This window comes from Eucalyptus grandis, chromosome 5, assembly GCF_016545825.1.
Source record: "Eucalyptus grandis isolate ANBG69807.140 chromosome 5, ASM1654582v1, whole genome shotgun sequence".
Lineage (NCBI taxonomy): Eukaryota > Viridiplantae > Streptophyta > Magnoliopsida > Myrtales > Myrtaceae > Eucalyptus > Eucalyptus grandis.
The window spans coordinates 38,827,475-38,899,563 of NC_052616.1; the positions used below are offsets into that span (position 1 = coordinate 38,827,475).

Below are 72,089 nucleotides of genomic sequence, written 5' to 3' on the forward strand. Positions count from 1 at the left end.
GTGGAATATTTAAGAAGATCAAGGACCGATGAACAAGTAAGAGACAAAGCGTAGAATTTATAATTCCAAAGTCTGAGCGAACTTTGATCATACACTTGTCTTTTGTGAGCTTAAACGTTTGTGATTGTGAGAGAAATACCAAAAGAGTGACTTACTGAGATAGTGTGATCTACTACTAAGTGTTTGCACTTAAAGTTGTAATCTCTTGTTAATTGCATAGTGAAATCCAACCAAAAGGCTGTTAGCGTGGGAGAGTGGACGTAGGCTTGATCTAAGCCGAACCACTATAAAATCTGTGTTCTTGTTCTCTTCCCTAAACTCCGCTACTTTACTTACTACCATATATTTATGCACTTAGATATAACTGTTAAAGTCTGAATCATTCTGCAAAGTCTGAAGTCAACCAGACTCAAATTAAAAGTAAAGTTGTTCATTGCATTTTGCAAAATATGTTTTCACACCTATTCACCCTCCCTCTAAATATTCATACTAGTACTTTCAGTATAAAGACAACTTTTGCCAAAGGTGTGGTAGACAACATGGACTAGGACCCTATAACGATCAACCAAGGTGTTTTGGTTATGGGCAGAGCGGACACTTTAGGAGAAATTGTCCATAAGGAGGATCGTAACCGAATGTCAACTCGGTGCGACAAGAGCAGCAACGTGTAGGCAGACTACCTCCACAAGGGAAATCATAGAGACAACTGGCACAAGGAGGCAATGTGGTGATCCTAACGGATCGGGGGCCATTGGGGGGTGTCACATTTGATTTTTTGCAGAAAATTCAAACTCGCTAAAAATTCTTCGGAGAATGAGTCGACGTTCCTAAAATAAATCGTGATATAAGAGAACTTTCAATTTCTAAAATCAGGTTCAATTTCTCGGTTAATTTCAACCATATGCGATTTTAGCGTGACCTAACCTACTGGGTAGTTTTTAGGAATTTTTAGCAGATTTGATTCGTGGTCGATTATTTTCGATCCACATTGTACATCTTCGACCCATTGGCGACTCTCGGTTGTCGTGAAAATCTCGAGATTTCAAATATAGACACCAGGTACTGAACCAATAGAAAATTGAGTTAGTGCCACTCGACGCGAATTTTGTAATTAGGTGTGATTACTTCAATTGCATGCTTCTATCGAATCGATCTATATCCAATCACTAATTGTTTATAATGGTGTCGTATTGACCGTTGTCGATTATCACGGTCAAGCAGTCCATTTTGATCGAATTCTCAAGTTTGTCACGTTTAGATTCCTTAATGGCGTCACCTGATAGACTAGGGGTGTGCATGGTAACGCTTTTTGGCTGGGGAACAGTTTTTTTTTTTTTTTCAGAAATAGTTCTTTTCTATTTCTATTCCGAGGAACAATTTCTGAGTAAAATAAGGTATTTGGTAATTACACAAAATTCATATTCTTGAAATATAAAAAGAATAGAAATGTGTTTGGTAACTATATAAGATTTTGTATTTTTTGTATTTATTTGTTTTTTTATTCTTGTTCATGAATTGCCGACTGTTGACCGCTGCTGTCACCACCGCCGCCACCATCGCCACACAACCGTCGGCCGTTCGATCGTCGCCGTACGACCGTCAGCCACCGACCGTTGCCGCATGACCGCCACCCACAGCCCATCGGCCGCTGCGCCGCCGACCGCCGCCGACCGTCAACCACGGCTGCGGAGGGGCGGCCGATGGGTTGTGCTGTGGTAGTTGTGCAGTGGCGGTCAACGGTGATGGTCGGCGGCTGGTGGCGACGGGAGATGGTGGCGGCAACGGTGGTGGCGGCGTTCAACGGCAGTTGACAATGGCGAACGGAGGGCGATGGCTGGTGATGGCTCTGGGTGGTTAGAGTTGGCCACGGCAAGAGGGAGGAACAAAAGAAAAATAAAAAAGAAAATTGGCTTATTTGTAAAAATTATTCCTTGGAACAAGAAGCTACTTTTTTTTTTTTTGGGACTGCAGGAATCGTAGCCAGCCGATAGCCGCTACGTAAACTTCCAGGTGACGTTAGCGCAAGACCCACCACCACGACGTCATGCTTAAGAATCCCTAATAACAACGCTGCAAGAAGCTACTCTTTTTTTTTTGTCTTGTTTCTGTTCCAAATTTGTTCCTGGGAACAAAAAAGATAGAGAAATTGTTCCCAGGAACAAAAGTTTTACCAAATGGATTTTTGTTCTTTTTTTTGTTCTAAGGAACAAAAGAACATAAATTCTAAGGAGCATACATGTTATCATGCAGCACCTAGTTATCTCGTGAGTGGCCAACTCAGAGAAAAATGCCATAATTGGGTCAATGAAAAGCCAATTTCATTTCATCAAAAATAGGGTTGAAAATCAAGATATCACAATGCATAAAACACATTATGTATCTTAGCAAGCTTTGATGGTAGCGTTAGCCAACATGTCAAATTCCCTATCCGCTCTTGGATCTCAAATGGTCTTGTGCACCTTGGGCTTAGTTTCCCTTCTTCTTTTTTTCTTAAAGCCTAACATACCCTTCATGAGTGACACTTTAAAGAAAGACGTGGTCACCTACTAGAAAGTCTAAAGGCTTCCATCGTCTACCTGCATAACATTTCTATCTATCTTGGGCAATTCTAACCTATCTCTACTTACCTGCATGGCATTTGTCGTAGGTTAGACTAACTCTAGACCAATGACCTTCTTTTCCCTGACCCCATTCTAACAAACCGGAGTTTTGTAAGCTCGATTATATAGCACTTCAAATGTAGCCATACTAATACTTTGTTGGAAATTGTTATTATAGGCGAACTCGACGAGATGCAGGTGCTCATCCCAACTTCCCCTAAAGTTGATAACATAAGCTCTTAACATATGTTCCAATGCTTGGACGATCCTTTCTGTCTAACACTTTGTCTAAGGTAGTGCCTTAATTTTTCAATAGTATTTCTGGCTTGATCACACTTCAACTATCCATTCTAATTATTATTCTTCATTCTTTGATGATTGTCTTGGAGTTTTCCACTTCCTCCTAAGTGATTGCATATACTTTTTCCTTAAGTCGGAGAATGATCGGTATCTTCATGTTGTAGGACTCCACCTTGTGGCATCATTTATGGTTGCTACATCGGCATCATTTGTCGTCGTTATAGACAATCTTTTATCATGTGGCATTGCCAATCATAGCCACATGAAGCTCCTATTCGAGCGAAGCACGGAGCATTGCCGTGTCATCTTCCGCAATTGTGACATTTGTTACTTTGAGTGAAGGTTAGCCTTGAATTATTATTCTTCTTATTAGAACCAATGGGATGTTGTTCTCCCTATATTGGCCTCTTGCCACGACATTGGTTGAATTAAAATGCTGGAGGACAAGGCTTTCATTAATCAGTCATTACGGCGGTTCGCTCTAGCGAATCTTTTTCCACGAGTTGGGCTTGTTCATACAGCCCATTGTAGTCCTTTAGATTCAACGGCACTGATTAACTTTAGATTTCAAGTTTTAGGCCATCTCAAAACCTTTTCGCTCTATCCATTGGATCTTCTATTAACTTGGGGGTGTACCTTGACAGTTTTGCAAAGTTTGCCTCGTGTTAATCAATTGTCATATTTTGTTGCTTGAGTTGTAGAAACTCTATAATCTTCTTATCTCAAGCACATTAAAAAAAAAAAAATGTTTCCCACTAAATGCCTTGACAAAGACATTCCAAGTTATGGGAGTATCATCAAGGAAAACCCTTCTCTTCATTGCTTGATCTTCAGGGAAGATATCATCATGTCCCAAAAATCCCTACTCCAACTGATGTACCTTGTAGCTGGTATACCACCAATGTCACCTTGTCTTCGTCAAAGTACCTCTGAAGTGCAAATATCTTTTCCAACTTGTAGATCCAAAATTTAACTTCTTTGGGATCTCTCGTCCTAGCAAATCTCAAGGGTTGCAACTTCAGAAACTGCTCAACTAGTCCTTACATAGGACATTCACCATTTTTATTCTTGTTTCTAGCCATAGAGGCATTTCCAAAAGCAAAGGCTACTTGATGTTGTGCTTACTACTCCATTAAGCGTCTAATGGTTGTAATGTTTTGAATTGCAAACATTTTATGATGAATAAATTGCCTCATTGAGTTGCAAATTCAATTGTCTAAACTTGTTGCAAATATTGCATGTTTTCCTTGATGAATTATGTGAGATAAATTGAATGTGTCAAATGGGATACTTTGGAATGATGAAAGGCAAACCATATTCCATGCACTGTTTCATACACTAATCCCTAGTGAGTTGTGCGGAAAAATTCCATGCCTACAAGGAAAAGGGTGATCTCGCTAAGGGTATGTCAACCGAGGTGATGAGAGGTAGTTTCTTCTACTACCCGAAACACTACAAGTAAATCCATTGTTCAGCCCTTTGAGCCCACACACAGAAAAGCTTCTAAAGTTATCCCTGTCAGGGATCATCCCATACTGGGACAAAGTTTGAAGTGAAATGGTAGGAATTTTCTTACTCACACTTGCATCAATCTTCAAGTATTATTTTTCACAGTGTGACTTGTACGATAATTTAAAGTGCCTTAGGACGATGAAGAGCGGTTCTTTCTCTATCCTATACACTTTATCCATTGCATAGCCCCTTTGAGCCTATGAATTCATTTCACATTAAACCTAGTTGGTGATCATCCCCTACACTGGGGCAAGGAAAAATCAAACCATTCAAGTAGCATGATTTACAATGCTGATAAAATGGAGACTTTGTCCAAAAAAAAAAAAAAAAGAGTGCAAAAAATGGGGTATGAGAAAGCAGTGTGCCTGGTAAAAGCAAGGCCAATGCCCAAAAGAAAAAAATCAAACACTTGATGAAGTGAGTCGTATCCCCAACAAGGTGGTACCAAAAAAAAACTCAAATGTTGAGATGTTGCAATCAGTGGAGTTGTGATGTGAAGAAAATCTTCGACGATGAGGAGGAAAATTGGTGGAAATGTCAAGATGATCACCAACTTTGACCCCCTAAACACTTTTTGAGCCTAATCATCTTTTTGTTTCTCAACCCATGAACTTAGCCTATGTTACGTCCCTCACAAAGTCTCTTTAGATTAGGGCACTTGAATTAACGTAAAAGTTCATATGTTTGAAAGCATTGCTTGAAGAAGTGCGAGTAAGATAATTTTTGCTTCATTTCTCACGTTTCTTGATTTGTAAACCCCAAGATGATTGTGAAATATCACTCATTTTTCAATAGCCTCGACTTAAAGGGTCCCCTTTGTTAAGCCGTTGACCAAGCTCACATTACGGTCCCTGTTAAAGACTTCTCAGATTGGTAAGGTCGTACCACTTGCGAGATTGCTCAAGACCCTTGTTTGGCATGATGACAGTGAGATAGAGTGATTGTCAAAAATCCTGCATCAAAGGTCAGGATGAAATGACCCTTTTAATGAGAATGAGTGAAAAGTCCTTTCAGACTGAAAGATCCCTCATTTAACATATTCATGACATTCATGTGTTCAGATTGGAATAAAAATGCCAGATTGATAGACAACATCACGCATGAACATCTCTTGAATTAATGCATGTTTGTGATCACAAATGCATATTGCTTCTCCTATGACCATGTTTTGCAGAAGACATTTCCCCTAGGAACAGAGATGATACCAGGTAAGTATATCTCCATCCATTCCTTAAATACTTGTCATTGTACAGTTATTTCTCTCTCAAATGCACCGACACTCAACTCGACGGAGTTGTCCCCCAGAAGTTTTCCTCAGATTCAGGCGATCGAAGAAAGGTTCGAGTCCTAGTATCAACGTTGCAATGCTAGGCGACCGTAGAAAAGTACGGGTCCTGGATATGTAACACCAACTACTTTGGATCACTCTACCCTCCTTGAAGGTAAGATATTCCAAGTAAGTTTCTTTACCATTTTCCAAAAATTAGACATCTTAGTTTGGATCTGGATGTCTCCATTCTTTTCGATGAACATTTCACTCTGGATGTGAATGTTCTTCGATTTTCCTCGTTATATCTTAGTTTGGATCTAGGTATTTCGAGTTTTCAAAAATCATGACATCTCAGTCTGGACATGGATGTCTTAATTATTTTCATTCAAACATTTCACTCTGGATGTGAATGTTTTTCAACTATTCTCGTTATACCTAGTCCGGATCTAGGTATTTCGATTTCAAAATTTCGACATCTCGGTGTGGATCCGGGATGTCCTAATTATTTTCGTCTAAACATTTCACTCTGGATGTGAATGTTTTTTCGACATTTTTCGTTATACCTTAGTCTGGATCTAGGTATTTCGAATTTAAAACTCTTGACATCTCAGTTTGGATCTGGATGTCTTAATTCTTTTCGTTGAACATTTCACTCTGGATGTGAATGTTTTTCGATCCTTCTTGTTATACCTTAGTTTGAATCTAGGTATTTCGAGTTCAAAAATTTTGACATCTCAGTCTGGATCTGGATGTCTCAATTCTTCATTTCACTTTGAATGTGAATGTTCTTCTCAATCTCAATTTATTACCTTTATACTCTTTAAGGAACCTGAGTGAGAGTTAGTTACTTACAGAGTAAATGGGAATTTATCATGTACCTCAAGATGCTTTACCGCACTGACTGGTAAATAATTGCAGGTACGTCTTTCTTTCGCATCATGCATTTGCATAAGCATTTCCATTCATCATATAAATTGCATTTTAAAATGGGATTCATTTCCTGACAAAAAGAAAATCATTCAGTGCATGTGCATGGTCAAAATTTAGGTTTCAATTTGTCTTTGAATGCAACCTCTACGAACTCACCTTCAAAGAGGGGCAGCTGTTGACACTTAAATTTTGACCATTTAGTTTATTTATTTATTGTATAGGAAATTAGGGCTTAATTTTATTAATTGCATAGCATATAGATTTAAGTTGCATTTATTTTGTTATTTGCATTTTTTGCATTTTATTGGACCGGTGGCGGATATATTCAAATTAGATGGATCAAGCCCATGAAGTGAACAGGTTGGCCCAAGCCCATGTTTTTTTTAATAATTAAAAATTATCTCGTGGGAATATAATATTTTAAAAATTTTTCCGAGATATGAATCTTTTTTGGATAAGGCAAATGGGTAAAAGAATATTGCGATTTGGCTTTGAAAGATTTGGATTTAGAAAAATCTCATCTTAATCTCGAATCCTTATCAGTATGGGATGAATTTTGTGAAAAATATTGCGGATGTTGATTTGAGGAAGAATTTAAAAATCCGATTCCTTCCCCTATAAAAGGCCATACAGAGGTGGGGGCTTTTTCTTTTCACTGGGTTTTGGAAGAAAAGGGAAAAGTAAAAAAGGTTTTTGCTTCTTTGACCAAAAAAGAAGAAAAAGTGAAGAGAGAGGGGAAGTCGTGGTGAATAGGAGAGAAAAAGTACTGCAACAACAGTGAAAGAGGAGAAGCAACATGTGACAAAAAAATTACTGTTCTTCTTCAACCTTCCGCCGGCGACGCTCCTGCCCAAGCCGCTGATCGCCCTGCCGCGCTGCGACCCACCACTCCTGTAGCCAAGCCCGAGCACCGCCCGTCGCCCAGCAGCTGCTCCGCCTCCGATCAATGACCCAGATCGAAGCCAGGCGGACCCGCATCACCTCTGCTCCGCCTTCGAAGCTGCTACCGTTGCTAATCCGGTTGCCAGCCTTGCTCCGAGTTCCCTTCCCGTGCTCCGCCGTCTGCTGCCGCCGGAATTTTCCTTTGTCGAAGTCCCTCGCCGGTCTGATCGACCCTCTCCCCTTGGAGATCCACGGCTGTGCGGAAAGGAAGGAAAAATTAGAAAAGAAAAAAAAAAAAAAAATCAGATTAGGTAGTTTTTTATTATTTTATCTTTATTATTTTTATATAGTTTATAGTTTGTTTTTTCTTTTGTTTTTTTTTGTGATTATTCATTGATACATGATTGAGATTCCAACATGAAATAGTCCCTCAAATTAGAGATTGACAGTCCGGTTTTCGCGCCCGAAATCCGACTCGCAATCCTTTGCAAAAATCGACAATCCGATCTCACGCCTGAGATTAAATTCACGATTTAATTTTAAAATTGGTCAACCCGATCTCATGCGCGAGATATGGTTCGCCAATTTTGGATATCAATCTTATCTTGCTTGATTTGCTGTCGTGGTGTTTGAGTTAATTTTATTTTCGTAAAAGAAAAAAATCCAAAAAAATTTTGAATTAGGATTAGGTTCGTTTTAGAATATTCCTAGTCTTAAGGTTATCTTGCATGTTTAGAATTGAAATCTTATTTTGAATTTTTAAATAAAAAATCCAAAAAAATGCGTTCATTTAGGATGTTAGTTTTCTTTAATTTAAATGGCACGTTTAATTATTTGGCAATTTTAAATTTCAAATTTTATAAAGAAAAATACAAAAAAAAAAATCATCATGCATGTATCATGTGGCATTAGCGCATCCTTGGCACGTCATTGCATATTAGGTTGATTGCATGTTTAGTTTTATTTAGATAAATCTTTTAGATAGATTGCATTTTAGGTTAGAGATTACTTGGTTAAGATAAGATTCTAGTTTAAATTAGGATTTGGCTTAACCTAATTCCTAATACAAATTGGATAGAATTTTAATCTAGCTAGGTAATTTTTGCATCTTAATTTCGAATTTCATAAAACATTGTCTTAGAGTAGATTCATTTCATTCTCTAAGATAGTTTGCATTTTTTAGGAATTGAAATATCAAATGCACGTCATTTAGTTTTTTAGGCCCATTTAATTAGAAATTGCCCATCAATAGAATTAGATCATTTAGATTGCATTTAATTATTGCATATCTTTAGGATTTACTTTACTAATGTCATATAGCTTAGGTCACGTTGCCATGTCATATTAGATTATTAGCATGCATCGCATGATTCTCGTTAAATAAAGTGAAAACAAAAAATTGCTTGATGGCGTGTTAATTAGAAATCATATCTAGGATTGCTTATGTGAATTCTGATCTAACACTGCAGATGCTTTTGTTGCTTTGAGGTAAGTTCTGCATCATTTAATTGTTTTCTTGGGTGTTAAATTGGTGGTTTGCGCACCTGCATGAACATCCCACATGTTATGGAAATAGATTTAAAATCAATCCAAATTGCTTGCCAAACATTTTTTAAAATAAAAAGAAAGGTACCGAAAGGGCGTTAGAGAAATCTAACGTAACCAAGTCCCCGTACCCTTAGTCTCGGTTCGTAGAAGTAAAGTAAATCTCCCGTTATTTTACTAGGGTTTCTAATCGACCCACCAAAAATAGATTAGTGGCGACTCCTAATTGAAAATCAATTGCATGTTAAGAACTTGAACCTAAGTCGCGAATTAGTATGGGCTTGGGAGAGCCCAAGTTAAGTATAGGCTTAACAATCCATTAGCCAAACCCTAGGTGGTTCACACCCGAAAAATTGGTCGCGACACTCGTAGATCCCTAGTAGTTTATTTTGAGTTGCCTTTAGGTATCAGTAACATGTATATGTTACTTATGTAGTAGTAATGGTTGCTTTGAATGGAGGCAATGAGTCTCAGATTATTCCTGAGGCAATGCTTGGAAATTGCAGGAAAGTCATGGTGCGAGCTGGAAGTGCTCATCCATCAAGGGCTGAAGCCTCTGCTGCTAGGGCTGAACCCCGAATGGAAGACATCCTGCAGGCATTGGCCAATATTGGAAATCCGATGGAAAGGCAGGCGCAGCAACAACCTGGAGCAGAACGCCGTACTCAAGGACTGGTGGAGCAATTTCTGAAGCTGAAGCCACCTAAGTTCAATGGAATGAGAAGTCCTAAGGAGGCGGAACAATGGATTGATGGGATGGAACGAATTTTCTGGCTGTTGGACTGCAATAATGCTAAGAAAATAACTTTGGCAAAGTACCAGCTGGAGGGAAATGCAAAGTTTTGGTGGAGAGCTTCGAAGGACATAATTTTTCCAACAGGTATTGATGTTAACTGGGAGGAGTTTGTGAGAGCTTTCAATAGAAAGCATTTTTATGACTGTGCAAAGGACAAGAAAATTACAGAATTTGTTCAACTAGAACAAAAGGAGCTGACAGTGGACCAGTATGAGGCTAGATTTTCTGAACTGTCTAGATATGCTCCTAGACTGATTGAGGATCAGGAGGAAAAGGCCAAGAGATTTCTGAAAGTGTTGAGAACTGACATTAGAAAGCAACTAGTGCCTTTGAACATAAGAGATTATAATGAGATTTATGAAAGGGCAAAGTTAGTGGAGCAGGAACTGTTAAGAGAGTGGTCGGAGTTTAGGAAACCGCTGAACTTTAATGATGTGAGAAGGGGTAAGAGACCCTATTATGGTCAAGGTCAGACTTGGAATGTGAAGAAGAAGAGTAATTTTGGAAATTTTGGGGGAGCAAGAAATGGTCTGAATATAGGGAAAGCACCCTATCAACCTGATGTTTGTCAAAGGTGTAATGGGCGACATGGCCCAGGACCTTGCAATGGACGACTAAAATGTTTTGGTTGTGGACAAGTGGGCCATCTTAGGAGAAGTTGCCCACAAGAAAGGTCGCAAGTGAGCGTTGGCTCGGTGCGACAGGAATATCAGAGTGCTGTTAGATCAAACTTACAAAGGAATCCTCAGAGGCCACCAACACAAGGAAGGGTGTATGCGGTCACCCAAGAGGAAGCAGAAGCTTCCAAAAATGTTATCTCAGGTATGATCCTTATCAATGGTGAAAAGGCATATGCATTGTTTGATACGGGTGCAACGCATTCATTTGTGTCTGAAAGATATAGACGTTTGAATAAAATAGAAGTTATGCCTCTTGAGACGCCTCTTTGTGTTTCCACGCCTTTAAAGGATATGGTATTGTCTACGCTGGTGTGTGGGAATTGTAAGATATCAATAGAAGGAAAGGATATGGAAATAGACTTAGTTGTAATGGCCATGTATGATTTTGATGTTATTATAGGAATGAACTGGCTTCGTAAGTATCGGGCTAGAATGGATTGTTATAGAAGAGTAATCCAATTCATTTTACCTGATCAGTCTAGTTGTGAATTTTTAGGAGGTCAGACCCATCTACCTATAGCACTTATTTCGGCAGTAGAAGCCTATGCGTCACTTGACAAAGGATGTCAAGGATACCTGGCCATAGTTAAAGATTATGCAAGAGAGGAGCCTAAACTTGAGGAAGTTCGAGTAGTTAATTAATTTCAAGATGTATTTCCTGAGGAATTGCCTGGATTACCACCAGAGCGGGAAGTTGAATTTGAAATTGAATTAATGCCTGGAACAGGACCAATATCAAAAGCCCCATATAGGATGGCCTTAGTCGAATTGAAGGAATTGAAAGTGCAACTACAGGAGTTGCTTGACAAAGGATTCATTAGACCAAGTGCTTCACCTTGGGGTGCACCGGTCTTGTTTGTGAAAAAGAAAGATGGATCGATGTGCTTGTGCATTGACTATAGGCAACTGAACCAGGTGACCATTAAAAATAAATATCATTTGCCTAGAATTGATGACCTGTTTGACCAACTCCAGGGAAGTTTGGTCTTCTCTAAGATTGACTTGAGGTCAGGATACCATCAGCTAAGAATTAAGAAAGAGGGCATTCCTAAGACTGCGTTTAGGACTCGTTATGGACACTACGAGTTCCTTGTTATGCCATTTGGATTGACTAACGCGCCGGCTGCATTTATGGATCTAATGAATAGGATATTTAAGCCTTATTTAGACCAGTTTGTGATTGTATTTATTGATGATATTCTGGTATATTCAAGAGGGCCTAAAGAGCATGAACAACATTTAAGGATAGTTTTGCAGACCCTGAGAGAGCATAAGTTGTATGCCAAGTTTAGTAAGTGTGAGTTCTGGCTGGACCAGATGATATTTTTAGGGTATGTGGTGTCAGGAAAAGGAATTGCAGTAGACCCGGCAAAAGTTGAAATTGTAGTAAATTGGCCGAGACCGACAACACCTACTGAAATACGAAGTTTCTTAGGACTGGCTGGTTATTATAGAAGGTTTATTGAAGGATTTTCACGATTGGCAGGTCCTTTAACTAAGTTGACCCGAAAGAATGTGAAATTTGAATGGAATGGGGAATGTGAAAGGAGTTTCCAGGAGCTTAAAAGGAAATTAACCTCAGCTCCAATCCTAACTATACTGACTGGACCTGATGGTTTTACAGTATATAGTGATGCATCTCACAAAGGACTGGGATGTGTTTTGATGCAACATGGCAAGGTCATAGCCTATGCATCTAGACAATTGAAACCCCATGAACTGAATTACCCAACGCATGATTTAGAACTAGCAGCTATAGTGTTTGCCTTGAAGATATGGAGACACTATTTGTATGGGGAGAAGTTTGAGATTTATATGGATCATAAGAGCTTGAAATATCTGTTCTCACAAAAGGAGTTGAACATGAGACAAAGGAGGTGGATGGAGTTGTTAAAGGATTATGATTGTGAGATAAGATACCATCCAGGGAAAGCAAATAGGGTAGCGGATGCTCTTAGTCGTAAGTCAGCTATGGAAATGGCTAGTTTAAGGATGGCAGAATGGGGGTTGTTAAAGTCTGTAGCAGACTCAGAGTTTAAATTGGAAATGGACTGTCTTTCTAGTATGCTTAGTGCATTAAGAATAGAACCCGAGATTATTCAGAAAGTTAAAATCTTGCAAGAATCTGACCCAGAGATTTTGAAAGTGAAAGATCTTTGTGTCTTTAGGAAAAGACCGGAATTTCATGTCTCTGAAGATGGAGTGGTGAGATGCCAAGGACGACTCTGTGTTCCCGACAACGAAGAATTAAAGAAGGAAATTTTGTCGAAGACATATAAGAGTAATTATAATATTCATCCGGGTAGTACAAAGATATACAGAAATTTACGTCAGCAGTTTTGGTGGAATGGTATGAAGGCAGATACGGCTAAGCACGTTTCTCAATGTTTGACGTGCCAACAAGTAAAAGCGGAGCATCGCAAATCCGCAGGGCTCTTGAGACCATTAGACATACCAGAATGGAAATGGGAGCATATAACAATGGACTTTGTGCAAGGATTGCCAAGGACGTCAAGTGGTCATGATTATATCTGGGTAATAATGGACCGTTTGACTAAATCGGCTCATTTCCTAGCGGTTCGCATGGACTACCCAATGGATAAATATGCAGATATATACGTAGGTCAAGTAGTACGCCTACATGGTGTTCCAGTGACTATTACCTCATATCGGGATTCGAGATTTACTTCGAACTTTTGGCGAAGTCTTCAAATTGCATTAGGAACTAAACTTCAGTTTAGTACTGCTTTTCATCCCCAAACAGATGGACAAACTGAAAGAGTAATCCAGAAATTAAAGGATATGTTGAGGGCTTGCGTAATTGATTTCAAAGGAAATTGGGATGAAAGATTGCATTTGTGAAGTTTGCCTATAATAATAGTTTCCAGAAAAGTATAGGCATGGCTCCCTATGAAGCATTATATGGAAGGAGATGTAGGACTCCTGTCTGCTGGAATGAAGTAGGTGAAAGGAAATTGACAGGACCTGAACTGGTACAAGTTACCACTGAAGCTGTTGAAATTATCAGGAAAAGACTTAAAACAGCTCAAAGTAGGCAGAAAGACTATGTAGATAGGCGTAGAAGGCCTTTGGAATTTAGCGTGGGAGACCATGTATTCCTTAAAGTATCTCCAATGAAAGGGATATCTTGATTTGGGATGAAGGGTAAGTTAAGCCCTAGATTTGTTGGACCTTTTGAAATACTCGAAAGGATAGGGGATGTAGCTTATCGCTTAGCGCTACCTCCTAAGTTGGGAAATTTGCATGATGTATTTCATGTATAGATGTTGAGGAAGTACCAGCCAGATCCTGGTCACATACTCGATCATGAAGCCATCAAAGTGGATGAGAAAGTGAGGTACATCGAAAAGCCTGTATAGATATTGGATCGAAAGGAACAAATTCTTAGGACTAAGAAGATCCCTCTGGTTAAGGTATTATGGCGACATCATGATATGGAGGAAGCCACATGGGAAAGTGAAGATCATATGAAGGAAAAGTACCCCTATTTGTTTCAAGAAGGCACGAGTGGTGTCTAATTTCGAGGATGAAATTCTCTAAGGAGGGGAGAATTGTGGCATCCCAAAAAAATTCAAGACAAGCTCTAAGGTGTATTAAAGCCCATAATTAGGTAATGAAATTACCTATGGTTTATGTTTTAGCCATTAGTTTTCTCTTAGGACTAAGTAATATATGCTTGTGTTCATGATTCTTTTTATTTATGTGTTAATGAGAATAATCTATTCTTGGCTATGAACCTCATAGACTAAATTCCTATAAATAAAATGTTACAAGATTTTGGCCATGTGGAATTTAAAACTTAAAATCTATAAAAGAAAGAATAAAAGGTGAAATTTGATTTTTATTTAGGTTTGGGCCTTAGGCCCAAGAGTGGATTTTGATGGGCCAAGATGGCCGGCCCATTGAAGCCCACAAAAGGGCTGTCGTCGGCCACAAGGGAGGCCGGCCCAATTGAGGCCCAAGAGGAGTGGCCGGCCCACTTCTTCCAATCCAAGCCCAAGCCCATCTTGCATGCGGCATGCCAAGTGGCCAAAAGAGGCTTGCATGCATTGGCTTGTGGAGAGGCAAGTGATGATTGCAAATGATGGAGATTTGGGGGAACAAAAATGGGAGAGAGAGAGAGTGGCCGGTTGGGGTTTCCGTCCAAGCCAAAGGGAGAGAGAGAGTTGCGAGAGAGAGAGGGAGTTGCGAGAGAGAGAGTGAGGCCGAGAGAGGAGGAGAAGGAGCCGCTCGCCCGTTCGTCCGCCCGTCGCCGCCCGTTCGTCCGCCGTGTGTCGTCATTCTCTTGAGTTTAGAGGTAAGTTGGGATCCACTTCCTACTCTTGCATGTGTGTTTGGAGTGGTGTCGAATTTTGGGTGGTTAGGAGTGAGAAACCGGAGCTAATATGTTTTGTTTGTTGAGATAGCTTGTTGTTTTCGTGTGAACCGTCTGAACCAGAATCTTGTGAAGGCTTGCATGCATGTTTCGAGTTCGATTTTGACTTTGATTCCTTCATGGAAGTTGTAGCCAACATCTTAAAATACAAAATACTAAGATTTGGTTCAAAATGGTGGAGATTTAAGGGGTCAAACCCTCATCCTACGAAGACACTAGATCTGGAACTGTTTTGCTGACCTTTTGGTAGATTTGTGGTTGCATGTTGATTTTTATCAAGAATCTCTCTTAGACTTCTTCATGAAACTTGTAGAGAACATCTTAAATACTAGCATACTCAAAGTTTAAGTGAAATGAGCAAGTGTAGCCTAGTGAATCGACTTACTCTTGAAGACGGTAAATCTGGAGACGCGGTACTGGACACTCGAGACTTCATGGACCCATATGGTGACTGTTATTTGGAAATTTGACTTAGATTCCTTAATTAAAGTTGTAGGGGACCTCTTGAAGTAAAACATATCCAATTTTCAGAGGAAACGAAGAAGAATAAGTGGGTAAAAACTCGGTATTTCGGAGATGACTACACTGGACGTTTCGGTGTGAGAACCAGAAGCTTAGGACGACTATAGGAAATTTTATAAAACGAATCTGGCCTAGAAGTCTTCATGAAAAATATAATTTAGTGTCTTAAATATAATCTGGCAAAATTTCATAACTTTCGGAGGTCATTCGGGCATTTTAATCGAATTATTTCAAAAACTGCACATTCTGTTTCTATCCGAAATTTCATGCTGTATTTGTGTGAATTATATCTTTTGTGTGGAACTCTATTGGGCATGTGTTTTTCATGAAATCATTATCTTATTGTCTTGTCTATCACATGCCTTGATTCATGATTTTTGAGAATCATATGGATATTTAATTTAAATATTTTCTAAAATGGTACAAGCTGGAATTTAATAAACTTCAAAAAGGCATGATAAATGGACTATTCTAAATTGTATGAATTCCATGAATTTTATAGTTATGAATGATTGTGTCTTGCTGCATGTATGATGATGACTGGAGATGCATGTATGAATCAAAGGATAGAAGTGATTTTGTTTGCCATTACATCATGTGCCATGCTGAGTTGAGACCTAAATTGGTGAACATGAACAATGATAAATGAGGAAACTGTTTGAGGCGGTTGATAATGCCCTTGGAGTATCAGGATGCCCGAGATGGGAGGTGCCGAATGCCCGGAATGTATAGAGATACATGGCCGGATGGCCTTGGGAGTTTCGAGATGCCCGGAATGGTTGGGTGCCGGAAGCCTCGGAGGTCTTTGCCCGAGGGGATGCCTCGTGATGCCAGTTGGGATGCAAGATGCCCGGAATGTGGGGGTGCCGGATGCCCGGTGGCCTTAAATGGCTGAATGCCGGAGGTTTTTCTCGAGATGCCAGGATGGGGTGCGAGTGGTAAAGTGTGGGATGAAATTGATGATCCCGAGAAAGAGTGATGTGGTGATCGAATTGAAAGTTAAAAGTGGAAATTGAATCATGCATATATGATATGATATGATGATGATTACCTATGGCATGATGACATGCATATATGATATGATGATGATCACCTATGGCATGATGACCTGCATATATGATATGATGATGATCACCTATGGCATGATGACTCGCATATATGATATGATGATGATCACCTATGACATGATGACTCGCATATATGATATGATGATGATCATCTATGGCATGATGACATGCATATATGATATGATGATGATCACCTATGGCATGATGACTTGCATATATGATATGAATGACATGATGACATGTATGTGATATGATTGTGATGAGAATGTATGATGGTATATGCATGGCTTTAAGGTAAGTAGGCTTGGATGCATGAATGACATGTATTATGTTGCGATTGTATTGTATGATGCATTGAGTGGTTATTGGATCCTTTACCTGCTGAGTGGTTGCACTCACCCCTTCGGGGACCAACATTTCAGATTAGCAGGATGCCGCTCCCTGCTGTCACGCGGGGCGTTTTTTACGGGCTTCCTTCAGATGTAGAGGTCGAGTGTGTGGAGATCGACTATCCCACCATTCCTAGACTGACTTTTATTCGAGTGCGTGCCTTAGTGATGTACGACGTGGGCCTGGCTGGGGGCCCTGTCATTCAGGAGTTTATATCCGTCCATGTTCGTCAAGACGGAGTGATGCGTGAGATGTTACCGCCACCACCGCCTGATGCAACGGGATGGGTGTGAGGGCCCGTGCGTGAGAAGTAGGAGCTGCAACTTTTTGAGTTGTTAGCTGACACTAGTTAATGGGAGATCTTGCACGATAGACATAGTGGGTCGAGTGTTTCTTTTTAGGGTTGTGGCCGAGTGTAGTTAAAAATCTTGGCCTTTCTTTTGATGTACCGACCCAAGAAAAATCCATCATGAAAATATGTAAATAAAAGTGTCTGGGCTCTATCTTTTCTTATGATGTTTAGTGGTGCAATTGTATCATGGTTGTTGGAGGGAGAGATGGCGAAATTAAATTTTGCTTCCGCTAATGAGTCGCGCTGGGACCGTTTTCAAAAAAAAAAAAAATCTATGAACTTCGATGCTTCTTCTAAGATATGTAATTAGGTGTAGCATTAGGTGCATGTGGATCCCTAAGGAGGTTTGGGGTGTCACAGGTCACCCTAACAAGTGTACTTAAAAAATGACCATCAGAGAAAATCAATCAAAAAGATCCACAAATAAAGAGAACCGATCAATAATTGCACATCAAAATTTTCCTTCATTTAAGCAAAAAGGTCCCGATTGTTTTTTTTTTATTGCATCATTTTTCCAAAGTTTTAAAAATTGCCAATCACAAAATCTAAAAATTTGAGAAGTAAATTGCGCTTCGAGCATCACTTTTGAAAACCCCTGGCAGATTTCCAAAATCATGGAAGTCCCTTGGCACCTCAAAAGCGATTGAGAGACTTCCCCTAGTATTACGACCGTGATGTTCCCGATTCACCTACCCAATAAATCAGAACGATTGAATCTTCCTCTCTGGACCGTACAGATTGGTGGATCGATTGATGGATGCTCTTAGAAAATGGTGCCCTTCACTTTAGTCCACAACCTCAAGAAATCGACACTTTATCGTCTTGGCTTTCTCACGGATATTCAATTGAATTTGGTCCCCATGTGTAAAACGTCACCAATGACGGTATATCTAGCCTCGATTGGATATGAACGATTGATGCCGGTGTGGTTCCGGGGTTCTTGATCATTATCAAACGTGACATTCGTGCTGAATAGTAAATACTCCCAACACCAGCAAAGTCAAAACACATGCGTCTCAAGTTAGCTAAGAGGAAAAGACGGCAAGCAGAAATTAAAAGGCCGAGAAATGAGCACGTTTAGTTCGCCATACAATATAATGCCTTCTTCAAGACGAAACGGGGAGAGAGAAAGGCTGTCTCCGGACTCACCCCCACCGAACCTCTCGGTAAATACTCTCAACACCAGCAAAGTCAAAGCGCATGCGCCTCAAGTCAGCTACGAGGAAACTACCGTTAGCAGAAATTAAAAAGACCGAGAAATGAGCACGTTCTCCTTCGCCATACAATACAATGCCTTCTTCAAGACGTAATCGGGAGAGAGAGAGGCCGCGTCTCCAGACTCACCACCACCCAACCTCTCGGGAGACCGGGTCATTGCGCACGTTATTCGTATCGATATCGATACGTTGATGCAGATTCCAAGACTGGATCCATTCCATGTGCGCGTCGTATCCGATGTTTGTCCATGTCGTTTCGCGTAAACCATGGTCTATTTCGTGTCATCATCGTTTGAACTTTAGCCTGCAAAAGTAAGCCGCTGCAATTACATCCGGTTGCGTTTGGAAACACTTTGCGGAAAAGTCTTCGAGGAAACGCAAAAAAAAATTAGATGAAAAGAATTTTCCCAAAATATAAATAATTTTTGGTAAAGTGTATTTTAAAAACACATTTGAAAGCAACTTTAACTTAAATATCAATTGAAAAAACAACAGTTGTCATTTAAAAAAAAAAATCCTAAACTATTTGTCAGCAGAACTTAGCCACTAGCAAGCCAAATCTAGCTTTGCTGGCAGCCTGAACCCTAGGACATTTCCAGAAATATGAAAATTGAGCGAAAGTAAGAGTGCGTTTGTTTCACGGAATACATTCTCGGGAAAATGTTTTCCTCATTTTCATTTGGGCATTTGGGTCGCTAAGGAAAACGAGTCAATGGAAAACGTTTTCTGGTGAAGCTTAAATTCAAGAAAATTATTTTCCTTTGAAATGATCGGAAAACGTTTTCCGAATCTACCAAAACTTAGATTTGATGCTTGGTTTACAAACAATTATTCTTATAAAAATATATTTAAAAAAATTGAATTTGAATTTTTTATTTTTTACAAAAATCAAAATTTGGAAAACATTTTAAAAATAAATAAAAAAAATTTGAATTTGCTTATTTTTCTTTTTCTTTTCTTCCTTTTTCTTTTTGCTTCTTCTTCACTCGTCATCGACCACAAGGACAGCCAGTGAGCTCTGGTCTCACCAAATCAAGCGATCTCATGGCCTTTAACAACAAGGCTTGAGTTTGCCTCAGGCCGATGAGCCTCAAGCCTTGCTAGATTGGGTGAGCTTGTGACCTCCAGCAATGAGGGTTAAACCTTGCCAGATTGGGTGAGCTCGCAGCCTCTAGTGGCCAAATGGCGAGCTCGCCGCCTTTGGCGATAACAGGAGCTCACCCCTTGTAAGCCAGCTAGGAAAAAAATTCATTTTTTTTTTCCTGTGATGAAGTGTGAAATTATTTTTTTAATGGGATCCAAACGGCAGAAAATATTTTCAATTATACATCACAAAACAAAGGAAAATAAATCGTTTTCTTGCAAAATGCTTTCCTGGAAAACATTTTCCTTTATCATTGAGTTTTCCATGAAACAAACGCACCCTAAAGATGAAAAAAAAATCATATTTGCACTAAATGATCAAAGCACCATAAGACCTTCTTTGGGCTAAGTCAGAAATGCAATTACATCTTCTTAAAACTCTCCAAAAAAGTTGTCAAATGATTTTTGCATTTGCCCAAGAACCTTTGGAGCCCAAAGCTCCTTGGCAAAATAGTTTCCAAATTCACCCAAATAGCCTAATAATGAAAACAAATGTTTGATGAATAAACATGGGAAGTGTCATCTACAATTATATTGGTTTATGTCACAGTTTATCTTTTGTTGAAAAGAAAGGGTTAGTGCCATGAAAAATCGCAATTTGAAAAATATATATATATATATATATATATGTGTGTGTGTGTGTGTGTGTGTGTGTGTGTGTGTGTGTGTGTGTGTGTGTGTGACAAATTTGCCCCAAATTATTTTTATTTTTTATTATCAAAAGTCCCAAACTAGTATACTTGTGACAAATTTATCCAAACTAATATTTTGACGACCAAAAACTCTAAACTGGTATATTTATGACAAATTTATGCATTGTTGGTTTTCATTAAATTAGATTAATATTATGAAAAATCTCAAACTTATGACAAATGGATGGAAAAATTCCAAATTAATATACTAATCAACTATCAAGTGTCATCAAACTCAGTAATTTGATAATAAAATCTAACGGAAATTAATATAGGTAAAATTTGTTACGGGTTTACTAGTTTGAGATTTTTGATATCAAAAAATTAGTTTGAAATAAATTTGTCATAGATATACTGATTTAGGATTTTTTTGTAATATTAACTCAAAAGAAAATGACAAGTAAATTGAATATATGATTAAATCGATGTGACTTACTTTCAGAGAGAGTAATAAAAACAATTTATGCCATACTATCAGTATACCATGATCCAACAGTTTAACTATTTTAATTGACTGATGAAAATTATTTCCACCGCTTAAATAGATGCTTGGCCTAATTTCACCTACGTACTTTCAAAATTTATTTTTTGGAATATATTTATCATTAAAAATCGTTGCACCGTTGAATTATATTGTTAGTTCTTTTTTTTTTTTTTGTCGGAAATATATTGTTAGTTCACAAACCTAAAAAGGGTAGTCATTCCCATTCCCTGTGCTTTAAACAAACTCATCATCATTTGTCGTTACTCAAGAAAGTTTTATGGGGAACCAAAAAGAGATATCATATACTTCAATGATTTGATTTATATGACAAATGAGAGGTTCATGAACCTATCCGGAAAGAAAAGTTACATAATCCACTGCAACATAGATCAAGATCGCGAACTACTATTAATGGGAAAATTGTTCACTGCAACCTAATTTCAACCCTAAAAAAAAAAAAAAAAATTGTTATATGGCAATCAATTTAGTTATTGACTTTTCAATTTAACCAATTTACTTTTAAACCTTCTAGCAATTTGTCAATGTAATCTTTCCAATCAACTTTGGTTGGAAATCGTGGTCAGGCTACCGCACGCATGTTTTGCAATATTTCTTAACTTTTCAATTTTTTTCTTTTCTTATTATTTCCTTCTACTAGTCCACAATCTCGGCAATGCCTAGTGGCAGTTGTCGACCACAACAAGGGTTTGCACGCCTTCATCTAGAGTAGGCAAGGGAGTCTTGTCCCTTACTTGTGGCCGACAAAGTCACCAGCCATTGCTGAGATTGTTGACCGTCTAAGGAAAATAAGGAAAAAGAAAGGAAAGAAAAGAAAATTATTTAAAATCTACAAAAATTGTTCACATTGGCATTGGCACACTAACCATGCCACATGGGACGGCTAGTGTCAATGTCGGCAATTTTCAAAAAAAGAATTGGCTAGTTTAACCGAAAAGACTATATTGACATATCATAAGAATGTTTAGAACTAAATTAATCAAATCAAATAATTGAGGACCGAATTGCCTATCATGCAAGAAAGGGACTTCCTATACTTCAATGAATTGATTTATATGCCAAATGTGAGGTTCATGAACCCATCCATAATGAGAAGTTACATAGTCAACGGACTAAATAGACCAAGATCAAGAGGGAGAATCCCATGATTAAAGGTACATATAACGTTGTCTAATGATCAGATAGTAGAATTCTTTTTTCCTTTTGGAAAGATTCTTCTCTCATCATAAGAAGGTACATGAATTTCCAATGGAAATGAATTGGAAATTGAGACACGGTTGAAATTTTCTTTCCTGTAGGTAAATCTTTCAACTTCTAGCGGAATTTTATTTTTTATGGTTGATCTATACGTAGATTGATACTTGTTATTGGTAGCAGATCATTTTCATTAGAGATTAATTCTGGCATGCACTACGTGCTTGCGTGATAAAAATGAAATCAAAAGCAAATGGTATAAAAGGTAATGCCATGTAAAAAGGGATAATCTAGGAATAAAATGAAAAAAAAAAAAGTGGTTATTCAAAGAAGTGGATGAAAGTATGAAGTTTTTAGAAGTATCTGTATTTATTTTATTATTTAATGCTAATAATAGTAATTTGAAACATTTATAAAAGTGAGTCAAAATTCACTTTTTGGCTTGAATGTAATTAGTCACCAATCAGGAGTTTGGTGGAGTGGCCTAACACGTGTTGCAAACTGAAGGTCAGAGATTCGATTATTCACTCTATTTTTGGTCTCAAATAATCTTGATTAGTTACCCTAGGTCGGACCTAGGCTACGGTTTAATGTTAATTTTATGCTTTCCCACTTGAAGCTACTGGTGTTATGATAACAGGCTTACTTAATGGATAATAGGCGTTCGTTTTATTGGTGCTTTAAATAGAATAATTTCATAATGGATGAGATAGGTTCCACTTATGTTTAAACCCTTTCTTTCTAGGGTTAATATCCTAAACCCCAAACTGGTATATTTGTGACAAATTTACCCCAAACTATTTTTTTGACCATGAAAAATCCCAAATTGGTACACTTGTGACAAATTTACCCTAGTTGACCATAAAAAATCCTAAACTGGTACATTTACGACAAATTTATCCTAAACTAATTTATTTGACTGTAAAAAACCCAAAACTGATAAATTTGTGACAAATATACCCTCCGCTAAATTAGATTAATACCACAAAAAATCAAAAAAATTGTAAACTGTGACAAACGATGCGTAAAATCCTAAATTGATATACTAGTCAACCGTCACGTGTAATTTAACTTAATAATTTGACAATAAAATTTAACGAAAACTAACAGAAAGTAAATTTGTCACAAGTGTACTCAGTTTGAGGTAAATTTATCAAAGATATACCAGTTTGGGGTTTTTGGTTGTCAAAAAAATTATTTGGGGTAAATTTGTTACAAGTATACCAGTTTGGGATTTTTCAGGGTATTAACCATTCTTTCTAATATATATATATAGAACAAATGTTATCCTCCGTGTTTAACAAATATTTTTTTTTTCCTGCTATGGCACCAGCAAAAGCTAGCTCACATGTTGGGTGACTGTATTCACTCATTATGCTTCCAAAATTTCTAATTTGACCGCTTTAAAAGGTACAAAATTCGCACAAATTGGGTCATGATTTGACTATCCAACTTCAATCACTTCTTTATTGTTTTCTTCCACATTCAATGCTGTCACAATGACCTGCTATGACCTATAAGTATCTTTTAGCCTCAGCGGGTTCTCATTTTCCTTTTCATTTGCACGAAATTTCCCGAATATTCATAAAAAAATCCAACAAAGGTAGGCCCGCGTGAAACTCTAGTAGCCATGAACCAATTTCACTAACATTAACCATTACAAATTGGTCTAGTCAATCAATTTCTTCTGACATCAATCATTAAAAACTAGAGTACAATAGGAAGCACCCAAAATTAGATGAATTACTCCTATAAAGGTCATTTCCATTGGGAGTTTGATCAACTTCGGATAAGGATGAGCATCCGCTTTAGCCCTCCAGTCTCAATCCATTGGATGGGTCTCAAAATGTATGACTGATTAGATACATAAGTATATAAAAGTACTTTTTGAAGGATGGATCAATTTGGGATTACTACAGATAGTAACCTTGGGAGCTACCAAGCCGCCATTGGTGGAGCTGCGTCTATGGAAATTATTAGAACCGAAGGTTGAAAGACGGCATGTAATCAGAAAAGGAAAATAAAAGAAGAAGAAGATCATTAGAGATATGCAATCATTCCATGATCTGCTGATCGAATCTAAGTGGCACGTTGTTACCGTCCGTTCAATCAAACGATAAAAGCACCGAAGGAAACAAAACCATATAGAATTATGGGCGGCTTTGTTAATTATAGTTTTCATTGTTGATAAAACAGAAAGATATATACAAAACTAAAAATTTGGGGATAACAATAACAAACAAGCGACAATTACTTCATAATTAAGATTCGAAACGATTCTATCAATACATATTTAACTGGCGACTGGTTTAAATCAACTAGAGACCATGCTGCTTGTTCAAAATCAAAAGGAAAAAAAGAGAGTCAAGTACATAATCTTTGAAGATACTCACTTTTTATTTCAAAGGTCTCACTTGTTCTTTCTAAACGAGGGATTTTGACTATGGTAGAGGTGGAGAGACATCGTGCTGACCAATTTCTCTCTCACAAGGGAGAGGAAAAGCATTGTGTTTATGAAAAGATAGTGGACAATGACTAGTTAGCTTAGGTTAATATCATGAAAAATCTCAATAAATTTATTCAAAATTAATTTTTGGTCGTCAAAATTAATTTTTGATCTTCAAAAATCCCAAACTGATATATCAAAAAACCAAAATTAATATATTTATGATAAAATGTCTATCCGTTAGTATATATTAAATTGTATTAAAATCACAAAAACCATAAATTAATACACCTATAATAAACGAATGGTAAAACTTAAAATTGATACACTCGTCAACTATCACGTGTCATCCAATTCAATAATTTGACAGTAAAATTTAACGAAAATTAACGGAAGATAAATTTGTCATAGGTGTACCAATTTGAGATTTTATGTGGTATTAATCCTTTATATCTTGTTGTGACTTGAAATCCTTGTAGAAGACTAGTATGTGTGATTCTAGAACATCTATCTCCTTTGCTGTATATATTAAAAGTCGGATAAACATCACATAAGCATCATCTTCTTCATGAGACTCTTCCCTTCTTTGTCAATTTCTAGGAGAACAATATTTAACACTGCTACGTAGGCTCTTGGTGGGCATTTGTACTTTTTCATACACAATGATCCTGGATAGAAAAATCCTAAAAGAAAGCACAAATAATTGAAATGACTGAAACCCTAATCCTGATCTCCAAAATGGAGGGTCTGTATAGCAAGGACTTAGGTGGAGGCGAGCCCTCTTCGAACGCGCAGATCTGGCTCTGCCGTCCTCAAAGACTTAGATCTGGCTCGGTTGAAGATGGGACACATAGATCTAACTCTAGAGACCCAGATCTGGCTCGGTTGAAGTTGAGAGAGAGAGAGAGAGAGAGAGAGAGAGATGTGAAGGTTTGATTGTCAAGTTCTAGATCTGAACGGAACCTTTTCTAGAAGCCACTCTCCTTGAATCTTTCAAGAACTTACTACCTAGCAACTAGTTCCTGGATCAAGCAAGACCTTTCTGGGTGAACCGATATGAGCTATCACATTGACCGTTACATCCTTCGAAATTCCATAAAGATTCAAGATCAACCTTTGAAAGCCTATTCTTGTCGTAGATAACATCGGTCAAAAGTTCTAACTCCAGCATCATGGAACCATTGCTCCACGTCTTCCAACCATTTTAAATGACCTTTGCTTCTTGACAAAAAAAAAAAAGACCTTTGCTTAATGCTGAGAGGGTTTTATAAAATGAAACAAAAGAATTTGAAGTTTTCTCAAGTATGGATATGACCGTAAAAAAATAGAACGTGCGTATACGTGCGTATTATACGAAATCATTCAGAAACAAGACAAAAAGGGTATTTTTCTTTTCCTTTTACTATAACCGATTTAAAATGCAGTATAATTGTAACAAGCTGCTATTGATGGTTGAATATGACCCGTTCATACAAATGTCCACTCGCAATTTACCAATTTTGTACTCTCTCTCTCTCTCTCTCTCTCTCTCTCTCTCTTCTCTCTCTTTCTCACACTCTATAAATAACGCCATGCAGGAGCAAGTCTAGCATCGAATAAAGGCAATGGAATCACAAGTACCACCTCTCCATACTGGTTCTTCCGTGGTGAGCGTTCAAGAGCTCTTCAAAGAAACCATGGAGACAGTTCCAGAGAGGTATGTTAGACGCGACCAAGAACCTCAGTTCCTCTCTGGTAATGGAAGCTATGAAACGCCAACCGTTCCAATCATTGACTTGGGGAAATTGTCCTCGGCCCAAACCGGGGGTGATCAAGAATTGCAGAAATTGCATGTGGCTTGCAAAGACATGGGTCTCTTTCAGGTTCTCTCAGGCTCCCTCTTCTCTATCTGTCAAGCCACCCAGGCTAGAAGCTTCGTCTTCCTAGTCCTCCTCTTCTTAAATTTTGTGTAAATAATTTGATTGAAAATCGGGCTGACCAGAAACAGAAACTCCGCCCTGCGCGGCGGACCCTCTAACACTGTCGGTTGGTCAGCCCACATGGACTCCACGTCGTCCTAAGGGCTTAGCATGCATGGGATAATATGCATTCAACGCATCGCGCACTTTTTCTTTTGGTTCGCATCAACTTTTTCTATGTTGGTGGGGGCCTTGGCGGTGGGTTGTTGGGTTAGCTTCCCCCGAAGTATAGTTGCCACCCCCAAAACAGTGTGGCCGGCGCTAGGATTAGGGTTCCGACGGATTCTCGATTACCAAAAAAAAAAAAAATCTTTTTTTATGTTGGTTGTTGAGTATGTATGTGGTGCAATATCGTTCTGTGTTTTTTTTTTTTTTAATGAGCATGTGGTTAGTGCTACCGGACTGAAACATTAACGCAATTACATAAGAGTTTATCATGATAGGAGATTTCAAAAATTGCCTTAGTCAAGCAATTTATGGTTCGTTTCTTTTCTTTTGCTAGAAAGAAACAAAAAGGGACGGAGGAAAAAAAAACGTATGTTATATATTACTAAACTACCACTTACATAACTCTGTTTTTACAAATATCATCAACCTGTTTCTAAGCAAAACCCACTATTAAAACGACTAATTTGTCCATCCCTGTGAAAATATTTTACCATCCTGCTTAGAGTTTGGGTATTTTAATTTTTAATTGGTTTGATTGTTTTGGGTGAGTGTAAGAATTTAGAATTTGTATACATGCATTTCTTGGAGACATTTCTGTAAAATATGGACATATGGAATAATTGAAGGGATGATGCAAAGTGGTCTCTAAAGGTAGGTTATGTATTTGGTACTTTCATAAATAGAAATATGCAAGAAGTAATTGGATGCTCGCTACTATGGATCCTAAAAAAGGAACCGAGCATGATTTCCTGTCGTTCCATACCCTTTCTCTTTTCATGGTTAAAAAATTCGCATCTCTCTCCATTTTCCCTGGACACTATCCTAACAAAATTATGGTACGCAAAATTTTTATATTCTCCTTTCCCCTATATATATGATAGGACGCCTCAGAAGGCCATTTTTGTCTTCAAACCACTGGAGTAACCAATCATATGGATGGCGTAATACTAAAAGTCTACCCACGTTTTGCGCGAGGTTTGAAATTTATTATAGGAAAGATGAGAATAAAAATCAACAATTATAAAAAAATAAATAAATAAATAAAACACACAAAGGCACTCATGTGCACATGGATCTTTGCAATTAAATATGTCTCTATAAGGAGTTTGGTGCACGTTCGCTCCTGTTAAAACTGATTCGTTTTGTTAAGAAATCAAATACATCGTGACAAAGGGAAAAATTGAGGGTGTGATAATCAACACTATATTGGAAATACTAAAAATATTTGAGACTATATTTACCAATTTGAAATTATAAAATGGCAATTTGTATATGCAGCTGGTTAACCACGGGATAGGCCCTTCTCTGCTGGAGGATCTAAAGCGTGAAGTCGAAGAATTTTTCAAGCTTCCCTTGTCGGAGAAAATGAAGTTCGGGATAAGGTCGGGAGAGATCGAAGGTTATGGGAATATCATGCCATCCGAAGAGAAGCTGGATTGGGGCGACAGGTTCTTCATGATACTCAACCCCGTTGCCAAAAGGAGACCTGATCTCTTTTCAGAGCTTCCTTTGTCACTCAGGTTATTTCTCTGTCTTGATACATACGCAAATACACATGTTATGTGCATCATCAAGATAATAGCCTGGCTATATATTTATGTTAGTGAGCTCTAGGGGAGCAAGTATTACGCAAAGAACAAGACTCTGTTTGTTTAGCGGAAAATTAATGAATTAGAAAAAAATTATTCGTTCATTCATGTTGTATAAAATATAAGTGATCATTTTTAAGACAAATTATTTCCAAATAATTCATTTTTCATGAAATAAATAGAGTCTAATTTGTTTTGCATAAAGCTTCTTCAACGAAATAAAATATTTTCAGTGAAAATTATTTTTAAGGAAAATAATTGGTTTTCTGCTGTTTGGTAGTGTACTTGAAAGTGAGAAGAAAAAAGTTTTCTAATGTTGAAATGTTACTTTCGAAAATATTTCTCTTTGATATAATTATTATTATTTTTCCTAATATAAGATAATAAGATGTCCTCAGCATTCTTGTCTAAGATAGTAGTAATATATGAAGTACAAACTTCAAGGTTTTTTCTATTTATTATCAAAGTAAAGTAACCAAACATAAAGATGCCAAAATATTAGAAAACGCAAATAACTAACAAATTCAATCTCCAGGCATTCATAAAATTTCACGTGAGAATTACTCTCCACTATGTATGGGCGTGCATGTGGAAAAGGTGGGCCACACGTAGGAGTCATTTGATCTAATGGTACATGTGAGTTGGCTCACATGTCGTATTATCACATAAAAGAATATTTCATATTTTCTTAATATAAAGAAATGCTTAATACCTTCATTTCACATGCAGAAACACCATGGACTCATACATTAAGGAAACGCAAAAGCTGGGTATGCAGCTACTTGGTTTGATTTCAAAATGCTTAGACATTGAGATCAATAAGATGAAAGAGTTATTTGAAGATGGCTTTCAAACTCTGCGGATGACGTACTATCCTCCGTGCCCACAGCCAGAGCTTGTTATTGGGATGAGACCGCACTCGGATGCTTCCGGCATCACCATCCTCCACCAAATCAACGGCGTCCACGGCTTCCAAATTAAAAAGGATGGAGTTTGGGCACCTGTTCACTTTCTACCAGATGCATTTGTAGTGAATGTGGGAGATTTCATGGAGGTACCATTTCCTTGCTTTGCCAAACATTCTCCTTCAATTTTGAAATTTTAAACTTGTTCATCTTTTTCCGCTTTCTAAAGCATGCCATGTTTTTTCTTTCTTTATCATTAAGCCAGTATCTATTATCTGGGCTCATTTTACTATACCTCCCTTAGAGAACTTATTCGACCCACTTTTGGTCACTTGAAAAAACATAAATTACATAATGAGTTTATAGAATATTTTTTGCCCCTTTAGCTAAAAGTATGTCAATTAACTCGAACAACTTTATGCATCATTATTAAATGAGTTTCATTTGGAGGTAACGTGATGATGACTATAATCCTTACCTTCTGCTAGTTTCAAACAATTCTGATTTCGATGACAACAACATTGATCATCTATCAGTTTAGGTTTTAGGGTTTGTTTGTTCAAGATTTAGTAAAAGTGAAAAGTAGTTTCTTGATTTATTGCTAAAATTTATAGTATAATGTAATTTGAAAATTTATATATATATATATATATGCGTGAATTTACGTGTAAATGCTTGTATATTGTAATAATGTTAAGTATTTTGGATTTCAAAAAGGTCAAACTGTGTGAAGCGCGAGAATTAAAATAGACCCAAAAAAAGAGTAAAAGTCAACTTAAAGAGATTCTAAGATCTCGCAACTTCTCTAAGGTACTGGTGTAGGACAACTCGAGTTCAAAACTCTCAAGACCCCAATTTCATCTCTATCCTTTGTATCAAACATTAGCCTTGAATTTGTTTAGTGGACCGTTCACCTTATCCAATGGAAATACAAAGGCATTTCGTATAAATTTCAACAACCATGAACATATCATACGAGTAATTCGGTGAATCTAAGGTATCTATTACTAGGACTATGCAAATTAATGCAAAAGCACAAAAGACCAAATCGGTGTGGTCATCTCAGACAAGTTTTTTCGGGTTAAGATTCAGTCGTGCTAGGCTACCAGGTGCATTTTCCCTTTTCTCTTTGAAAATTTCCTTGAAGCCCAGCCTGTTTGCACGTGTATCTAATATGATTTCCCTTTGCTTATAATGGCAGATTCTTAGCAATGGTCTTTACAGCAGCATTGAGCACAGAGTTACAGTGAATTCGACAAGGGAAAGGATCTCAATTGCTATGTTCTTCAGCCCTAAGCTGGACTCAGAAATTGGCCCAATCCAATCTCTAGCGACTAACAAGAGTCCAGCACTATTTAGAAGGATAAAGATGGAGAAATATGTTGAAGATTACCTGTCCCAGAAGCTTGATGGAAAGTCCTGTTTAGAGAGGACGAAGCTTCAGTCGAAGAAGGCTGATGCATTTCAAGGGGAGTGAACAAGAAGGATTTAGGAAGATCCTTGCTTGCCAAGCTTAGTTGACCAGCAAAATATTTTAAGCATCCAATAAGAGTTTGTCACATAATGTTGCACATCTATTTTGTAAATCAATTTCTATGTCACTTAGAGTATTGAGTGTTATAGCACCGGTAGTTGAAAAAGCATAATGTCATGTAAAATAGGTATTTCGCTACACTGGTATCTTAATGTTTAAATGACATTGTATATTTCAGTTTGGGCACTACTTCATATAAATAATAGTGGGAGTGTGTTAATATTTAGAAATGAGGTTTTGATTTTAAACTGCAAATCATTTGGAAATTTTTTTCACTTTGCGACTTCCAACGATTAAAAGGTAGTATGTATCAAGTTCAAGTTTAAGGAATAATATACCCTAAAGCATCTCTGTTCTATTTTTAGTAATAACTTTTCATGCCTCAAGATTTAATATATAATAAGATACTCTAATTCCCATGATTCTGTATTTATACTCCTCTATAGAAGAAATTAAAGAGAAACGATTGGAGAATTTAATCTCTTGATCAAATAAAAAAGATTACTCATAACTTAACAAAAACAAGTTCACTCACAAGAATTTACCATAAAAGAGTATGATATAACTGAGATCACTGCATAAGTACTTCATTATAGAAAAATCTGGTGACTAAGGAGAGTCTAGTGTTGTTTTGAAGGACAAAGATGGAAACATATTTATGTTGCAATCCCTTGAAATGAATCTCAGGGTTGTTTAACTAGGCAGGCATGTGTAAATCTCTAGCAAGGTGGCACCTACACTTTGCTTAACTTTCTCAAACATTACTAGCCACAATTTAGATTCTCGCTTACTTGAGTAATACTAGAGTTGCCTCTAACTTATTCTAGGCTAGTTAAGAGTCAAGTTAGGTGCAGGAGGCCACCTTAATTCTACTAACTAGAGATTTGGGATTTTGAGGACTTGATTACACTAATTTTACATAACACCCAATACCAGTATCTTTTATCTTTTAGTAAAACATTATTTCATGCAATCATTTCCGATGTATATTCCTAAACATTAGAATCTACATGGTCTTGGTTAAGTGCGCAAGCCATAAATCACTCAATAATGATAACCATATAAGTAAAGTTAAAAAGGAAAGAAAATGTAAAAATAACTTGAACATTGTCGGGAAAAAATAATATAATGCACTATTATAATGTCGTGGGATAGGACCCCGTGAAAAATTTCTAAGAAATAAATACGCATAAATCCAATAATAAGATATTAAACGTGAATTTTAACTCAATGTAAAGTACTTCATGCACTAAAATAACAAAATACTCCTATATCGATCATGAAACCCAAAAAAAAAAAAAGTCTTAGGTGTGTATATTTAATTTTTTAAAATTTCATTTTATTGAAAATAGCTACACTTAAGATCTCTAACATGCTGCATCACATGAAATAATAAGAAACCTAATAAAACACGATGTAATTCTTTTTTTTTTTTTTTTTGGTAAACATAAGGTGCAAAACTAAGAAAATTAACATCTAAAGTCTACAATCCCAACTTTATCACTAAGTAAGAAATGATATAATTCTCTAGGAGGCTATAAGTAGAACATAGTATCCAATCACTTAATTATGCCAATTTTGATAACGATATCAACAGGCCGATTGCCTTCCCAAAAAAAATAATGTATTTGAACTCAAAATGAGAGCTCAATAGTCTTTTGATATCCTTAAGTAGTATTGGTCCAATGTTATCCACTATTGTCTCTTGGTTAGCAAGTTTGGTGATAATTTTGGAGTCCATCTCAATGATCGATTTATGGAAACCATGTTCTTTGCAATGGTAATTCCCAACCATAATGCCCATAGTTTTGCTTGTGAAGACAAACATATTACAAGAAATGAGATAAAACCACCAAGCTAGTCACCCCCTTCATTTCTAAATAATCCTCGGGCTCTTACAAGTCCTGGATAACCTTTAGATGCTCCATTTGTATTCAGTTTAATCCATCCTAGAGGTGGAGGATCCTAGTTGACCATAGTGGGAGAAGTACATGATCCATTTTTAGATTAGTTTATCATGAGTGAAGCTATGATTTCCTTTGTGTATGATTGGGTTACTTGTATAGGGTTGGAGGGAAAAACAAAGCTTTGTTGGAAAAGTGACTTGTTTCACCATTGCCAAAAAAGCCATATACTCACAGCAAAAGTAGTACTCCATTCATAATGGGAGTTGAATCTCCTGTTGTCGGTTAAATTGGATTTCAACCATCTAGATAAATTCATTGAGAGTAAATCTTCAAGACAATGTTCTGAAACGAGGTCAACCCATATGTTTTGAATAATTGGACAAAATACTAAAACATGGAAAGTTGTTTCCATTGAAGACTCACAACGTAGACAATAAGGGTTACCTCCCACATTGTGAGATGTTCTCAATTTATTGGTTAATAAACACTTATGTGTTTCTAGCCAAAGGAAGGTTCTAATACATTGAGGTCTCCTCCACTTCCATATAGGGGCCATAACTTGTTAGTTTCTTGATTATCGATCCCTCTAACAATTTCACATGTTGCTTAACAGGGAAAGATCCATTGTAACTTTCTCAAAATAAACTATCTTTCTCATTGGAGGCTATCAAGGGTTTGATGGCTAGAATTCTAAGGATTACATATTTTGGTAAGATTCCTTGGAAGAGCAAAAAGTTCCAATTCCCATTTTCCACATAATCAAGAACTTTTTTGTCTGCCTTAGGTGAAGGTAGGTGGAAATAATTATGTTGTGGAGTGGCTTTGTCACGCCCAAACTTTGAGCGTTTGCACATCCCTCGATGGTCAATAAAATTGCAACATTCCCAAGATGCGTCGCCGACCCAATCGGTTATGCACATATAGAAGCGAATAAATAATCCCCATACAACAAATAACATGGGATAGAAAAGCAGGACAATCAATTCACAAAAGCCACACTTTTATAAACAAACTGGTTTATACACAAAGGCCAAAAAGCAAAAAGAGTTACCAAACTACCTTACCCTCGGACCCTATCTACTTGGGATCCAAGTCTATCATGACACTATCTGGGATGCCTAGCAAATTAGCTACCTCCTCTCTCCCAACTGCGGGTCCGTCGAAACCATCCATGGGACCTTCTCATTCCTCGTTAGGCCCATGATGAAAACAAAGCCTTGAATCGATGAGGTACAAACTACAATAAGCCCTCATCAACCAAGATCGTGGTCACGATGAGCTCACGGGTCTAAGGACTCCCATGGATAAGGAAGAAGGTACTCTGCTCACTACACCCTTGCGGCTGCCCAAAACAAACGAGTCTCACCTCCATCTACGGACTTGAAAATTGAACCCACGATGGGGTGAGACGATGTCTTAGTGAGTTCGCGCCCTAAACCCCGATTAGGAATGTAATACACCTAGAGGCAATCTAATCACACATCATATCAAACTTACTTCGCCTCAGCACCTTCCTACATGTTAGTATAACTCATAAAATATTTATAGATGCAATAAATGAAATCAACAATTGGAACGCCTCACTTTCAAATCAATCCAATACAAGAATCCGATTATAAGGCCAAATCATTATAACACATCCCATTCCGCGCCACAAGATTTTGTCCCATAATCAGGCACACCTATTTCACTCATTCATGTGTCCTAATTGATTGTGACCTAACGGCCACGACTGACTCAATAGTCAACGGTCATCCAGCTTAATTGGACATCATCTCACACCATCGAGCACGACAACGTCTACCTCTAGACGGCATTCCTGAATGAGCATCGATCCAGCCTCCACTACGACTGGCATCCGTTGACAAGAGGCATTCCCAAAGGAGCATCATCGCTTAAAACCTCGTGACGGGTTCTTATATCGATCATGCACACACTCAATCCCAACCAAAGACATCGTGCTTTGGACTCAAATGTCCCAATTAAAATAATGTGCTTTGCCTATTTTTTTTCATATTAAAAATACCCAATAAAATAATCGTGTGTGAGTACATGGTTAGCTTGAACCATAAAAGGTGATATCATTTCTTTTAAAAATCTCACTATTTGGTATAGTAATTAAGACATTTTTGACGTAAAAAATCGACATCCAGTATTTTCTAATTAAATATCAAAATTTCATATTTTTTAAATAATAACTCAAAATCAACAATCATCATTCAATTGCATAAACTAATTACACCACGACAATTAACATGAAATTCTGACGACCGGCTATCCTGAAATAATTTCCAAAAAATAATAAATAATTAAATAAATTACAAAATTAATTAAATAAATGCAAAATAATTAGATAAATGCCTAATTAAGCCAAATACACTATTCTAACCACCTAATTGGACTTAAATAAATAATGCACTAAGCTAAATAAATCATACAATCTAATTAACCCATAACTAAACTAATCTAACCACCTAATAAGCCTAATTAACCAAATAAACTATTAATCACACTAATCTAACCACCTAAACCAATCTTAGGCTAAGCTAAACCTCCCCTAAGGATAATTAACCCCCTAAGCAAGGTTTAACAAGTAAATTCACCAGATTTGCAAGTCGATGAGTTCACGACAACGATGACGTGGAGGCGAGCAAGACTTGAGCTAGAGCGACGCCAAGGGAGGCCGAGGAAGGGTCGGAAACGGGCCATGAAGTCTTAGCACCAAGCTGGAACTTTGGTTCTGAGCTAAGTTGAGGGGGCTGGTCAAGGGGCTCGGCAGGCGGAGCTAGATGACAAGACAGCATCAACAAGACTAGGCAGGCAGGCAAAGACGAGTTGGCAGCTCGGGGACCAGCGATGGTGGCTCGGGGGCTTCGGGACGGTGACAAACGATGGACTGGGCTCGCGGGGACGGCAAGCTCGAGCATTGTTGTGGGGTGTGGCGCGTGAGGGAACAACTGCTTGTTCACTTAATTTCGAGAATTGTCACGTTGTAAGGTGAATTACCATTTTTAGCCAATAAGTGATCATGTTTGGGTTAATAGGTTATGGCAATAGGTTATCATGATAAGTCCTTCCAATGTTTGATAAGTTATCAATATGCGATAGATAGTTATGCGATAACTTGCTATGCTATGATAAGTGTAGTATGATATGTTGATATGATGTGCTATAATAGAGAGATAAATTGTTATGTGATGATATGGGTTAAGTGATAGGATGTTGTGATAGGGTATGTTACTAAAATAAGTTATTGAATGAGTATAGTAATGATTTAGACCGTTATACATTGACATATTTTAAAGAAGTGTCCAATGTGCCTTAAAGTTTGATATTGATGCATTGACGGGAAAAGATATGAGATGCAAGCATGAAAGAGTGATATGTGACACACATGATTGCATATGTTATGAGCATTACACACTCTTGCATTGATTAATGAGAAAATATATGAAATGAGTTGTGTGATGATATGCTTGTGTAATCATCTAAAGACCCTGATGCATTTTATGTAGGGTAATGAACCCGTCCTGATGCGTTTTACGTGAGGTGATGCTTGATTTAGTTCGGATGCCCCCACGTCAATGGGATGTCGTTCACAGAGGGATTTCAAAATGAAGCTCCCTACAGGAATGCCTTCTTGAGGCGTTTACGTGGGACAATGTCATGCTCGATGGGTCAAGACAATGCCTGGTTACGTCGGATGGCCACCGACTTTTGGGTCAACCATGGCCTTGAGTGGTCATAATAATCGAGGCATACATGTGTGGAACGTGCATGAGATTGGCTTGTGATCATGACTGGACTATTGCATAGCATAGGTGCATGTTTATGATATATTGTATATTTTATGTTCGACTTTTAGATATGAGACGTGTTATAAGAATTGTTTACATGCTATGTTGTAATGACCTTGAGAAAGTGAAGTGAACCACTCATGTGAATAGTTAGGGCAAAGCAAGGGCTTTGCTATTGATTTGCCATCAATAGCTATCTTGCATGTTTAGGGTGATCTCAAGGTGAAGCACTTCCCTAGGTGAGGTCTAGAGAGTTCACTCATTGAGTTTATCTTACTGTTGTTGTTAAATGTTTATAGGCCCTAGGAATAGCTGAGACTTTTCATTAGATCCGATTCAAACTCCTGGTAAAGCATAGCTAGGAGGTAACCAATTACTTTATCAAGGGGATCGATGCATGTTATACACGCTATGTCACGATCATTTGGGTTGATAAGAGATTGCTTAATCTAATGGCTCATTAGTTTGTGGCTTGGTACTTTTGGATAGGGGATGAGAGCCACGAACCTATTCATGGTTTTGATTGTCCACTAGGTGCTAGAGGATCGGGGGGAGGCATTGGCTGGGATGCTATGAACGTGGATGTTCTCTATGGGGAGGTGTTCGACCCGAGCTCAACCTCAATATGATCGTTGAGCCCAAGCACTAAATTATGGAGCCCCTGGCAAGATAGGAGATAGTGGGGCTAACATAACTTTTTGGAATCGCCCTTGTAGTACCAGAGGTGCTAGGTTTACCCCAAACCCCTTTTTAATGAAGGTCATGGCTGCACTTTTAGGCTAATTAGTGTGGTGAGCAAGCTAGGTTTAAACTAGTGTGTCTAACTTGTGTGAATGTGGCTTGTAATAATTGATGACTTTCTAATGCATATTTATATATAATTATCATTTGAACAATCATTGTTTGTTGATTGGGTGATTTGTTTATGCTTTCACTTGTGTATTTAATCGATAAAGTGATTTGGTTGGTGATGCCTTTTGGGACGTTGCAATCAAATGACCTAAGACAAAGGATAGTGTGGGGTGTCTCGTGTCTCACATCTAGAGTGAGTCGAGGCATAATATTACTTATCTCGATAATGGCCCTTATCCATTAGATCACCATCCTTTTCATGAAGATGAGTATTGGCTGCATATGTTTATCAAAAGGATGACATTTCAATACTCAAACTTATGTCAAAAGATTTGTAAGCACCTAAATGTTTTGCCCAAATATCATTATCGAAAGATGGGAACTTGCTTTTCCTAAAAAATATTTAATGCATATAGATTATCTAGACGTTTAGTATAGCTTTTTAAATGGAAGATGTTTTTCTTCCCTTAAAAAAGAAAAGAAAAGAAAAACCAAGTTGAGATCAATGATCTAATTGTGACAAGCTAAGCCTTAGGGATAGATTAAAAATTAAATAGCGAGTTGGAGTCAAAATGCAATTTCCAAAAGTTGAGGAACCATTCGTAAACTTTGCAAAATTTTTCCCAAGCCCTTAAATCATCATCTTTGCCACAAGTAAGGTTGATATTGAGCATAGGACAGGTCAAATTGATCAAATCAAGTCAAAATGAATAAATTCAGTCAAATTAAGCATTCTTGGTAAGAAGGTGGCCAATTTTGAAGGACTTTCTTGCAAAGTTGGGTTGGGACAATTGTGAAGAATAATTAGGATCTTGAATTACTATATATAACCTTGCCAATTGACCAAAAAATTCTGCCAGATTGATGGATTAGAGCACTTAAACCAACTAGCAAAACTTAGTCCATGATTCGGGCTCAATTCAAAGCTACTTAGTAAGCAACTTTGTGGCCCTACCCTACTCAACCACCCGATCAGCCTAATCTCTACTAAGATGGAAGACCATAATTAGGATTGCATGTGGACAAAAATTGGTCAAGGATAAGTTACTAAAAGCATGTGAAAATCATAGCAAAATCCACACATTCAACAGCTACAAAAGCTGAAAAATTTGGTGAAGTAAGTTGGCAAGCTTGGTAGGTGGTCAAAGACTGACCAAAAGATCCCTTAATTTAGTAGGTAAGATCTCTAAAGCAGGCTCTTTTGGGGCATAAAAGGTAGGAAACAAAAGGCACTAGAGGGAGCTCTCAATCATTCTCAAAAGACACCCCTCAAGCAACTCAAAAAACCTCAACCAAAAATTCCAAACCGACCCTTGGAGAAAAAAGTTAAATTTTCACAAACTTACAATGAAAAATAGACAAAATATTCAACTAGAAAGTGAAACTTGACTCAAAGATGTTTCATCTATAGATTGCACGTTCGAAATGGATATCTATAAGGCTTCCTAAAGCCCCTCGAAAAATGCCCTCTTGGCAGTTAATAGAAGAAGTTTGAAATTTTTATAGTGTTGGACCTAGTTGGTCACAAGTCGGTGAAAGTGAGCATTTTTGAGAAAATTGACGGACAACTGAGGAAAACAATTACTTATAACTTGAACTAGAATACATCTAGTTTGATTTAGAGTTAAATTGGTCAGCAAAAGAGGTCTTGGAGTCCAACTTTAAAGACCAACAAAAGCCTTCTTTGTTTGTTCTTTCTTTTCAGATCTCATTTTCCAATTTAAAGGAGCCAAGTTCCACACGACCCCGAAAGTTAATTTCTTGGTTTCCTTGGTTGACAGCTATTGACACTTGATTTTTAGTCGACTTGTTGCAAAAGGTAAAAGAGCGAGATTAGGGTTCATGATCCCAATGGGACCCACTTCTCGACATAAAAAAAAATGTCGCCTTTCACTCATTTCTCAAGATAAGCCCTAATCCAATTTCTGTTTTGATAAATTCACTTGAGGACTTTGTGATTCAAGGGATTTTGCTCTTGAATATAAGAAAATCAAGCTATTAAGCATCAATTGGAAAAATTTAAATTGACCCATTTGAGACTAAGATTTAATTTTATGAATCAAGGTCCAATTTTGATATTAGACCTCGATTTAGTTTTGGCCTAAGTGTTGTGACGTCAATTTAAGGTCAATTTGAAAAGACTATCCTAAATATGGACAGTTATTTGAATACATGTATCGTAATATTATTTGAGTTCAATTTCAATTAATTTGTGATTTCGAGTGAAGAATTGCAAAATTGCCTGTTTTGGCCTATAATGTTTAACTATGTGCACCCATGGTCTAGGTCCGCTTATTGCAATAATCGATTAATCAAGTAAAACAAACCATAGATTGCATTTACGGGGTTTAATTGGCTTAATTTGATTAGAATCAAACCATTTCTATTCAAATTATGTAAGCTTTCTCTTCAATTTGATCTTGAGGGCCAAATTGCACAAAATTTCAGCCCCTAGGGACTACTTAATCAAAACCGATCAATAATTGGTCAAATTGGTGTGGACCAACTGAACCGATCTAACAAGTCACTAGCGAGGCAAGCTAGTTCGGCCCCTTACTGGCCAACTCTGAATTGCTAGTGACCACCCATCAATCCCTCGTGCATATTTCTTTCCCATGCCCTTACTTTTTCCAAATTCACAAAATAACCCCTGAATTTTGTAAATTTATGATTTAACCCCTAATTAGGCCTTAATTGCAATCTTCATTTTAACTCCTAATTTTTGCAAATCAAAGCCATCAGATCGGTCATAGGACATATTCTAGGTGGGATTAACTCTTAATGGACTTAATTTGATAATGAAATCAAAATTTTGACCATTAGATCGAATTGACGATCAAGATTTGGTGATTAGACCGAGGTATAAAAGGATTTTCCTCCAAAATCACAAATGGAGGGCTCATCTGTTAATTTTCAAATCCAAATTGCAAAATTTTTCTCTGAAAGTCTCTTTCTATCTTCACTCTTCCTGCCCAAAACCTCCTTTCTCTCTACCCACGGCCCCCTCTTCCTTTCGCTGAGCTGATTGTCGCTAGTTTAGGCCCCTGTTGGCGATGCTCTACCTCCATTGGCGACCTTCTCTATCATCCCATCCTCGTCAAAGTGGTGTCAGCCTTGATCATTTCTGGAATCCCTCGCCCAACGGTGTTCTTCCTCGATTACAGAACACCAGTAGTCTTATCTGTGTTGATCTCGATTAATCCTCCAGCTTAGATTGGTGGCCTAAGGTGATTCCTAGATGTCCTACCCCTCGGGGATCCCTTCCTTGGTGTATCCTCGACCGTCGAGTGGTTGAGGCTTGATTGAGTAGTCACCCGAAGCCTCCCGGTGACCAGATCCTCGATCAATGCTCCAAATCAGTCCAAATTGGATTGGTTCCTTCGATCACCACCAGTTTTGTCCAGGTTGTAAACCGACAGTCCAACCGCCTTGATCCGAGCTCCTAACTATCCACGAAGGTTCGATCGACTTCCTAGATGTCTTCATAAGAAATGCTTCTCATGTCCCATTCTACATATAGAACTTTTCTTATGATTTTTTCATGTCATTAGGTCATAAAAAATTAACCATGTTCTGTAATGATCATGTTGAAATGGGGGCTTATCACGAGCCTATGAAAACTCATTTGTTTGGATCCCTTTAAGGGCTAAATCATACTTTGATGTCTTCTCAACATTTGAAGCATGCGTTACAAGCTTCGTATCCATACATGGCACGTCATATTTGAACCTTGTTTAATATGTGAACATCATGCATCAATTTGGCCAATTGCAAATGAAATTTGTTAAACACACCGTTCTTAGTTCTAAGTCACTTTGTAATATTAATGACTTGTGTGACTTCTTGGCATCCCAACTTAGGGTTAAATGTTTTACTCAAACCTTTGTCGCATTTATCCTTATGTCATGTGCAAGTTTCATGCTTTTCATGCATTGTCTAAGTGGTCTTATAGACTATTAAACATGCATTATATTCTGTTTTGTATGTGGCTGATTTGCATGCTTTCACAAATATTAATTTTTGACCATCAATTTGACCTCAATTGAACTCAAACCCTTCGTAGGACTCGCTTTTATCTTTTCAATGCCACCAATATTGTGTGATGAGGCCATACCCGGGAGAGAGAATGACTATGCAAGACTATGCAATTTTTTTATTTTATTTTTTGCTTGGCATGTCCAATTTCTACAATAATGATGAATTTTAATCCCTAATGTTATGACATACAAGAAACAACTTTTCACGTGAAAGATTTAGGTGTTAAGAATGTTGAAGATTTCTTTTCTCAAAAACTCAATAGAGATTCCTTTTTAAGAAAATAAGAAGATTCAACTAGGCATGACAGATGCCTTCGAAGTTGAATGATTGAGAAAAGTTTCAAAGACCAACACTTGCCGAGCTTGATGATAAAATTTACAATATTAATTTTGCCAAATTCGATTTACTAAGAGAATGGTAATTTCTACATGAGGTTTTAAAAAGAAAAACGAGGCAACCTTGAGCGCACAATAAGAAAATGTCACTTAGGGTACGTTTGGCAACTTGCCAAATAGTAATAATTTCTTTTCTTTTATTCTTGATAATAGATTTGAAATATAAATTCGTTTGGTAAAACTTTTATTCTTGAAAAAAAAAAATTATTCTCAGAAGTATATTTGGAATAGAATCGAGAAGTAAAAAAAAGTTGATTATTTGTCCCTGAGAACAATTTCATAGTCAAGCCAACCCATTTTTTTCCTTTTTCTCTTCTTTCTTCTTATTCTTCTTCTCTCTCTTCTCTTCTTCAACCATTGTTGTTGCCGCCACCACTGCCACCGCCATCCACCATCGTTGGTCATTGGCAACTAGTCCGGTAAGGTTTGGCGATCTTGCCAAGCCAAGGCGAGGTTTAACGAGCTTGCCGAAGGCTTGCTTTGCCAGATCTAGCATGACTGAGCCTCGCCGATGGCCAGGTGGGCTTCGCCTGAGCCTCCCCTAGCCATTGACCGGGCAAGGCTAGCCAAAGGTTGGGTGAAGCTTGACCTTGCCTAGAACTGGTGAGGCCGCTCGCCTAATCAAGGCTCGGCTAATGAGGCGCCGCCTTGGCGAGGGTCGGCGATGTTTCGGCAAGGTCGCCAATCATCCCAAGGCCGGTAGTCGGCAACCCTTGAAGAAGAAGAGGAGAAAGGAAAGAAAAAAAAAAAATAAAAGAAAAAAATTATTTAAAAATTAAAAAAAATGATTTGAAGTAGAAATTTTGAGAATAGTGTCAAATGCAATTTTATTTTGGAAATTAAAATTTTGGATAGTTATTGAATGATTTAAAATGTTTAGAAATTGTTTTAATAATAGAATAAAAAAGAATAATTTCTGATTAAAAATTGTTTCGGGAACAAAAGTGTTACCAAATGCACCCTTAACATTGCAAATCTATTCTCTAAATCAATTTTTACATCGCCTATATTGTTTTGTGTTTTCAAGTATTTTTTATTTATTTAAAAAGAGGCATAATGTCTTGTATTATTAGTGCTTTGCTTGTATTAATATATTATATTTGTAAAATGTTATGTATTTCAATTTCAGCTTCATTTTATATAAGTATGGTGGAGGTCTTTGTAGGTTTACAAGTGGTAAGTGTTAACTAGTGTTTTGTACTACGCATCTAACTTTAGAATGGTCTTGGGGATTAATGGATTCAATTAAGTCGAAGCGATGGCAAGATGATAATATGCAATTGAACGTGCCAATGACAATATTTATAGTAACATGACAAAATATGATAATATAATCACGATGCATTAGTAAGACCACCAAGTATAGGCATGTAAGATAACATGACATAAATGATTATACATCTTTATTTTTAAGATTAATATCATGAAAAATCTAAACTGGTATACCTCTGACAAATTTATGAAAAATTACTTTTTTTACCATAAAAACCCAAACTTTGTAAAATTATGACAAATTTACCAACAACCAAATACTAATACATTTGTGATAAATTTATTATTCGTTATTTTCCGTTAAATTGGATTAATATCATGAAAATACACAAACCGATACACCTATAACAAACGAATGATAAAATTATAAACCGATATATTTGTCAATTGTCATATGTTATCCAAGTAAGTAATTTGACGGTAAAATTTAATTAAAACTAACAATATGTTATTTATCATATGTATACGAGTTTGTGATTTTTGGTAGTAAAAAAATTATTTTTTTGTCAATATTAAAAAATTAGTCTAGAGGGTCATACTTATATTAGTTTGAGGGTTTTTTTTTTGTTATATTACCTTTTATTTTTATGGTAGGAAATAAAGATGGGGTGGCATAATCAATCGGCATCACTTTTTAATATTGAGAATATGAGATGAACTATTAACGAAAACTAATTAAGATGGAAATTATCCCTTATATAATTCAGTTTATTTAATATAAAGTTATCTTTACAGTTTTAAAACAATTCTTTCGGAAGTTCTGATTTCTTCCATGTAAAAACTAGGAAGATTGATTTCAGATGCGAATGCAACAAAATAGCGAGAGAGAGAGAGAGAGAGAGAGAGAGAGAGAGCTGCAAAACTTTTCTGAGAAAAAACATGGTGGTGGAAGAGACGGTGAAATCTGCGGCGGCGGCGGCGGCGGCGGCGGCGGCGACCGGCGACGATCAGAATAACCCCGCCGCGGCGAACCCTAACCCTAATCCGAAGGGCGTTGCAGGCAGCGGCGACCCGGAGCTGGAGGAGGGAGAGATTGCGGGCGAAGAGGACTTAGCCGGAGCAGTCGGCGAAGGAGGAGCCGAAGGCGGACCAGCCGCATCCGCTGGAGCATTCGTGGACTTTCTGGTTCGATAACCCTGCCGCGAAATCGAAGCAGATGGCTTGGGGTGCCTCCATGCGCCCGATCTACACGTTCTCTACCGTCGAAGAATTCTGGAGGTGAGAAATTTTTTTGCGTTTTTCTCTCGAATTTTGGGAACCCAGTTCTAGAGTCGATTGAGTTGTGGTTGGGTTGTTCTCTTTTCTGGGCAGATTCTTGTTTATCATCGTGTTATGGCTGATGGGTCTGATGGTGTTCCAATTTTGTTCTCGCTGAATCCAAAGTTTTATGTTTAGGGAGAATTAGTTGCTCTGCCATTATGGTTTTGAGGGTGTCTGTAGAGAAGGACTGTGGTTGATTCTGTTTCAAGTTTTGAGCGATGGGTTGTTATGTCTCTATTTAGTTGAGTTAGATTATTTGTTCACAGAATACTGGAATCAATAAGTTGAATTCCAGTTTGCTTGTAACTTTCGAAAAAGACATTATAATTCTTGGCCTGATGTCGAATGGAGAAATCTTGTTCTCCAGTGGGTGACATAAAAATCAAGCCTTTAGCCTTTATTGAACTGAACCAGTCACGATGGTGTTCCCAGAGTTCTTGTCCCTTATATTGACCTCAAATGTAATGGTGCATCCATTATACTCGTCAACCATCAAGGGATACTATAACTGTTTATTGATTGTCCTTTGTGCCCTGAGTTTTCAATTAGCATCATGACTGGAAACAGGGCTGCAGGGTTCGTGCACTTGCATGGGTACTATTATAGTTAGCCAATTATGCTTCATCAAGCTTTTTGACATGTTTTATGTGGGTTCTGAACTCTGACGTTCAGTGGGACATTGGCTTTCCTTCTCAGAAGAATATAAGCTTTTGGCAAACGCTTGAGGGACATTGTAGAGGCTTGACTGTGTTGTTCATGATTTATTCTCTTGAGTTTTCTTTCTCCCTTCTCACAAGTTCTTACTGGATTATTGTTGAAACTTGCAATTTCAAAGTTTGACTAAGGGAAATTGTTACCAGATTGTAATTACTGACAACAATGAATTAGAGGTGGTGATTCAGTTTTTTGCTTTGAAGTTGGTAGTGTAGATTCGAAAATCATAAATTCTTAAAAATATGTTGTTCTGTTTATTTACTGGAAACAGTTAGGCCTTTGTGTATTCTTATATTTTAGCTTCTTTGACACCTCAACCATTCAGTGGAAGTTTATTTTACTGGCTTCTCAGAGCATATGCTCTGGCCTGTGCAAATACATCTTCGGTGGTTGAACAAGAGAAGATTTTAAAACTGAAATTGACATCTTCAATACTTTTTCCTTGAATTTAATATCACTGTTTTTCAGTCATTGATCCTGTCCTTCATAGGCCCATTCCCAGCAATTTTGTCAGGTTGAGGCTTCAAGCTTTGTTGTCTGATATTTTTCTCATGAGTGATATGGATAATTGATCCTGGACATGGGTTAGATTGTGTATTATCTGTGAACAGCGATTTACTCTGCAAGGATGCTTTTTGAGTTTTGCTGGAAGTTTGAATCTCATCCATAGTTTTGATATTGAAATATCTTCATTTCTATTTCTTTCGCTTTCGACTCTACACCGATGTTGCAAGATCCTCCTTTGATGTGGTTATTGGGCATTGTCTAAACGCAGTTGCAATCAGCAAAATTTGCATACCTCGCACTTTCTAATTGTGCCCTTTTGCCGTGCTTCCACCTTTGCTTCCTTTATGCAATGGAGGCTTCATCATGTTGAATTTAATCTTATGAATCAGTCTGACGGATTTATCTTCCAACCATGCTTTCAGTCTGTACAATAACATACATCATCCAGGAAAATTAGCTGTTGGAGCAGACTTTTATTGCTTTAAAAACAAAATTGAGCCAAAGTGGGAGGACCCTGTTTGTGCTAATGGAGGGAAGTGGACTGTGAACTTCAATAGAGGAAAATCTGATACCTGTTGGCTGTACACGGTATGCTTTTCATCATTTACTCTGTAGATAAGTATTCTAATAAGCAAGGAATGCTCTTATAAGTCCTTCTACTGTTATTTCTTGCATTAGTTGCTGGCAATGATTGGAGAACAATTTGATCATGGAGATGAAATATGTGGAGCCGTTGTCAATGTCAGAAATAGGCAGGAGAAAGTATCTATATGGACGAAGAATGCTGCAAATGAAGTTGCCCAGGTTCTTCTAATTCACCAAATTTTATTATGTCCTTAGCCTGTTTGTATATCAAATGATTATTTGATTTAAGTTTCATGCACATTGTTTATATTCATTAACTTCCTGTTTCTATAGGACTAGGATATGTTGGAATTTAATATAACAGGAATAAGGCTTCTACCTGAAAAGGGATGCCAATTACTTTTAGATTGGTTATCATTGTAACTCTGAAAATTTTTCTTCCTCTGCTATGTAGAAGATTTTTGTCAGGAGTCTCTTCCTAGTTGTGAACATACCAGATTAACCTTGGTTCTTGTTTTATACAAGTAGTTGTATCACTCTGACTTAACATTACTCGACTTGAGAAGTATGTCCCTTTACTGAGAGAATGAGGGATGCTGATCTCTTTTTGCCTTTCTTCTTTTCATTTAGCTGTCCAAGGGAGCAATTTTCTCTTCTGCTTTTTTCTCCTTTTTTGAAAGAGAGTTATGCTATGCATTACTTGCCCTGCGATTGGGCCAACTGCTCTTAAATGGTACCTCTGTAATCTCAACTAAAATTTGGGGCATCTTTTTGCATTTGAGAGTCTGAATCCATACGGGGTTATGTGGTTGCCACTGAAATGACCTCTCTATGGACTATGGAGCATTTTTTTTGGTGCAGCAACAACAATTAAGAAAGGACAATTTCACTCACTGTAATTATTCCGCAGGTGAGCATAGGGAAGCAATGGAAGGAGTTTCTGGATTACAATGAGAATATCGGGTTCATATTTCATGTATGTTTTATTCAGCAACTGTTTTACTGATCTCTCCCCCCCAAATATTTTTTTTTCCTTTCTTCTTCTTCTTCTTCTTCTTCTTCTTCTAAGAATCTTGTGAATATTGCGAGTAAATTATTACACCATCATCCTCAATTTATTTTCCAGGTGTTTTTTAAAGTTGGAAGTAGTTTAAGTTTAAATTGTTTTCTTTTCTGCTCTTGCAGGAGGATGCAAAGAAGCTTGACAAAGCTGCTAAGAATCGCTACAACGCATGAGTTTTTGCATCTTCTATTTAGCTCGAGATGGAGTTTCTTAATCCAGAATCATGCTCAATGTCAAGTTATGATCTCATGTATTTGGACTGCCTTGTACTTTGAACTGCAGAGTAGTCCTTGCGGTGTAAAAATAGATGAGTTTGGCATGTCAAGAAAGGTTTTTTTTATAGGGGGAATTCAAGATGAAGATTATAACTGCAAGTTATCCTTTCAATGTGTGATTTGGTTCTCGCTTTTCTAATGGTTTCTTGAGCAAGAGATAGTTGTGTTCAAAGTGCACAAGGTGACAATCAAGGAATGGAAAAGTAAAGGGCTTTCTCAAAGTATCCTTGGGAGTTTATAGAAGTGACACCCACATAAAAAATAATGATGGGTAATTTAGAATCACATTTGCGGACATGGAAATCATAAAATGGGCTAACGCATTGTGCTATGCTGACGCCGGACACGGTGACATGTTTAACAATCGTGTTAACCGTGTTGCAGCTTTGTTAGGCATGTCATTTTCATGTCGAAAAGGTTCGGACTCATTGAATCTTTAAATGTAGCGTGTTCGGGTTAGTATTACTTATTCTATATTATAAACTATACACACATTTTGGTATTGGTTTTTGTTTCTTTTCTTCTTTTTTTTCCCAGGGGTTGATTTACTCAAATGAGATAGGACCTACCGCAATATCGAATACTCGGATTTTTCAAACTAGTTCAATTTAGTTCAATCTATCATAATTTCATGTGGGCCTTGTGCACTGCTATCTTATGGCCCCGGGATCAAGACCTCGTTCAGGCATTTCCTAATTTGTTGCATGCAGCGGTACTTTGTATTCTCCTCATAAGTCCACGCGTAATGCCACTGGAAAGTCGGTCGATCTACTCAAAATTGTAGGCGTTGAAGTTTTCTCATTCAAACGGTTGATCTTTAGGTCCAAACGATGGTTGCATGTAGGAAACCTAAAAACCATCGTCCCTCCCTTGTTCTACAGAAACAGTGGAAATATTAAAATCCCAATGAGTGTGCTCAAAACGACTTTTATCATGGCCTTTGCCTCTACGGTTCCGCTTTTCCAAGATCAAAAAACACCACGAGATTAACGCCACATGGCAAGTCGAGAAATCAATGCCCATTTTGCGAGTGTAAAAACACGCTTCTTGAGGAAATATTAGACTTCCGAAGCATATATGTCACTTAGACAATCAATATGGTTTATTAATCGTAAAATCCCTACCGGAAGTTTTTTATATATTTATTAAAATCGACAACTTAAATGCTCTCTGCAGTTTTACTAGCTGTTTATAGGTTTGAACTTACTTTATGATGATGACTAGATTTAAATGGATAAGGACTGAAAAATGCAATATCAACTTTCCAAAATAAATGTAGAGAGAAGTGGGTTTTCCTCAGGCCCCATCCCCTCAACTAAAGATCAAATCGACGTGATTTGTGTGCTTTATGATTTATCAAACAGAAAAGCCTCTAATTGAAGTCCTGGTGCGAATCGTTTATGATCCAAGCAAAAGAAAGGGCCTATTTGGGAAATCAAAGTGAGAGCATGTTGTGAAAAATGGCATGCACGTTTTTGCGTGTAAATCACGATGTAAAATGTTAAATGGAGAAACCGATCCTTTTACATGATACGTCGTCCACATATACAATATGTGTAACTCACACTGTTCTTTTATACTCTTTTGCAATTGATTTGACAGCCTAAACATGTCTAATGCAATATAAACAGACCATTCTTAACCAAGATATTTCAAACAAAGAAAAATATATCCTTTTGAAATCATTAATGCCAGTAAAACAAGTTCTCCAATTTATCAGCAGAGGTTTCTCCATTAGCCACCTTTTAAGGAAGTCAATCACCTCTACCTAAAAGAAAAATGGGAGGACTGGTAAAATTTGTAAACCTTCTTCAAATATTTTTGGGCAAGAAAGTGACTACGCATTACTGATTTATTACTAAAATAGTGGCATCCCGAGTAATAGAAAATAATCGATTATCTTGGGAAACCGAAATTTGTCACTGAAAATTGCAATCGACTTGAAAACTATACTTTTCGTTGGATTTTGCTAATGAAAGCTTGATATGATCATCGATGAGCATTTTAGCCATTGACACCAAAATTGGGAAAAAAAAAAAAGTTAGATCATGTTGGTAAACAAAAGCTCTATTTTTTTTTTTTTTTGTTACAATTTATTGCCTAAAGGATGCTTGTAATATTGGTTTGGCTCTTTTAGTGGGTATTTATTCATTTATTAGTTTGAACAATTAACTCATCCTTCTTCAAATAGTATAAACAATCAAATTTCACTGTTGATGGACAAATGAGCGAAATTTAAAACAACCAAGATTTTTTTTTAATGTGAAGACAATAGAGAATTAAATAGAATTCAATGTGAAGCTTGTCCAAAGCATAGGGATAACAACACTATCCCAATATACTTTCTAAAATTACCATCACCAGTGACATCTCATAATTATCATTCAGTACTCAATTTAATTGCTAATCTCATAATTATTATATATATATATATATATATTATATTTCCCTAAGGTGTCTTTTTTATCATTGGAGATGTCAATTATCACATTTTAACTTAGTAAGATTGCTCATAACATCAGTCGCATTAGATAGATTTCAACCACAAATTCTAGTCTAGTTAAGGATATCATACTTAAGAGGATTAAGTGATCACTATTGGACATTGCTTCAGCAAATTCTTTAATTATTGATAAACCCCAAATTCCTGGATAAATAAATTTGGGCCAGAAATTGGAAGCCCAATGGACCTCACGCCCAATTAAAGGTCCATTAAGTTTGTTAAGGCCCAAATTTGAAGAGTTAAGCCCAAGCCAAGTTGTCAAGCCCAAATCCAAGTCCTATGTGTGCAAATAGTGTGTGTATTGCTCAACCTTCACTTGTTTCCAATTTTATAGGGCTTTTTGTCTTTCAAATATCACAAAACTTCATTCATGAAAGTTGTTCAAAACATCTTGATCTACAATATAATTTAATTTCAGATTTTTCTGAGGTAACATGATTGGTACGAAAGCCTATTCTTTTACCATGTGAAAACTGCCCAGTACAATAAAAATGGTGACCTATTTGTATTCTCAATTTTTTTTAAAATTTTTCCCTTTGGAATCTGAACACGCTTCCTTCATAAAAGTGTAGAGGACATCTATGTCTACAACGTACTAAAATTTCAAAGTATTCTATGAAGATTTGGATGTCGAAATGGGTTTTCATTTACGGTCATTGGGACTATTCAACGGATGAGATTGAGGGTTGTCTTTGATGATTTGCTACTCTTTATACAAAATGAATTAGGCTTGGATTCCTTCATATAAAATTTTATTTAAAGTCTTTTCTACAGCATATTAAATTTTTATAATTTTTTGAATTGGTTTGATGAGGTAATGATATTTATTTTGAAAATTACTCGAAATTGTTCTTCATATTAGAGGGAGAGGGCCACACACCCAAGAAGTGGGTGGCCCAAGTGAGGGCTATGTACCCTCCAATCCCATCAAGACATCATTGCAAGATCTTAGCATTTATTGCACTCAAGTACGTGAATAGTCCATAATAAGATTGCTGATTGAAGAATGCACGGCAATGCTTCCTCGATGCCCTAATCTTGAGATAGCTCACTACAAGAGGGAAATGAATATGGTAGCAGACTGGGCCGCGAAGGCCCATCGGGCTTCTTTACTTCCTTTGAATTGGGTTCACAACCCTCTGTTTTTGTGTGACCTGTTGTATTATGACATTATGCAAAACACTTCTTCTAATATGTGTTAGTAATAATATTATCTATTTCCGACAAAAAAAAAAAAAAATGACCAAATTGCCATATAAATCAACTAAAGACAAAAAGACAAAGGTGGAATTGGACAAGGTTGGATGCCCATGTGCAATTGAAGAAGAGGAATGACATCATTCCTACAAGCCTACCCTAAATCTATTCACTCAAGCACATATCTCTTCATTAATGGCTTGGATTTTTCTTCTTCAAGAAGTTTCTTTTGATTGGTTAAGAAAGGTTCTAAGAGATTGGATGGGATGGGCATTATTGGGCAAAATTTCTCTCATTCTCTCTCCTTTCCTCCCCTCACCGGTCAACACCCCTCTTTCTCTTTGTTCTCTCATTTGTTCACTTTAGCTCTCACTCTCATCTTCTCTCTTCTTGCCATAGCCGACCACCCCTCACCTCCATTTCCATCTCCACTTCAGCCTTTTTCCTCTCATTTTCCTCTTTAGACTCATCAGAAATCGACCACCACAACCGACACCCTTAAACCACCCTTCACAATCATTTCCATCACTGGGTTGAAGCTTCGGAGCCGAGGAAGCTGCTGTCCAGCCCTTCACACTGTCATTTCCCTCTCTCTCATTCTCTTTGTTGGCGGTTTGGACACCACCGACCTGCAGGAGGCTGTCTATTGCCACTGGGCCACCACCCAGGATGTCGTCCAGCCCAATCATGTGAGATATGGAGGCAAGACTAGCAGCTCATAGCTGTTATCCAGCCTTGCTGCTCCTCCCCCGACGCTTTTTAAAGCTTGAACTTAGGTGTGAGTGACTTTCTAACCCTTGATTAGGGTTATTATTGCATTTTGGAAGTAGTTTAGGGTGAGATTAAGGTTGAATGGTGCTTTATTGATGTGATAAGTGAGTTTTATGTAATAAGTGATTATTGGGTTCCGATAGATTATCTCAATAGGTTATCGAGTTTGGGCGATAAGTTATTGAGGTTTAGGCGATAAGTTATCGAGTTTTGGACGATAAGTTATCAAGGTTTGAGCGATAGGTTATTGAGATTTGGATGATAAGTTATCGAGTTTTGGACGATAGGTAATTATGTTTAGGGCAATAGGTTATCAGCTTTTACCGATAGGTTATCACTTCTTGGCTCGACAAATTATCATTACGTGATAAGTGGTTATGCGAAATGTGGATTATAATAAGGTATAATGATATGTTAAAATGAGGTGATGAATTATTTTGTGATGATATGTAATGTGTGTTTCGTTGTGGTAATAATCCTAAGTGATAACTTATCTTGTTAGGTGGTAAGCAAATGTGATAGCTTATCCTAAATAGTGACGAGAAATTACGATAGCTTATATTCTAAAATTGTTAAGTCCTTGCAAAATATGATTTTAAAAGGTTATATGCTAAGGTTGTTTTATGTGATATTGTTATTGGATGTGCTTGTTCTTTGCAACGTTATTTATTATTAATGGTAATGTATTATATGTATTCATTGGAAATGGTTATTACACATATAAACATATGTTGTGTTCATTGTACATGGTCGACATGTGAGAATGCCTTGAGCCTCCGAGACGAGATATGCAATGGTTCTTGGATGTGCAAGGAAGCACATGAGGTCAAGTCTCTCTCTTGGGATCGGCGATATTGAGATGTATCATTCTCGAACCAAGTCTAATATTAGATTGGTGATCATGTCACAGTGGGCTAGTCATTTCTTAGTCTCGGTATGATACTGAGATGTATCATTCATGAGCAAAGTTTGGTACTAGGTCGGTGATCATATCACGGCGGATCGATCATTTCTTGGTCTCGGTGTAATATTGAAGCATATCGTTTCCAATCCGGATTGGACTAAGACTAGTGCTCGACTAACTTGTCAAATCACGGACTCTCATTTCATGCTTGGCATATCTTATTGATATACTTTTAATAGATCATGAGACACACTCCGCTTGGCACGCCATTGAGGCATTCATACTTGGCTAATGAGAAAGATAACAATGGGCATGAGTGATGATGTGCTCATGTGATCATATAAAGACCCCAATGTGTTTTACGCGGGGTGTGAACTCATCCTAATACGTTTTATGCGAGTCGATACCTAATTAAGTTCATATGCCTCCAAGTCAACAGAATGTCGTTTGCGGATGGATTTCGAAACGAAGCTGCTTATAGGAATGTCGTCTGGATGCGTTTACGCGGAACGATGCTGTCTTCGATAGAGTGGAACGATACCTGGTTACGCCGGATAATTGCGAACCTTTGGATTGGCCTTGAGCCCTGATCAACTATAATAATCTAAAAACATGTCCCTGAGAGTTGCATGGTAGTATGGGATGCCATGCGATTCTCGAGACACCACGTGTGCAAAGTGCATGAGTGCATGAATGCATATTTTGAGAAATGATGCTATTGTCGGCACATGTGAGTTTTAAGATTGATATATGAGCAATTCTAGATTATAGCATGGCATGGGTGCATGATTATAATATGTTGCATGCTCTTGTATTTAACTTGTGAATATGGAAAGTGTTATAAGAATTGCTTATGTGCTTTGTTATGATGGCTGAAGAAGGTAAGATGTTCATTTCTATCTATAGTTAGGGCAAGGCATGAAATGCTTTGCTATTGTTCTGCCATCAATAGATAATTTGCATGTTTAGGACGTTTTCGATATAAATGGCTTCCTTACAAGAGATTTAGGGAGTTAACTCGTTGAGTTTATCTCACTACTCATTGTTTAACTTTTACAATTCCTAATCATGATTATCCGAGCCCGAACCAAAGTACTTTGAGATGGACATGTACTAAACGCCTAAGGGATACCATTTTGTCATGTCGCTCTTGTAGAACAGAGGTGCTAGGTTAACCCCAACCCCGATACTTGAACAAATATAAAGGAATTCGCTACACGGACATGTAAATGGCAAAGTTTGTTATGTAAGGAAAGATTATGTTTGATAGTAGAAGCATATATATATATATATATATATATATATATATATATATATATATATATAAACATGTTCTAATATATGTCTTATACTATCCCTATTGTTTTGTTAATGATTGGGAGGTGTTTATTTTGCTTTCGCTTGAAGATAAAATGAATGGGTTAGTGACGCGTCCTGAGACGTCACAAACAAATTACCTAAGTGAATAGCGATAGCGTGAGTTGTCGCAGTTTCAGAGTGGGTCAGGACGTGACACATTAGAAGGATTAAGTTATGCAAACAAGCCTCTTCAACCCAAGAATGGATTGATCCATCTTTTAGAATTTGTTGAACTGTCGGTTCTACTTAGCGTGGACTAGTCTAACAAAGTTCCTTAAAACCTGCACAAAGAGAAGCTTTTCGTTTGAGTAAGTGAAGTGAATGCTTTTAAAACTTTTTAATATACCCTCGGAGAGGGAGGAAGAGGAAATATTGCCTATCTACATACAAATTTTAGGGTCTGAGTAAGTACATAGCAGAGACATGGTTAAAAATTTTACTTTGGCAAATATTGTCTTCACTAAAAAAAATATAGTTTTTTAGGGCACTGGCAAATTTTAATAAAGATTAGAAAGTGTAAAAAAACTAGGGTGAGGATGGTACAGATTTGAGCATCAAACCAAACCAAGCCACTTGTATAGTGTAGACAATTTGAAAAGAAGTGACACAAAACCAAACCCGTAATTTTTTTTTCTCTGAATTACCCCTTTTCAATGTAAGACGTTGGAGTGATACATTAAGTGACACAAAAGTTCACTCATGGAGTGAGACACATTTGTCATGGTCCGTGAATCATCCCGTACTCGTGACCTTGTAAGTGGTGCTTGGGGTTATTGAGTGAAGAGTGAGGAAGTAGAGGGGATGAACATAATTGGTTCGTGGGAGTGGCATCAGGACGGTTGGTACTAGGAGTTCTAGGATAGAAGAATTATATCAATTATGAGCTCTGAAGGCGGGGTAGGCCTCTCGTGCACAAATTGGTCGGGAGCTGATGCCGCTCTCTTGACGAGGCCATGGCAGGTTGAAACCAGTTGTTGAACCTAAAAAGATTTACCATCTTACTCGATAGACTAGACGCCTGAACGGAGCTGGGCGTGGTACAATATCGTACAAAGAAGCATTCACCTTATTGTTTGCTAGAACAACTATAGAAGGAAGGTTGGCTTGGTGAATTTCGCTCGCCAAGCACCTCACGAGTCGTTTCGCGGCCAAAGAAACTATCGGCCCATGATAAGTGGTATCAGAGCAAGGATCCATTCAATAGGTGGGTGATTCGGGGAAAAAGCCTGTGGTCTTCCCAGTCCTATGAGGGCGGAGAGTGATCGTCGGGGCCAGGGGACTCGAACAACGTGTGGCTCTTGTCTAACTTTTGGGATGGCAATAGGGGTATAGGAAGGAATCGAATTGCTCACTGAATGAGGATAACATTCCTGGATCAATGGGTGAATTTTAAGAAGAGGTCTGCGATCACGTTTCCACCAAGGGACCCTCTGTTGGCTTGCTGAAATTAGGAGGAACTTAGTAGGTGAAAGAAGGTGCTGCCATAGGATTGCAGTTGGCGAGGGGTGCCACACTTGTCGGGAAGCACAAGTGACTAGAGATTCGTGAACAGCTTTGATTGGGAGAAGTAAGCAATGGAGTGATGAGATTGTTCTGTTGGGCGAACATTGCCATCTATATAAGTCCCAGGGAGTGGCCTTGATGGTTAGGGAAACGCAGGGAAGTGACAGAACAGGCCGCAATGAGGGCATTGGAAAATTAAGTGTGGGAGAATGTCACAATCCGTGAATCCTCTCGTACTCGTGACCTTGTGAGTGGTGCTTGGGGTTATCGAGTGAAGAGTGAAAAAGTAGAGGGGACGAATATAACTGGTCCATGGGAGTGGCATCAAGATGGTTGGTGCTAGGAGTTATAAGATAGAATGATTATATCAATTATGAGCTATGAAGGCGGGGTAGGCCTCTTGTGCACAAACTGGTCGGGAGCTGATGTCCCTCTCTTGACGAGGCCATGGCAGGCCGAAACCAGTTGTTAAGCCTAAAGAGATCTGCTATCTCACTCAATAGACTAAACACCCGAGCAAAACTAGGCATGGTATGATCTCGTACGAATAAGCATTCACCTTATTATTCACTGGAACAACTATAGAAGGAAGGATGGTCTGGTGAATTTCGCTCGCCAGGTGCCTCACAGGTCGTTCCGTGGCTAAGGAAACTGTTGGCTCATGACACATTGTTGTGGGCCCATTTTGTCAGCAAGTCTCTCTCCCCTCTTTGAAGATTTTGCTTTGCTCTCTGTCCTCTCTCATTCTCTCTTGCAACGATACCCTTCTCTCTCCCCTCTGCTCTCTCATCCGACAACCCACGCTACCGCCCCCACCCTGCCTCGTCCGTTGCCTCCACCTCGAGGATCAAGGACATCTATTTCCAACATCTCCAGTAGAATGAGGGGATTTGAGACTCACAAAAGTCTCCCCATCCTCTCTGTCCGTATCAGGAGTATCTGGCCCAAAGTTATCTCGATCTTCGTCGCCCATGGCAGCAATTTGCTCCTAGATCTGCATATTAGCATCGTGAGTAAAAAGGGGAGATTCGAAAATGGGTATAGAAGGTCGAAGTCTCATGAACTAATTGTCTCTCCGTCGCTCAACTTGTTTACTAGGTTGTGAATGGTTGTGTTATTTTCTCTGATGTTGGTTTGATGATAATCGAATGATAATTGAATGGAGGTGAAGACAGAGGCGACAAGAGAGCTGAGGGAGAGAGAGAGCAGTGCTCGTCGCAGCAGGCGTGAACGAGAGAGAGAGAGAGAGAGAGAGAGAGCGGAGTGGGAGAGACAATCGTTGATAGCGGGCCCCAGCGACATGTGTCGCTCATTGGACTCTTTTGCATCTAATATTTTCTCGACATGAGGTCCCATATATTTAGGCGCTAGGGATTTTTTTCGGATAAAGGCCCAACACCGAATGAAACAAATCAACAAACAGGAGGGGAGATAGCCGGCGTGATCAATAATGTCCTGGATGAGGATTTCAAGGGAGTGATCAATGAGATAAAACTGATGGAGAAATCATGAGATACCTGTACACCAAATATTTTCTTTTTAATTCCCTTCCTCGTGGCTGGCTTTCATATCCGTTTGACCATGACTTTTTTTTTTTAATTGAAAAATCTCCACTTGACTGAGGACTTTATCCATTTTGACGCCATCAATAAGAGTTCAAATATTACCGCTTAAAATCTCAAAAATTCCAACATTCCTTTAAAGATCACGTTCATCTCTTTTCAAACCAGATCCGGCAAACCTCATTGGCGCCACTCGAGAAAGATTATCTGCGCAAGTCTGTGGTATATTGGTGCTATTGATGAAGAAAGATTTGGCATGCACTAGTTCATGGAAGTAACATAGGAAGATCATGTAACTTGGATGTGATGCGTGACTTAAATAAAATGTGAATGCAAATTATGATATTTTAGGTAATGTGTCAAGATTGATCTCTAATATTCTTATGCGATAAATAATTAAATGGGTAGGCGAAATTCAGGTGCCAAAATAACCATATCACAACTTTACTTGTTTGCTATTGTCTTAGATTACTTTCCTTGACTATGGCGGAAAACAAACAAAAGAGCGTCAAAGAATTGAGATAACAAATCGAAAATGAGAATGACAAGTTTATTACATCCTCAAAGAATAGACTGGAATTAAATAAAATAAAATCAAGCGAGCTTGTAATCTTCTATGGGGCGCAAGTAGGAGTATAGTGCTCTCTTCTACCGGAAAACCCTTTTCTTTTGCTCATCCATCCATTGATACAGTCGCTAATTAAGTAAAATCCTTCGCCCAATGATAGGTCAAGTGCTTTTGTGGAGTCTTATCTTCAAGTCTGGCTTAATGAGCTTAACCAACAGCACGATGAGAACATTAATTAAATTAAAGCTGAGAAGGGCTGAGGCAAAGTGTTGAAGCGACTAATTGAGGCAAATAAGTGACGGCATGGTGGGAAGCTCTCATAGAAAAGCTCAATAAGAAAGAGCTCTACCAAATGAAGGTGCGAGTGGAGGACCTTCAGTGGAGCTTGTAGAGTCCATCAATCAACAGAGGAGAGGCATTTGCATCAACATTTTCAAAAAACATTGTGAGCTTGTCTTCCTCATTTTTTACTTGTCTCATCTCGATTCTCAGGCGACCTCGGGACCTCTTGTCCCTCTCCCTTCCAAATTAATCATAGTATTCTAAAGTAATTGTAAAATAATAAAGATATGATACTTATGTCAAATTCAATGTTTGCATAACAAACCTAATGCACCTACTTATAGGGAGATGGTGATGTCAAATCTGGTATCTAATATTTTGGGACAATCTCTTGGAGTTGTCACCTTCCACAAAAAAGAAATTCAAGAAAAGTAAGAATTGTTCTGGAAAGGTTGATTTACCAATATGGGCATGTAAATAACTATTTTTTACAACTTTAGGGCTCAACTCTGTATTTCTTGCCAGATTTGCCTTTGAAACATAATCTCTATAAAAGAGAATTTTATAATGAAAAGGCCAAATTAAAATTCGTATTTTGAGTAAGAAATCTAAAACGAAAGGTCCATTGGAAGCACAAATTAATCTTTGTCGGCAAATAGAGGTCTGAAATTACAACAAATAGTGATGTCTATATCTCATTTTCATTGTAAGGCCAAATAATTAATTTGGATTACTCTATAATAGGTCACTTGAAAGTTGTTACTACATGTGTTTTGAAGAGATAACACATAGAAATCACTTGAAAGTTATACTATATATCGGCAGAAGTACTATGCAAATGCCAAAATTTGGTACGAGATGACATTTAAATGCCAAAAGTTACAAAAAGTACATATAAGTGTCACTTTTCTTAAAAATTAGAACATTTCAGTGGCAATTGTGGCCAAGGGTTCCAAAAATCTTACATGGCATTTTTTTAATAATTTAACATGCCTATGTAGCTTGCTAGAAAGCAGAGTCAGCAAAAAAGAGCCAAAACAATGTCGTTTTGCCTCTTATTAGAATTTTAATATAAATATTAATTAAAATGAATTTAAAACAAAAAAGGAAGATGGCACTTCGGTGAGAGTTAGGCAACCCCTTGTCGCCTTTTGCAATCTTCTTACTCTTCTTTTTTTTTTTTAATTTTTTTAATTTAATTTAATTAATATTTATATTAAAAATCAAATCTGAGATAAAATTATGTTATTTTAGCTTATTTAACCGTGTCAATGTACAAAATGACATTGCTTTCGGCTTATCTAACCATGTCAGCATATAAAACGATGTTGTTTTGTACTTGTCTCGTCAAAAAACACCACATCAACATTTTAGTTAGAATTTATTGCCATTGGCACTTAAGTGACCATTTTTTCTCAGATTTTAGCACTTAAGTGTATATTTCCGAACTTTTGGTACTTAAATGTCCAACCATATCAAGTTTTAGCACTCTAAATGTCCACACCTCGGTAGATATCAAAGTAGCATATCAACCTTTTGAAGGAATTAAATGTTCAATCAACATAAAAATCATGCCGAAATTTGTAATATCATTGCTATTTGTTATATGTAATAACAAACACTCTTTACTATATACTGTTTTGATAAACAAGATTGAATTATGGTAAGAATTATTTCACATTATATAGATCATTATTTTACTAGTGATTGATTTCAATAAAGTGTTTTTTTTCAAACTCATAATGTCACGCCCCGAACCTCAAGCACATGCACATTTCTCGGTAGTCGATAAAACTTGCGATATCTTAGGACGCTTCGCCAACCCAAACGATTATGTACATGTGGAAGCGTATAAAAATCTCCAGACAACACTCAACATGGGATAGAAAAGCAAGACAACAAAATTCACAAACCCTTTTTATAAACAACCAAGGTCAGCCCATAAAGTTATATACACAAAAGTCAAAGTCTCAAAAAGAAGTCCCTAGCTGACTCTACCCCGGACCCTATCTATTTGGATTTTTGGTCTACCACGACACCATCAGGTATGTCGAGGTCTAGCGGGTCAGCTACCTCCTCTACTGTAGGCTCCTCAAACTTGAGTCCACAATCCACCTCGATATTGGCTATGATACCGACGCCATGCATGGGGTCGAGCTAAACCGGAGGAATCGTGACATAACAGAACTTTCAATTTCTGAAATTGGGTTCAATTTCACGGTTAATTTCAACCGGACGCAATTTTAGCATGACCTATATGAATTTTTAGTGCATTTGACCCGTGGTCATTTATTTTCAAGTCACATCGTACATCTTTGACTCATTGGTGACCCTCGGTTATCGTGAAAATATCGAGATTTCAAATACAAGCATATGATACAAAAACAACAGAAAAATCGATCTAGTGTCGATCGGCAAGAATTTTGCAATCAAGTGGAATCACTCACATTTTAATCACATGCCTCAGCTGAAACGACCTCTCACATGCCTCAGCTGAAACGACCTATCTCCAGTCTTTGATTGATTTTGACGATACCGCATTGACCCTTGCAGATTAGCACGGTCGAGCAATCGATTTTTTGTCGAATTATCAAGTCTTTTGCGTTTAAATTCCTTAACGGCTTCACCTAATAGATTAGTTATCTCGTAAGTGATCAGCTCAGAGAAAAAGACTATAGGTGCATCGATAAAAAGCCCAATTCATTCAATGAAAACAGAATCAGAAAATAAGGCTGTCCCACACAATATTTGAACTTCTTTCCCAATTGCCTCTATGCCAATTTTAGTCTTTTGCCTTATTACTAAACAAAAAAACTAGCACAATTTCGTTGTTATTTGGTTACAGCAATTTTGTACTTTGAATTTCGCCAAAATAATTTCTTAATTATGAATCTTTATCATGGATCTCCTCTGGACTGTTTTCGAAAAAAGAAAATCTGGAGAAACTATTTTCGGCTCTCAACTTAAAGATATTGTTGTTGTTGTTGTTGTTGTTTGTGGTTGATGTTTTTTGCAGCACTTGAGTCTTACCATTAGATTCCCGTTAGTATAATACACATTTTGTTCTTTGACAAAGGATGGAATCTGTTGGTCCCTGTAACTTTTGCCAAAACTCATTTTTCCACGTACTATAAAATCATTCAATTTAGTAATTGAAGAAGGATGACTCCTTCATTCAAACAAAAAGTTAAATTAAGGCCATTAAAAGGGCCACACTAAATAATAAATGTTTAAATTTAGGCACTTAATTGTGATAATACATGGAAAGATAAAACTTTTTTGTAAATATAATGGTCAATTACTCCGCTATATACAAAATTAGTGACTAATCACTTGATAATGACACATTTAAAATAATAATGCTATTCATTATTTATTCTATCTTTTTTAGGATAATAAATGTATAGTAAAATCAACACAATTTCAAATGGTATCTCATCTTACTACCAGATAACAACATTTTAACTATGGAAACTTTCCCATATAATTGTATTATAGGAAAACTATGAAAGGTTTTCTAATCAACAATTCCACAAATATTGCACACTCATTCACCTGCATGATCATTTATTTATGCATTAGAAAAGAATAGATAAACCATCATAATTAAAAGGTACATTTTAACAAATAAAAATATATCTTAACATTCTTCATAAAAGAAATTAAATTACATCCGAAATAGGAATCTATTTCCTCTTAGGAACTAAAATATGCAGACTCAATCCTAGAGGAGCTTGAAAAATATTTTGGAGAGAGAGAGACAGAGGGAGGGTTGGAAGGGGGAGATCAAGTCAACATAATTTGATTTGTAAGACCTCCTTCGATTTATACGAGGCACGTACATACTTCGGTTTGGTTGATATATATTGTGGGAAGAATGGTTGATTTATACAGCCTAAGGTTAGCAACTATTAGCTGCTGAAGTTAGAGATGTTTATTCGCAGCTTCCCAAATTGCTGAGTGGTCCTGTCATATAATAAAATGCTTTTGACAAAATAGCTGTCACGACCTACCCTCGAGGGGAGAGGATAGGTTTAGGGGGTATTGCCTAAAGGACGGACTTAAGGCCCATGATTAGGCATGGGCTCTCCCAAGCCCATACCTCACGTGACATTGGGGTATTCTAAAGAATTTCGCAAAAAGAAGTCGCCACTAGCCTATTGGGGTTGGCTAGAAACCAAGTGAGGTATGGAAGTATACCTCACTTCCTACGCAACTAGAAAATCTAGACTCAATGACTTGATTACACTAATTAACCAATTAGTACCCTTTCGGTACCTAATCTTGTTCATTTTAAAAGAAATTATTTTTGTCAGGTAATTTGGATTGATTTTATACCTATCCACTAACATGTGAAGTGATCATGCATGTGCGCAATCATTAAAATAATAATTATAGCTAGCAAGATCCTAATTGCAACAAAATTAACACATGCAACTAAACAATTACAAACATAGTTAAACATGTAAATTAAACATGCAATATAATCAATATACGAGCTAATAAAGGCTTAATTGCACTAAAAAGGCAATACACAGCAATTCCTAACCAAACTTTACATTTTTTAGATTTTCCAAAAAAAAAAAAAAAAAATTGGGGCGAACCAGGTCGGGTCCGATTTTTGAATTTTTTTTTTTTTTTTGGTGAAATGGGTCGGTCGACCCACCCGAAACGAGGAGGGCTCAACCAGATGGTGGGGCCCGTAGCTAATTATGGGTTGGGCTCAATCGACAGGCCCAACCCCTTTTACAAAAGGGCTTCTCGCGGGCCCATGGCCTAGACTGTCTCTCTCTGGGGTCAGCCTACAAGGTGAGAAGGGGGCTGAGTGGGCAAAAATTGCACCACTTACTTGCCCCCACGAGATGATGTTGTCCCCTGCTGCCCTGGCGGCTCTGATTTTGGCTTCGCAGGTTCCCCATGCAAACGACGACTGAGGGAGAAGGCAGAGGCGTGGGCCGGGCCGAAGGGAAGAAGGGGGCTAGGCCGCGGAAGGGGAAAAGATAAAAAGAAAAAGGAAAAGAGAGGGCCAGGCCCAAGCCCACGATGGAAAAGAAGAGGAAGAGGGGTGGGCCGAGCCAAGGCTGGATTCGGTCCGACCCGACCCCCACGACTCCTTTTTTTTTTAATCAATTTTTTTTTTTAAATCATTTTATATGTGCTTGAAAATCAAATTAGGTGTCAACAATAGCAATTGCCTTGACTAATACCAACGAAATATTTATGAACAATACAAATTAATGGTTATATGCACGTGTGCTACCTTTACATTTTTCTAGAATTAGATGAGGAGAATGACATTTGATTGCTAAAGTTAGTGAATCTAGTTGGGAATGAGTTAGAAGATGTTTCATACTAGATATCGAAGTTCTTATCTGGTAAACTTTAGTGTGTCATTACCATAAAATTTTTAGTTAATGACAAACTGTGAGCATTCATAAATGAATAAAATCGATGATTTTTAAGGTGCATTTTAAAGTTATGATACTTTTAAGGAGAGAGGTCTGTTCATAATTTAACAATAATGTCATTCTTGCAACTATAAAGCGTAAAAAACATGAGGCCGGATGACGAAACAATAATGTCATTCTTGCAACACTATGGATGATGGTAAATTTTTGTATTTCGCATATCCTTTCTGTTGGCCGGACGACGAAAACTTTACTAAGAGATTTCTCAATTTATTTAAATCTGTGACTTTTGGAAATCCATAAAGAATTAACCTAATCTTTTTAAAAGAGCATGTACGACATGTACAACATTTATTGTGTTTAAGAGACGAAAATAACAAAAAGGTTGGCGTAGAAGATGCCCGCCAATCGTTATGCGGTGGTCAATTTTCCTGAGATATCAATCTGCATGATGAGCATTGATTAAAATTTAATAACATGTTTACACTGATGGATTTCCATAACTTGCATGATATCCAATAGATGGCAGGAGATGGTAAAAATAAAAATCATAAAAGAAAATTATATGTTGTGTTCTAAACACGATCAGCAATATTCATATTCATCTACGTAAATATTCGAGAATACTTAATTCTCCATTTACTAATTAGAGTTTATTTAATCAAAAGGTTCTCTTACTTGCTCGTATATGCATTGAGATTGATGCAAATAAGGGGGCTGATGGGGCCACTTCCGCGGTGATTGAGGAAACCGAGGAAGTCAACCGTCGGTTCACAGGTACAACGGCAGCCCCGCCTCACACAGATTATTGCTTCCGATTTGATTCATAATTTCCACCAGGTATTCTTTTCTGTACCTTATTCGCAATAGCTATATTTCAATTTTCACTTGTCTGTGAGGTTCTCTCATCTTAGGTACAAATAAAATACCATTGGATGGGGAATTAATGTAGCTCTTGATTTGACATTTCCAAGGGTTTCTCTTATTTGAACTTTATCCTAGAATTGATGTAGCTCCTTGATCGCTTTGATTAATGAAACTCCACAAATTCCGCCGGAGCTCGTCCATTTGCCCGTTCATTTGGTTTAGCTCTTCCTAGTTGAGCTCTTCAATGGGAGCTTCCCACCATTCCTTGTCGTTCCGTCCTACAGTCGCTTCAGAACTTTGTCTCGTGTCTTCTCAGCTTCGAATTGCTCAATGAGCTCATCGTGTTGTTGATTAAATTATTAGTCCTAAGTCAGTGATCGGGCTCAACCAAAGTGTCCACACCATCATTTTGCGAGGGTATGGGTTGAGGAATTCATTTGCAGTCAAGTTGACAGATGGATGAGCCCCATGTCCGAGCCACAAAGGGTTAAAAACTCACTTGCCTTTTTATACATAACAAAGTTACGTTCGGAGAATGTGAGGAGTTTATCTTCGTCATTTTCAATATGTCTCATCTTGATTCTCTGACGTCCTCTAGTCCTTCTTTCTGACATGATCAAAGACAATAATCTACAATAATTACAAGATGGTAAAGTTAGGATCAATGTCAAATTCAGTAGTAGCATAATGAAAAGGATACACCAATTTATAAGGGGGCGGAATATTTAGGTGGACATGGGTAAAATGGTGGAAGACTTCATAAATACTAGAATTCAAAATCCATCTTCAAATAGAACTTTGATCTCCCTTATCCTAAAAGTCCCCAATGCTAAAAGATTGCATTGGTATTGCCATGTCAGCTTAGGTAATTTTGATTACAAAATCATATCCAAGGAAATGCAAAAATCACCTAAAATCTTGGCTACCGCAACTAATTACAGTGAAGCAGAGTGCATTTGTCAGTGGATAACAAATATAAGACAATATTTCAATTGTCCAAGAGGTGCTACGTTAACTACGAAACAAGAAAATAAAGAAACAATTTCAGGTTGTGCTTTAACTGCACACGTGAAAAGCTTATGTCTGGACGAAAGACGTTTGGTCAGAGAAAATTATACTTGATCCACTGTGTCCCTTCTTCTTTGTCTCTGGACAAAAGATTTATGGTCAGATCCATGAATATAGATATCTGTCTCGAGTCAAGGCCTCTCCATAATGGATATGTCGCTTTTAAATTACAGTGAGGCCCTGTTTGGTTCAGCATTTAGAATGCTCATTTGGGCTCTAAAGTCCCTTGGCCAAATGCAAAGGTGTTTGGTTCGTTTTTTTGCGCGACTTTGGCGAGATGCAATTGTATTTCCAAGTGGCTCTAAGGGCCTTTAGCCCAATGCAGCTCTTGAAGTCCTTTGGAAAGTTGCATCTTCGGAATGCAATTTCCGGTACTGTTCATCTCTCCGGTGGAGAAGCCGATCGGCCGCCTGAATAAAAATAAATATAAAAATAAATATGTTTGTATAAAAATAAATATGTTTATATTTTATATAAAAATATATATATTATATTTTATATAAATATAAATATTATATATATATTATATTTTATATTTATATTTATATATTTTATATAAAAATATAAATATATATTTTATGTTTATTTTTATATAAAAAATAAACATATCTATTTTTTATATAAATATATTTTATGTTTAATAAATAAATATATATTTATAAATATAAAAATATCTATTTTTTTTCTCCGATTGTTTTTATATAAAAATATATATTTATTAAACATAAAATATATTTATATAAAAAATAGATATGTTTATATCTATATAAAATATATATAAAAATGTGTTTATATAAAAAATATAAACATATTTTTTATTCAGGATATTTTACATATATTTTATATAGATATAAACATATCTATTTATATATATATATATATATTATGTTTAATAAATATATTTTATGTTTATATTTTTATATTTTTATATAAAAATAAGTTTATATAAAAAATATAAAAATATTTTTTATTTAAGCGGTTCTAAGAATGGATTAGGCAAATCGGTGGTTGGACTTCAAAAAAATATATATAAACATATTTTTAATTTTTTAATTTAATAAAATTTAATTATAAATGCAAATTTTACCAAACGGTATTTTGGCCAAACTTGTTTCTCAATGCAAATTTTACCAAGCAACATTTGCATTTCGGAAAACCCAATTCTGTTGGAAGATCTTAGAATCGATTCTGTACATAATTGATTCTAGTAAATATTAGTAAATAGGAAACTCCGATACATGTATATTACTTTTCCTATTTTACTTTTTCCTTCTTGCACTATTTATGTACAATGTAATAGCACAATTGAATACAAGTCAGACAGTACAATTTCCCCAAAGTTCCTATTACCTTTCTGTCATGGTATCAGAGCATCGTTTCCTGCCCTAGCTTCCGCGACCTTTCTTGAATTGCCATTGCTTCCTTCCGATCCAGAATCGAGGATCCCTTCCTGCAAAAGCATTAGCAAAGCAATTAGGAATTCATCCTTGGTGCCATGACAAAAGATAAAGAGGTTATGAATCCCTTAGTAGAGTCTTCATCAGCCCAGGATCAGACGATCATACCTTCCCATCCAGATGGATCGACTGGAGAAGAGCAGGTAACCAATGTTGCCTCTGCACCTACTCCTGCTTCAGTGCAGATTCCAGGGCCAACTTACTGGCCTCCACCCCCGTGGTACGCCACACCATGGCCCCAATATCCATATGGGGCCAACCCGACTGGTGAGTCGGGACAGGCAACTGCGGGTCACAGACCCGGGTTTACACCGGGACAGGGGATCGAACCCTACTCGGTTTCCCCTTACCTGTTTCCGTTCAATGGAGGATGGCCGGAGCTCGGAGATCCGCTTTACACTTCGCCGGTGGACGGGCCAGAGCTGCGGTTAGTTACCCAACAACTTACTGGAACGACGAATTATCACGCCTGGGCCTGTGATCTTCGACGTGCCCTTGTTACCAAAACCAATGATGGTTTTATTGATGGAACAATACCTTACCCGACGGACGAACGACTGCAGAGGCACTGGAATCGCTGCAATCAACTTGTGCGGTCCTGGATCGGGAATTGTTTGGCACCTGATGTCGCCGCCGGTCTTCCTCCGACCGAAGATTCGAAAAAATACTGGGATAATCTACAAGAAATGTACGGGAAATCAGATAGGGCTAGGGTTTTCTCGTTGACACAAACCCTAACCGAGCTAAAACAGGGGAACCTTTCGGTTACCGCCTGTTTCAACCGATTATCAGCCCTGTGGAACGAGATTGAAGCGGCCGAGGAGAAATTGGAAGGGCCCGAAGCCACCCTTCATCAATACCATGCGATCAAGGAAAGGGAGAAAGCTACTCGGTTCCTACTCACCTTGAACGACACTTACAACGGCTTTCGATCGCAGATTCTTGCGATGGATCCTCAACCACCGCTCGGCCGAATCTTCCAGTTGGCCGTGCAGGAGGAAAACCAGAGGGCCGCCGCGAATGAACATGCTCGGATTGGTGATGGAACGGGCTTCTCAACGTTCCCCTCAGGCTTCGTTGCGACGGAGATCGTCGCCGGAACAGGAGGGAGCCTCGGAGCTGCAACACAACCGAGAGAGAGGACTTTCGCGGCTGCGGCGTCGAGAAAGAACGAAGACTACCCTAGGTCTTCGCGGATGGACGGCCTGGATAGAAGAGCTGGATCGGACGGTCCAGATCAGTTCTTTGCGGCGAACGGCTGGGATCGACGCACGCAATCTGACGGCTACAATTTGATGAGCTATCCGGCTAGATCGGACGGCCATCGACGCGCGCAATCTGACGGCTACAATTTGATGAGCTATCCGGCTGGATCGGACGGCCAGCATTTCGCCACGTCAGCGCCGGTCTACAAAACATCCAACGGCACTCGTTTGGCCACATCAACAGGCAAGTTTAGTGGGCAAAATTCAAAAATTAAAAATAAATATTGTGAATATTGCAAACGACCGCACCATACTGTTGATACATGTTGGAAACTTCATGGGAAACCCAATAATAAAAGGGAAAATGAGTCTTAAGTCTATCAGGTCACTGCACAGAAGGGTGGTGGAGCATCTCAGCAGACTATCACTCAACAACAGTATGAAAATATCATCCAAGCATTGGGCCAACTTAAGACTGGGGACACTAATGCAGGATTCTCAGGTACTTTTTTTCATGAAAGGAATTCATTATCTATTGATGCATGGATTATCGATTCAGGCGCTAGTGACCACATAGTTTGTAATGAGTGCTTATTTTCCCATGTCCATGAAAACACACAATCTCCTGTTACGGTACGTCTTCCAAATGGAAACACTACATATGTTACCAAAATTGGTACCGTACATCTTGGTCAGAACTTTGTTCTTAAAAATGTCCTATACATTCCAGATTTTGAGTTCAATCTTCTTTCAGTTGCCAAGGTATGTATGAACAATTCTTGTAAAGCCATATTCAATTCCAAAAATTGTGTCTTTCAGGACCTTTCGACTGGCAGAGTGATGGGCTTGGGTAATGAGGCACAAGGACTTTATTTTTGGGTCAATTCTCCAAGAGATTTAGCATTATTGAATAAAAGCATTTATTGTAATGCGATCAGCTATAATAAAAATCTCCTTTTGCATCAACGATTGGGTCATAGTGCTAAATTTCCTCATCCAAAATGCCCTATATGTCCTTTAGCTAAACAAACTCGAGCATCATTCCCAGTTAGTACATCTCGAACTCAAAATCCCTTTTCATTGCCTCACATAGACATCTGGGGTCCCTATCACACTTCTCATCGTGATGGATCTCGCTACTTCCTTACCATAGTTGATGACTATAGTCGTGCCACATGGTTATATCTCATGCAGTCAAAGAGTCAAACATTCACTCATTTATCCAATTTCCTTTCTTTAATTAGAAATCAATTCGATAAATCCGTACAGCGAATTCGCACAGATAATGGGCGAGAATTTTTTACTTTTGATTGCATAAGATTGCTGTCTACTCATGGAATACTCCATGAAAGTTCCTATACTTACATTCCACAACAAAATGGAGTTGTAGAAAGGAAACATAGACACCTCTTAGAAGTAGCCCGTGCACTCAAATATCAAGCTTCAATCCCTGAAGAATTTTGGGGAGACTGTGTGGTCACAGCCGCCTATCTGATTAATCGCATGCCCAGTAGAATCCTTCATGGTAAAACTCCATATGAGATGCTTTACAACAAACAGCCCGATAATGATCATCTTAGAGTGTTTGGTTGTTTATGTTATGCAACCAGTGTGGGTCCTCGGGATAAAATGAGTCCCCATGCAACACGATGTGTTTTTATGGGGTACCCCACTCTTCAAAAGGGATATCGTGTTATGGAATTTTCCACAAGACATTTCTTTACCAGTAGGGATGTTATTTTTCATGAAGACATATTTCCTTTCAAAGAGAAGCTCCATCCATCTCAAGATACTTCATCAAAAAACAATCAGTTCCTTATGTCTGATGAAGATATATCATTTGCACCTGGTTTTCTTGTGGCACCTCAATCATCCATCACACAAGCACCGATGGAATCCCCAAATCAAGAAATTGAATCACCTAGCTTACGTGAAGAAGCTCCATTATCTTCTTCAACAGGGGAAGCAACGGAGATGGCTGCTGAATCATCTGAGGCTTCTGAACAATTAGATGAGCTACCCCGTCGTTCTGGCAGACAAATACGTCCACCCACATGGACTAAGGATTATATATGTTCTGCTGCAAACTCTTCAGGTACACAATATCCAATTTCGTCCTATGTTTCTTTCAATCGGTTATCGGGAGAGCATATGTGTTGTATAAGTAGAATTTCAGAAGAATGTGAGCCATCCTCTTTTGCTGAGGCGGCACAAGATCCCAAATGGCGACATGCAATGGAATCTGAACTTGCTGCTCTCATGGATAATAATACTTGGGATGTTGTTCCCTTACCACCACATCGAAAGCCGATCGGCTGTAAATGGGTTTACAAGATAAAGTTCAAATCCGATGGCTCCATAGAACGTTACAAAGCTAGGTTGGTGGCCAAAGGCTTTACTCAAAGAGAAGGTTTCGATTATCACGAGACTTTCTCCCCAGTCGCCAAGGAAGTTACTGTACGGTCTTTTCTATCTGTTGCAGCAGTACGAAATTGGTCCTTACACCAGATGGACGTCCACAACGCCTTTCTTCATGGAGACTTGGATGAAGAAATTTACATGGATCTTCCTCCCGGATTACGCAGACAGGGGGAGTATCGGGTATGTCGTCTTCGCAAATCCTTGTATGGTTTAAAAAAAGCATCTAGACAATGGTATGCCAAATTTACTGCTGCGTTAACCAATGCTGGTTTTCAACATTCCAAGCATGATTATGCTTTATTTAAACGAAATGTGGGAAGTTCGTCGATTTACTTGCTGATATATGTTGATGACATATTGATTATGGGAAATAATGATTCCCATGTTGCAAGATTCAAGGAATATTTGCACTCTGCTTTCCACATCAAGGATTTGGGACCTCCCAAATTTTTCCTTGGCATTGAAATTGCAAGGTCTGAAAAAGGAATTTCCCTTAGTCAGAGAAAATTTATTTTGCAAATTGTTTCTGAAGCCGGATTATCAGGTTGCAAGCCAGCAGTGATTCCCATTGAACAGAATGTCAAATTGACAACACATGAGTATGATCTCAATTCTTCCTCATCAAACAGGGATCCATTACTTAAGGATCCGTCCGGGTATCAACGGCTTGTTGGTAAATTGATATATCTTACTATGACAAGACCTGATATATGTTATGCGGTTCAGATACTCAGTCAATTCATGCATATGCCAAAGGAGTCACACATGAATGCAGCCTTGAAGGTTGTAAGATATTTGAAGGGGTGTCCAGGACTCGGTATATTTTTATCACATGAATGCAACATGGAGATGACAACGTTTTGTGACACTGATTATGCTACTTGTCCAATGACTAGGAGATCCATCACCGGTTTTTGTATTAAACTGGGAAAAACATTGATTTCGTGGAAAACAAAGAAGCAATCCACTGTGTCACTTTCATCAGCTGAATCAGAATATCGAGCCATGGCGAAAACTACTTGCGAAATAGTCTGGATACGAGGACTTCTTTCTGATTTGGGAATACATGTCAGTGGACCAAGTGTATTGTTCTGTGATAATGATGCTGCACTTAAATTAGCAACAAACCCAGTTTTTCATGAAAGAACAAAACACATAGAAGTTGATTGTCACTTCACTCGTGACAAGATCAAAGAGGGAGTTCTCATAACAAAAGGCATTGGAACAGCGGATCAACCAGCAGATATTTTCACTAAGCCGCTCTGCCAAAGACAACACAAGTTTCTAGTAAGCAAGCTAGGTGTCCTTGACATATATAGGCCACCAGCTTGAGGGGGAGTGTTGGAAGATCTTAGAATCGATTCTGTACATAATTGATTCTAGTAAATATTAGTAAATAGGAAACTCCGATACATGTATATTACTTTTCCTATTTTACTTTTTCCTTCTTGCACTATTTATGTACAATGTAATAGCACAATTGAATACAAGTCAGACAGTACAATTTCCCCAAAGTTCCTGTTACCTTTCTGTCACCTTCACCCAAAGGTTTTTGCATTTCAGCAAATACATTCCCCAAAAGCCAAACCAAACGGGCCCTGAGTACCTCAACAGACTTACCATCCCTTGATCTTGTGGTTGTGGTACCCTATCACGTTTGGAAGGCAAGGAACAAGTTCATCTTCAAGGTTATGAAACCAGATCCAAAGAGCATAATACAACGGACTCCGAACATGAAAAGGAATTTCATCATGTGGTA

The 72,089-nt window shown here is 37.8% G+C and overlaps 2 protein-coding genes across 2 annotated transcripts; both read left to right on the top strand.

Annotated features, from left to right (window-relative positions):
* The first annotated feature begins 26,015 nt into the window (after positions 1-26,015).
* LOC104445080 (codeine O-demethylase) lies at positions 26,016-30,816 on the top strand. The gene is made up of 4 exons (XM_010058892.3): positions 26,016-26,298; positions 27,841-28,082; positions 28,881-29,205; positions 30,258-30,816. Exons 1-4 carry the CDS (start codon positions 26,041-26,043, stop codon positions 30,531-30,533), a joined length of 1,101 nt encoding a protein of 366 aa, XP_010057194.3. The 5' UTR covers positions 26,016-26,040; the 3' UTR covers positions 30,534-30,816.
* Positions 30,817-43,608: 12,792 nt separating this feature from the next.
* On the top strand, positions 43,609-47,409 carry LOC104445079 (eukaryotic translation initiation factor 4E-1). Its single transcript, XM_010058890.3, is given in 6 exon segments — positions 43,609-43,913; positions 43,915-44,069; positions 45,755-45,920; positions 46,011-46,136; positions 46,828-46,893; positions 47,103-47,409. Coding segments are annotated over 6 exon segments (747 nt in total). The 5' UTR covers positions 43,609-43,730; the 3' UTR covers positions 47,154-47,409.
* The last annotated feature ends 24,680 nt before the right edge of the window (positions 47,410-72,089 follow it).

What these genes read in the sequence shown, in the direction of transcription:
- LOC104445080 (XM_010058892.3), top strand. Translation starts at nt 26,041, where the DNA reads ATGGAATCACAAGTACCACCTCTCCATACTGGTTCTTCCGTGGTGAGC. An exon ending in GAGCTTCCTTTGTCACTCAG is followed by an intron (nt 28,083 to 28,880) that starts GTTATTTCTCTG and finishes TTTCACATGCAG; the next exon opens with AAACACCATGGACTCATACA. An exon ending in ATGTGGGAGATTTCATGGAG is followed by an intron (nt 29,206 to 30,257) that starts GTACCATTTCCT and finishes TTATAATGGCAG; the next exon opens with ATTCTTAGCAATGGTCTTTA.